Source organism: Passer montanus, unplaced genomic scaffold, assembly GCF_014805655.1.
Source record: "Passer montanus isolate IOZ18808 unplaced genomic scaffold, ASM1480565v1 scaffold157, whole genome shotgun sequence".
Lineage (NCBI taxonomy): Eukaryota > Metazoa > Chordata > Aves > Passeriformes > Passeridae > Passer > Passer montanus.
The window spans coordinates 118,920-188,539 of record NW_024362827.1 but is presented as its reverse complement, the minus strand read 5'-3'; the positions used below and the strand labels follow the sequence as shown (position 1 = coordinate 188,539).

Here is a 69,620-nt window from a genome sequence, read left to right as displayed (position 1 = left end):
CAGGTCCATGGTGGCCGCCAGGAAGGGGCTGGTGCTGGAAAAGAGAGTTCTGGGATCGGTGAGGGTGGAAATGTTCTCCAGGATCGGCCAGGCTGTGCCCGACCCCCACCCTGAGCACTCAGTGCCACCTCCAGGGATGGGCACTCCAAACCTCCTGGGCAGCCCCTTCCAGCCCTTTCCAGGAGGAAATTCCTGCTGGTGTCCACCCTGAGCCTCCCCAGCCCAGCCTGAGGCCGTTCCCTCTCCTCCTGTCCCTGTTCCCTGGGAGCAGATCCCAAATCCCCCCCGGCTGTCCCCTCCTGGCAGGGAGTTGTGCAGAGCCACAAATTCCCCCTGAGCCTCCTTTGCTCCAGGCTGAGCCCCTTCCCAGCTCCCTCAGGACTCTCCAGACCCTTCCCAGCTCCCTCAGGACTCTCCAAACCCTTCCCGGCTCCCTCAGGACTCTCCAGACCCTTCCCGGCTCCCTCAGGACTCCCCAGACCCTTCCCCATCTCCATTCCCTTCCCTGGACTCGCTCCAGCCCCAAAATGTTCCTCCTGAACTGAGGGAAAATCCCAGAGTGCAAACCCCACCCTGCCAGGAGCAGAGCGGGACCAGAGCTGCCCTCCCACTGTCCCTGTCCCCTGTGTCACCGCCATCCCCCGAGCACCGCTGTCACTCCCGTCTGTCCCCCGTGCCACCCCCAGAGCGCCACTGTCGCCTGTCCCCCGGGTCACCGCCACCCCCCGCGCAGCACCGCCACCTTTCAGCGCCTCTCCATCAATCCTGCGGCTCCAGAGCCGCCTCAGCAGCTCACGCAGAGACCGAGCCTAAAAATAAAACAAAACAAGAAGAGGTGGGGAAACAAGAAACCGAAAAACAAAACAAAACAAAAAAAAAGACACAAAAAACAACAACACAAAAAAAAACCGCACCAAAAAACAACAAAAACAAAACAAAACAACAAAAAACCCCAAAAAAACCAAAAGAAAACAAAACAAACAAAAAAAAACCCAAAAAAAAACAAACGAGGCGAGGAGGTTGGAGTCGGTTTGTTCTGCTGCTTCCCCGCCCCCAGGTGGCTTCAAACCGGGCTCTGCTCCCTCCCCCCTGTTTTCCTGCCGCCTGGGGAGCTTTTCCTCCTCTGAGCCACCGGGTTCCTCCTCCTGACCTTCCTCACCCTGAGGAACGCGAGCCCCCGGCTGCAATCCCCGGCAGAGCGCTGGGAACGCGGTCCTTGCTCCATCTCCTCTCTCCTTCATTAAGCGCCACGCAGATGAGCTTAATTAGCGCGGGAGGACCGAGAGAGGGCGAAGGGAGAGGGACAAAAGCAGCTCTGGGAGGGAAATCCTTTCCCGTCCTCCCCATCCAACCCCGAGCCTCCACAAAATCCGATTAGTCCGAGCAGGGCTGTTTGGTTTATTATTATTATTCATATTATTATTATTATTATTATTATTATTATTATTATTATTATTATTATTATTATTATTAATCTTCTCACATAAATGTTCAGGAGCGCACAAAACATCATTTGGGGCATGAGGAATTAATAAATAAACTGAGAAATCCTGCTTGGGCTGCCAGCCTCCAGCAGCAGGACCTGCCCTGGGCCCATCCGCGATTCCCGGGGCAATTCCCGGGGCAATTCCCGGAAATTCCCGGCTCCAGGGCGGCCGCAGACAAAGGAGCACGAAGGCACGATAAAAAGCAGCAGCAGCACATCGAGCCACGCGTGCCGGCCTCCGGAATCCAAGGAAAAAGCAGCGAGGAGCAGCCCCGGGATTTGTGCCCCGGCAGCTCCGGGTGATCGATTCTGCTCCCTCGGCTGATCGATTTCCTTTCCAGGTGAATTTTCATGGATAAATTCAGCCTGGGTTGGTTCGTTAGCAAAGCAGAGCCAGCTCCTCTTTCCAGGAGCTCCATGGATTTGTGTCCGGGCATTCCTGACCTTTATTCCTTCAGTGCTGGGATGAGACACAACCAGCAGCAGAACCTGCCTGGGGCCAGGCAATTTCTCCGTCCGAAACTCAGGAATAATTGCCTAAAATGACCTAAAAATTCCTTTTCCACATCCCAGCACGCAGAGGAGAGGGATGAGGATTTCTCCGGGCAGGTCTTCCATGGGAATAAAGGAGAAAAGAGCTGGGAATTTGCTGGAACGCAAAGCCCTGCCTGAATTCAGCTGCCTTGGCACACAAAGATTCTGCTCCCCTTCCCTGCCGTGCTATTTAAAGGAAATCAAGGTCAGGATGGCGCTCTGAATTCCTGAATTCCACGTCTTCGCCTCCGGCTCTCCAAAAATCACCTGGATTTCAGCGGGAGGCGATAGCAGCGTGGTGCTGGGAGCTGGCAGAGCTTCCTGCGGCCACATTCCCCTCCCAGCCCCGGGAATTATCGCCTCATCCTCCCGGACTGATTGACGTTTGAAATCCAAAGGAAGGGAAATTGCTTTTTCCCCGGCAGAGATGGGGCCGAGCCCTCTGCTCCTTATCCCTGCAGGAAGAAATTCCTTGGGGAAAGGATGAAATTCCTTGGGGAAAGGATGAAATTCCTTGGTTTAAGGATGGAAAGATGAAATTCCTTGGTTTCAGGATGGAAAGGATGAAATTCCCTGGTTTAAGGATGGGAAGGATGAAATTCCTTGGTTTAAGGATGGAAAGGATGAAATTCCCTGGTTTCAGGATGGGAAGGATGAAATTCCTTGGTTTCAGGATGGGAAGGATGACATTCCCTGGTTTCAGGATGGGAAGGATGACATTCCCTGGTTTCAGGATGGGAAGGATGAAAATCCCTGATTTAAGGATGGAAAGGACGAAATTCCTTGGTTTCAGGGTGGAAAGGATGAAATTCCCTGGTTTAAGGATGGAAATTATTAAATTCCCTGGTTTCAGGATGGAAAGGATGGAATCGTTGGTTTAAGGATGGAAAGGAAGAAATTCCTTGGGTTAAGGATGGAAAGGATGAAATTCCTTGGGTTAAGGATGGAAATTATGAAATTCCTTGGTTTAAGGATGGAAAGGATGAAATTCCCTGGTTTCAGGATGGGAAGGATGAAATTCCTTGGTTTCAGGATGGGAAGGATGAAAATCCCTGATTTAAGGATGGAAAGATGAAATTCCTTGGTTTCAGGATGGGAAGGATGAAATTCCTTGGGTTAAGGATGGGAAGGATGACATTCCCTGATTTCAGGATGGGAAGGATGACATTCCTTGGTTTCAGGATGGGAAGGATGACACTCCCTGGTTTAAGAAAACCTCCAGGGTCTTTTCCAAGTGGATTTGGAGCGCGGATGGGCAGGGGCAGCCCCGGAGAGGGGTCAGGGCTCCAGGGGACAGCGGGAGCTCTCCCTGGATATTCCCTCCAAGGAAAACCCATCCCTGATTTTGGGGAGCCCCTGGATTCGTGGCATTCATGGATCTGCAGTAATTTGGGATTTATCAGCGCCAGGTTGGGTTCCAGGGGATCAACGGGGGGAGATGTCAGCGCAGCTCCTTTCCCTTCCCAGCCCTCTTCTCTCCAGGATTTGGAAGTTTTGCTGCTCCAGGGTGGAAATTCCAAGGGCTGGAGCACAAACCTCCTCCCATTTGGGAACGGGGCAGAGCCAGGATGATCCTCGGAGCCCCAAAATTCCCACCTGCCAGCGGGAGCGGGACAAACACACCCAGCGGGCAGAGAAATCCGCCGGGGACACTCCGGGGAAAGGTTCTTCCTCTCCCCCGTGTCCCGAGGGAAAGGGGGCTGGGAACAGCCGGGCTCTGCTGCCTTCGCTCCAGCCCCGGCAGCTGGGAATGGAAGGAGCAGGATGGAATCGCCAGCCGGGGATTCCTGACCTCCCGCCTCGGCTCCCTCGCCATAGTAACAACCCGCCGGAAAATCACAACAACAACAGCGAAACCTCGCCGGCTCCCCGCCTCTGCCTGGAAAAAACCGGCAAAAACGGCGGAAAACACCGGGATTAGAAGAGATTTCCTCGTGCCGAGCAGAGCAGCTCGTTTGGTACCCCCGGTGCCGAGCATCCTTTGGGATGCAGGAGGGGCCGGGGCCGGCCTGGCCCCCCCGGCTTCACCCTGCCCAGCCCGGGATCCGCTGCAGCCCCCTCCTGCCAGCTCCACTCCCGATGGGAGGGACAGGGGCTGCGGAAGGAAATATTCCCCAGCAGGAGCGCGCCAGGGCTGCCACAGCTCCGGGACAGGGACACAAGCTGCTGCATTTATTGAAAGAGCCCAAATCAGCCTTTTTATAAATCCTGAGTGGGCTGAAAAATCAGCAGAGCAAGGTGAGGCTTGCTCATGTCACTGTTGAGGTCAGGAGTTTTAATTTAATACTTTAATTTAATTTAATTTAATTTAATTTAAGAGCAAGGACTCACCTGCAAGGGCAAAGGGTCTTCCTTCCCCACCCAGCTCCCAGCAGGACCCCGAATCCCCCTCCTCGTCCCCAAAAGCTCCCTCTGCCCCACGAGTCAAACACAGAACGGCTTTCCCAGCCCTGCAGCCTCTCAGGTTGTGTTCCCAGAGCTCCTTTTCCTCTTTATTCCGGCTGCAGAGGGAATGGGAAGAGCCCCAGGCCGGATCACAGCTGGGGGAGGTCAGAGCAGCCCCATCCCTGCCGGGCCTGCTCCGGGAGAAAGGCTGGGAAACGGGATTGGGATGCTGGGGGAGAAAAGCTGAAAATACGGAATTTTTGGGGAAAAAAGTATTAGAAAACCCCATCATTTCCCACAAAAAGTAAGGGGAAAAAAATCATCTTTCCCCACCCAATTTTTGGAAGGGAAACACAAACTCCGAGCTTTGTTCGTGGCTGCTCCTGAACAGCCTGGGAGGACGCGGGGTCCCAAAGCATCCCCCAGTGACCTCCAGCGAGGAATTCCCTCCCTCCCTCCTTCCTCTCCCGGGATTTCTCGGGAATACTCACAGCTCCGGCGAGGCATGGCTGGAAATGCTCCCGATTTTCCCAAACCCTCCGAGCATCCCCTTCCTCCCACTCCCCGCCGGGAGCAGCCGGGGTTGGGAATTGCTGCGTGGGAAGAGGGGGGAAAAAAATTAAAATAAAATAAAAATAAATCCGCGTAAATCCAGCGGCGCCGCTGTTCCCCCTCTGGAAGATGTAGGACGCTCGGGGCGGGGAGGGTTTCCCCAGCTGGGCTCCTCCTCGGGGCTGTGCGTGCGAATTCCCGGCGTTCCCGATCCATCCCTGAGCCTTTTATGGCTCCCCGCGCTCGCAGGATGTTCTGGAACGGCGGCGCTCCCCGCCCCAAAGCGGCACCGCCTGAATTCCGGGGGGATTTTGGAAAAAAATCGGGAAAGCCGGAGCTGGGAGGAGGCGGAGGTGTCTGGGGTGGATCCCAGGGATCCGCCAGGGAAGAGCCCGTCCCGGGGATGTCACCCCAAAAGGGGGAAACGGGCACGGCAAGGGCGGCTGGGGCGGCGGAACCCCAGAATTCTGCTCCTGCATCCCACAGGGAGCTCGCAGGAGCGGGATGCTGGAACCAATTCCCAAAATTCTGCTCCTGCATCCCACAGGGAGCTCGCAGGAGCAGGATGTTTGAGCCAGTTCCCAAAATTCTGCTCCTGCACCCCACAGGGAGCTCACAGAAACAGGATTTTGGACTCTTTGGAGCAGATTCCCAAAATTTCTCTCCCTGTACCCCACAGGGAGCTTGGAGCAGGGGAATGCTGGACCCTTTGGGGCTGATTCCCAAAATTCTGCTCCTGCATCCCACAGGGAGCTCACAGGAGCGGGATGCTGGAACCAATTCCCAAAATTCTGCTCCTGCATCCCACAGGGAGCTCGCAGGAGCGGGATGCTGGAACCAATTCCCAAAATTCTGCTCCTGCATCCCACAGGGAGCTCACAGGAGCAGGATGTTGGAGCCAGTTCCCAAAATTCTGCTCCTGCACCCCACAGGGAGCTCACAGAAACAGGATTTTGGACTCTTTGGAGCAGATTCCCAAAATTTCTCTCCCTGTACCCCACAGGGAGCTTGGAGCAGGGGAATGCTGGACCCTTTGGGGCTGATTCCCAAAATTCTGCTCCTGCATCCCACAAGCTTGGAGGAGCAGGATGCTGGAGCCTCTGGAGCTGATTCCCAAAATTTCTTTCCCTGCATCCCACAAGCTTGGAGGATTGGGATGTTGGAGCCTGTGGACTTCCAAAATTCTGCTCCTGTATCCCACAAGGAGCTCGGAGGAGCAGGATGCTGGAGCCTTTGGAGCTGATTCCCAAAATTTCTCTCCCTGCACCCCACAGGGATCTTGGAGGAGCAGGATTTTGGACCCTTTGAAGGCAATCCCCAAAATTCTGCTCCTGCATCCCACAAGGAGCTCAGAGGAGTGCAATGTTGGAGCTTTTGGGGCTGATTCCCAAAATTTCTCTCCCTGCACCCCACAAGCTCGGAGGAACAGGATGGTGGAGCCTGTGGATTCCCAAAATTCTGCTGCTGCATCCCACAGGGAGCTCAGAGCAGGGGAATGCCGGACCCTTTGGGGCTGATTCCCAAAATTCTGATCCTGCACCCCACAAGGAGCTTGGAGGAGCGGGATATTGGAGCTTTTGGGGCCAATTCCCAAAATTCTGCTTCCTGCAGCTCCCACATCCCACGAGGAGCTCGGAGGAGCAGGATTTTGGAGCTCATTCCCAAAATTCTGATCCTGCACCCCACAAGGAGCTCGGAGGAGCAGGATTTTGGAGCTTTTGGGGCCAATTCCCCAAATTTTCATCCCACATCCCACAAGGATCACACAGGAGCAGGATTTCAAACCCTTTGGAGCTGATTCCGAGCCTGCCACCCATCCCAGGATTTTTCCTCCCTGACCTGGTTCTCTCTAAAGGTGTTAAATTCATTTTTTTCTCCTCAAAGTGCTGCGGAATAACTTTGAGGAAAAATCCTTCAAGGATTTTTCTTTTTTTTTTTTTTGGTGCCCCAAAAAGGCAGATTTTTTTTGTGTACCTCGCCCTCTTTGGGAATGATAAAGGAAATGTTGATGTTAAAGGGAAAAATAAATTTAAAATTGTCCTGAAAATCGATCAAATCCTGCAATTCCACATCTGTTTCCATGGGAACAGCAGGGGAGGTGCAGGAATTCCTGCAGATGACACCAGGGAGGTTTTCATTCCCAGGTTTAATTCCCTTTTTCTCACCTGTGGCACCTCAGGCTGAGCCAACTCCATCCCAAAACCATTCCTGGGATGGGAAATGGGGGGAGAGCTGCAGGAATAAAAAAAAAAAAGGGGAAAAAAAGGGAAAAAAAAGCTTTGGAAATGGAGAAAAAGGGGTTTTGGTTGGCTTTTTAAAATTGAAATAATAATAATAATAATAATAATAATAATAATAATAATAATACACAATTTATATTAATTTAATTAATTTAATGACAGTAATTTAAATAATAATATATAATAATATATTATGGATAATTTTAATAATTTTTTTTTAAAAAATAATATTCCCAAAATTCTGATCCTGCACCCCACAAGGAGCTCGGAGGAGCAGGATTTTGGAGCTTTTGGGGCCAATTCCCCAAATTTTCATCCCACATCCCACAAGGATCACACAGGAGCAGGATTTCAAACCCTTTGGAGCTGATTCCGAGCCTGCCACCCATCCCAGGATTTTTCCTCCCTGACCTGGTTCTCTCTAAAGGTGTTAAATTCATTTTTTTCTCCTCAAAGTGCTGCGGAATAACTTTGAGGAAAAATCCTTCAAGGATTTTTCTTTTTTTTTTTTTTTTGGGGCCCCAAAAAGGCAGATTTTTTTTGTGTACCTCGCCCTCTTTGGGAATGATAAAGGAAATGTTGATGTTAAAGGGAAAAATAAATTAAAAATTGTCCTGAAAATCGATCAAATCCTGCAATTCCACATCTGTTTCCATGGGAACAGCAGGGGAGGTGCAGGAATTCCTGCAGATGACACCAGGGAGGTTTTCATTCCCAGGTTTAATTCCCTTTTTCTCACCTGTGGCACCTCAGGCTGAGCCAACTCCATCCCAAAACCATTCCTGGGATGGGAAATGGGGGGAGAGCTGCAGGAATAAAAAAAAAAAAAGGGGAGAAAAAGGGAAAAATCAGCTCTGGAAATGGAGAAAAAGGGGTTTTGGTTGGCTTTTTAAAATTGAAATAATAATAATAATAATAATAATAATAATAATAATAATGACACCAGGGAGGTTTTCATTCCCAGGTTTAATTCCCTTTTTCTCACCTGTGGCACCTCAGGCTGAGCCAACTCCATCCCAAAACCATTCCTGGGATGGGAAATGGGGGGAGAGCTGCAGGAATAAAAAAAAAAAAGGGGAGAAAAAGGGAAAAATCAGCTCTGGAAATGGAGAAAAAGGGGTTTTGGTTGGCTTTTTAAAATTGAAATAATAATAATAATAATAATAATAATAATAATAATAATAATAATAATAATAATAATAATAATAATAATAATAATAATAATAATAATAATAATAATAATAATAATAATAATAATAATAATAATAATAATACACAATTTATATTAATTTAATTAATTTAATGACAGTAATTTAAATAATAATATATAATAATATATTATGGATAATTTTAATAATTTTTTTTAAAAAAATAATGTGGGTAAAGAGGGAAAACTGATTTTTTTTTGTAGCTAAAGAGGGATTTTGTTGTGCCAGCAAGGACAGAAACGCAGGGGATGGCAGATCCCGAATTTTTCCCAGAGATTTTTCAGGCTGACAGTTAATTAAGGAGTTAATTAAGGAATTTTGCAGTGCAGGGAGTCCCTTAATCAGTGAAGACAGGAGCCCAGAACTCTGGGATTTCTCCATCAGATTTTCAGCCGTGGGGAGAAATCCACCGGCTGTGCCCGCCCGGGTGGCAAACGCGGGGAGACAGCTCCAGGCAGGGAAAAACAGGGGAAAAGGGAAAAACGGGGGGGAAAAGGGAAAACCACCCCAAAACCATCCCCAAGCCACTCCAAAATCCCAAAAACCACCCCAAAACACATCCCAAAGCCATCCCAAACACCATCCTAAAAACCACCTCATAAACCACCCCAAAATCTCCACAAAAACCACTCCAAAACATCCCAAAATCATCCCAAAACCACTCTAAAACATCCCAAAGCCATCCCAAAAATCACCTCAAAAGCAACCCCAAAACCCCATCCAAACCTATCCCAAAACCACCCCAAAAACCATCCCAAAATCCATCCCAAAACCACACAAAAATTGTCCCAAAACCCATCCCAAATCAGCTACAGCTCGTGGAGTGGAAGCAGCTTTGAGCTGTGGATTTGAATGGGGTTTATAATAAATATAATTTTTAAATGAATTAATTTTTTTTAATAATATTTCTTCCCACCCTGCCCTCCTTCAGGGGGCAAAAATAAAACACAACGAGAAGCCACTGCAGAGCATTCACCCCAAACCTGCTGGCTCTGCACCCCAAACCCCTTGAACCAAAGGCTGAAAAAATCCCTTGAATCGCAGATTTTTTATTTTTCAGGATTTTCTTCCTGCGCGGTGAAAAAGGAGCGCCCAGGGGCGCCCTGACCCCGACGTGATTCGAACACGCAGCCTTCTGATCTGGAGTCAGACGCGCTACCGTTGCGCCACGAGGTCCCGGCAGCGCCACCGCCGCCCGAGCTCTTAAACCCTCGGCGCCGCCCCCGCGCTGACTCCCGCCGCACACCGGGAATCTCCGCACGCCGGGAATTCCCCGCACACCAGGAGCTCCCGCACACCGGGAGCTCTCCGCACATTGGAAGCTCCGCGCTCAGCACGCCCCGGTTCCCCGGGACGGCCCCACGGCAGCGGCCGCGCCGCCCTGAGGGCTCCGAGCCCGCCCGCCGCGCTGGCCACGCCCCCTGTGGGCTGTACCACCGCCCGCGGAGGGGTGGCGCGGCCCAACCGGCTGCGCGCAGCAGCGGCGCGGAGCAGGAATCCCCCCCTGGCCCGCGGTGGGCTGTGCGGGTTTAAAGGGGCCGCGCACGGAAAAGGGCCCGGGGCGTGCGGAGAGCGGGGGCGCCCGGAGCCTGCTGGAACCCAGCGCTGTTTGTTATTTATACAAGGAAACAATAGTTGTTACTCATTTATTAATCATAAATATACAATTCATAATAATTAATTAGATAATTAATTTCATTAGCAATAAAATAATATTAAAATTAATTATTAATATAATTATAATTAGCATAATATTATATAATATATTATATATACTATGATATATAATACATAATATAATATAATATGATATGATATGATATGATATAATATAATATAATATAATATAATATAATATAATATAATATATATTATATTATATTATACATAATATATAATATACAAAATAATTATATGCAGAATAAATAATACATTCATTATTAATTAAGTAATTGTCATAATATATTATATATAATAATATAGGACAATGCATAACAATATAGGATATAGAATATATATTCTATCCATTTTATACAATAGATATAATCTATATTATATACTATATATATAATGGAAATAATGTATATATTATATATAATATATAAAACACAGAAGAATTCTATGATAAAAGAATCCTTTATTAATAAAATAAAGATTTCTCTGCCTGCCCTGAGAAGCCCGGACCCCCAGGGGAGCTCTGCCCTTAACCTGTGTCCCTGAGAAAGCTCCCAAGGCTTTGGGATGAGCTGGAATCCCCGGGTGTGAAATGGAGCGTGGTGCATCCTTTCCTGATTCTCCTGGATCCCTCCCTGGTGTCCCTGGATCATTCCCTGATGTTCATGGATCCCTCCCTGATTCTCGTGGATCCCTCTGCAGTTCCTGGATCCCTCTTGGATCTCCTGGATCTCTCCTTTGTGTCCCTGGATCCCTCCTTGATTCTCCTGGATCCGTTCCTGCTATTCCTGAACCTCTCCCTGCTCTTCCTGGATCCCTTCCCAATGTCCCTGGATCCTTCCCTGGATCCCTCCTGGATCCCTCCCTGCTGCTCCTGGATCCCCCCTGGATCCCTCCTTGATCCCTCCTGGATCCCTCCCTGGATCCCTCCTGGATCCTTCCCTGGATCCCCCCCTGGATCCCTCCCTGGATCCCTCCTGGATCCTTCCCTGGATCCTTCCCTGGATCCCTCCATGGATCCCTTCTGGATGATCCCCCCTGGATCCCTCCTGGATCCTTCCCTGGATCCCCCCTGGATCCCCCCTGGATCCCTCCTGGATCCCCCCTGGATCCCTCCTGCTGCTCCTGGATCCCTCCCCGAGGAGAGCAGGGACATTCCCCAAATCCTTCTGGGAAGGGGGATCCCCCAGGACTCGATGGATCACGGCAGAAAATCCTCCAGGACCGCGATAAATCCCGGCCAGCCGTGCTCGTTAGGATGGAGCCCAATAATTAATTACTCCAATTAACCCGCTGGGAGCTTTCCTGGCACCCCAGGAGTTGCTGTGGGGTTGGTTTATCCTTTACCCCCTGTGCCCTTCCCCACATCCATCCCACTCCCAAACATCGGGAATTTGAATTTCAGGACTCTTTTGAAAGGTGAATTTTGGGGTTGGTTTTGAAGAACCAGCCAAGAGAAAGAGGGAGCAAAACCCCTCAGCTCCGAACGACCATAAACCCCACGCTCCAAAAATTACCATAAATATTTTATTTCTTTTTAAAATTATTTATTAATTTATTTATCATTAAATATTTTATTTATTTGTTCTTCTAGCATAGGAATTCCTAAAGGAAGCACTCTGCTCTGTGCGTGGAAGACGCCTGTGCTTATTTACAAAAACCACTTTTATTCCCCCCCAAAAAAAACCCCAAAAAATAAATGTACAGTACAGATTCCTATGGCTCCTGGGCTGGGAGGCTCCCGAGGAACACCCTGGGAGTCCTTTCCCAAAGAAATCCGGGCAGCAGGGATAAAAAAAGGACAATAAAAAGAGATTTAACCCTTTGATCCCTGCCAGGAGAGGCTGCAAGGAGAATTCTGAGCCTTTCCCTCCTGGCTAGGGATCGATCCAGGCTGGAATCAGGAAAATCGATGGGGTGGAGCAAAACCCCAAAGCAAAGCCTGAGGTTTAAGCCGGGCTTTGTTGAGTCAGGACCTGCTGCTGGCCTGGCTTTGTTTTTGCTGGTTTTTTGTGTGTTTTTGCATAGGAAAAACCTGGAGAAACAGGAGAAATCGGAGGGATGGGAGTCAGTCCACGCTGGTTTCTCTAGAATTAATCTTTTCCCACGCATCTCAGTGTCCCTGTGGATTTATCCTGGAATAAAACAAGGCTGGAATTCCACCCTTATCTTTACACCCGTGACCATTTCCAGAGCAGGGATTAATCCCAATTTCTTTAAATCCTTAAACACATCCCTCGTGCGGCCACCACAAACCCTTGTGCAAAAATAAAGTTACATTCAGGAAATTCTCTTGGAGTTCCACCAACTTCCTTGGATTTTGGGGTGTTTTTTGGCCCAGAGCTGATCCCAGAAGTCCTCGCCAAGGGCAGCGCTGGGGATGCAAAGGTGGAACAGGGGAGGCTCTGCTGATGTGCAAAAATAGGAACAGGACAAAGTCAGCGTTTCCCAAAGAACTGGAGCTCCCTGAGCCCACCTGGAGCTTTGTCCTTGGCATCACATTCGGAAAAACTCCGATTTTTGGGGCAGCCACCAATTATTTTGGCCTGCTGGAAGACTGGGAATACCTGGAATAAATCCTCCCTGTGGAAGGGAGAAGGGAGAGCTTTGACCACGTGAGAAAAATATTTAAAAAGGGGTTTTTTTGGTTTGTTTTTTATCTCTTGGCTGCCACCAGGATGCAGGAATTGCCGAAATTCCCGGTGGGAACGTGAGCAGGGCAGCTCCGAGGGAAGCTGGATCCTTTCCTTGCTGTGATGGGGTTAAAAAGGATTATTGCTGCTGGGAATAAATAAATAAATTCCTCTTTCTGCCTTCCCGAGGAGCCGGAGGCTCTTCCCATGAACAGCAGGAATCCACGGCGCTGGGATTTGTAGGAATTCCAGCAGGATCCGCGATGGGGAGGCCGAGCTGCTCCGGGCATTGTGCAGCCCTGGGCCGGTTTTTGGGATTTTTCCGGCTCTGTCTGCTGGGATTTGCTGGAGCTGGGTGGGGGACAGGGAATTCCGGGTCCCGGCGGGATCAGGGAGGGTGGCGGTGGCACCTGGGTGACATCCCCGGTGGCACCTGGGTGACATCCCCAGCGAGGTCGGGGCGGGATCGGCTCTGCCCCGGGGAGCCTGGGGAGAGGAAATAGTGAGAGATTCTGGGGGATAAATGGGGAATCTGGGGGATAAATGGGGAATCTGGGGGATAAATGGGGAATCTGGGGGATAAATGGGGAATTTGTGGGGAAAATGGAGAATCTGTGGGATAAATTAGAGAATCTGTGGGATAAATGGGGAATCTGGGGGATAAATGGGGAATCTGTGGGATGAGTGAGACATTCTGCAGGATAAACGGGAGGATCTGTGGGATCAATGGAGAATCTATGGGATAAATGGATAATCTGTGGGGTGAATGGAGAACCTGTGGGATAAATGGAGAATCTACAGGATAAATAGGGAATCTGTGGGATCAATGGGGAATTTGTGGGATCAATGGAGAACGTGTGGGATAAATGTGAGAATCTGTGGGATGAAAGAATATGTGGGGTAAATAGGAGGATCTGTGGGATAAATGGATAAATCTATGGATAAATCTGCAGGATGAATGAATGGAGAATCTATGGGATAAATGGATAATCTGTTGGGTGAATGGAGAATCTGTGGGATAAATGGAGAATCTGTGGGATAAATTAGAGAATCTGTGGGATAAATGGGGAATCTGTGGGATGAGTGAGACATTCTGCAGGATAAACAGGAGGATCTGTGGGATCAATGGAGAATCTATGGGATAAATGGATAATCTGTTGGGTGAATGGAGAATCTGTGGGATAAATGGAGAATCTGTGGGATAAATTAGAGAATCTGTGGGATAAATGGGGAATCTGTGGGATAAATGGAGAGAATATGGGGAATAAATGGAAAACGTGCAGGACAAAAGTGAGAATCTGTGGGATAAATGGGGAATCTGTGGGATAAATGGAGAGAATATGGGGAATAAATGGAAAACGTGCAGGACAAAAGTGAGAATCTGTGGGATAAATGGGGAATCTGTGGGATAAATGGGGAATTTGTGGGATGAATGGAGAATCTCTAGGACAAATGGAGAATCTGTGGGATAACTGAGCAGATCACACAGCTCTCCCGTGCTCCCCCAGCCCCTGACCACTCAGCTCCCTTCCCCTGCCCCCAGCACCCCCAACACACTTTATTTCAGCCCCTGAGCCCCCAAAACCCCGCAGACACCCCCAGGGGGGCAGGCAGAGCTGACCCCCCGGAGCTGCTCCTCGGGGAGGGGAGAAGGAGACACCGAGGTTCCCCGGCGTACCGAGGGGCAGGAGGGGTCCGGGGGGCCGCCCCTCACACGGCCGTCTCCTGCCCCCCGCCGGCCTCTTCCTTCTTCCTCTTCATCTTGCAGAAGCCGTGGAGGCCGCAGAAACAGGCGAAGGTGAACTGGGGCATCACCGGGAGCAGGAGAGCGACACCGGAGACCTGGAGGGGACAGGAGAGGAGGCAGGGCAGCAGCTGGGGAGCAGAGCCCCCAGATCCCAAAAATGGGGCATCACCTGGCACTGGGATCCTTCCTTCCTTCCTTCCTTCCTTCCTTCCTTCCTTCCTTCCTTCCTTCCTTCCTTCCTTCCTTCCTTTGTTTCCTTTCCTTTCCTTTCCTTTCCTTTCCTTTCCTTTCCTTTCCTTTCCTTTCCTTTCCTTTCCTTTCCTTTCCTTTCCTTTCCTTTCCTTTCCCTTTTCCCCTTTCCCCCTTTTCCCCTTTTCCCCTTTTCCCCTTTCCCCTTTCCCCTCTCTCCCGAATTCCCCTCCCAAGCCCAGCAGACCCCAGCCCGTCTCTGCCCCGGGAGCAGCGGGATTGCAGCTCCCGGTGGAGCTCGGGAGCCCCGGGACCGCCCCGGCCCCGGGCTCCGGCACAAAAGGCTCAGCTGGGACCCAATTCCCCCTCTTTGTGTCCGGTTTTTTGGGGTTTTTTTGCAGATAAAAAACCGCCCCAAAGCCCAGCCCACGCCACGGCCCAACAGCTGCAAAATGTAATTATGCAAATGCAAGGCTGGGGGTTTTAAATAAATAACAAACCCTGGCAGAAATGCTGTCTGAAGGCAAAGCTTCCTTCACTCCTTGCTCGAATTTCCAGCTTTTTATCAAACCACGGAATCCCAGACTGGTTTGGGTGGGGAGGGACCTTGAAGCCCATCCATGCCACCCCTGCCATGGCAGGGACACCTTTTCCACCCTCCCAGGGAGCTCCAGGCCCTGCCCAACGCGGCCTTGGGCACTGCCGGGGCTGGCAGCTCCCCTGTTTGTCGTCCTGCGCCGTTTGCAGATGATTTTACCCCAAAAAAGGCAGCTCTGCTGCTCAGGGGGATCGGCGAAATGGGCACGGGGAGCGAGGGCAGCCAGCAGGGTTTGGGGCACTGTCAGCCCCTGGGGCTCTGGGGGATCCTCCCTTCCCATCCCAAATCCCTGGGACCCCACTTCCTCATCCCATATCCCTGGGACCCCCTTTCCTATCCCACACCCTGGATCCCCCTTTTCCCATCCCACACCCCTGGATCCCCCTTTTCTCATCCCACACCCCTGGGACTCCCCTTCCCATCCTACAAGCCTGGGATCCCCCTTTCCCATCCCACACCCTGGATCCCCCTTTTCCCATCCCACACCCCTGGGACCCCCCTTTTGGAGCAGCCCGAATTCCCGGCTGGGAGGAAACGAAGCAGCCCCGGCGGTGACAGAATGCAAATGCAAGGCTGGGGGTTTTAAATAAATAACAAACCCTGGCAGAAATGCTGTCTGAAGGCAAAGCTTCCTTCACTCCTTGCTCGAATTTCCAGCTTTTTATCAAACCACGGAATCCCAGACTGGTTTGGGTGGGGAGGGACCTTGAAGCCCATCCATGCCACCCCTGCCATGGCAGGGACACCTTTTCCACCCTCCCAGGGAGCTCCAGGCCCTGCCCAACGCGGCCTTGGGCACTGCCGGGGCTGGCAGCTCCCCTGTTTGTCGTCCTGCGCCGTTTGCAGATGATTTTACCCCAAAAAAGGCCGTTCTGCTGCTCAGGGGGATCGGCGAAATGGGCACGGGGAGCGAGGGCAGCCAGCAGGGTTTGGGGCACTGTCAGCCCCTGGGGCTCTGGGGGATCCTCCCTTCCCATCCCAAATCCCTGGGACCCCACTTCCTCATCCCATATCCCTGGGACCCCCTTTCCTATCCCACACCCTGGATCCCCCTTTTCCCATCCCACACCCCTGGATCCCCCTTTTCTCATCCCACACCCCTGGGACCCCCCTTTTGGAGCAGCCCGAATTCCCGGCTGGGAGGAAACGAAGCAGCCCCGGCGGTGACAGAGGTGACAGCGATGCCACATCCCCACCCTCCCCTTTTCCCCCTTTCCGAGGGGCCCAGCTGCAGCACAAAGCCCCCCAAAATCCCTTTGAATTCCCTCCCGAGGCCATCTGGGAACCGTGGGGCTCCCAAATTCGGGAGCTCCTGGAGCACCAGGGTGAGGTTCCCTTTGTGCAGGAGCGGCACGGAGAGCGAGGAGATTTATAAATAATTTGTAAAAAAAGGGGAAGAGGATACGGTAAAAAGTATTTTTTACCCCTTTGCTCCCTGAGCCCGGCTTTGGCCCATCCTCTCCTCGCTCCGGGGCTGTTTAAAAATCAAATTAAAGAACGCTGGCCACAATACCCTGACAAGTCCCAGACCTCCCAGGCAGGTCCCCAGGGGTGCCCTGCGCCACCCCACGTCCCCGTGTCCCCCCCTCATCTTTTGCAGACACAAAACCACCCCGAGAGCCTGGGGGGTCTCCTGGGACCCCGGCAGGGACCTATTGAGACGTTTAGAGGGGTTTGTGGCGCTCGGGCTTTTCAGGCTGACCCTCTGCCTCCCATTCAGGCAGGGACAATGATGAATGAGCCCCGCAGAATGGAGGAGCCCAGCTGAGGCTGACGCTCCTGCTCCCCTTCAAAAGGTGGGAAAAGGGATGGTGGAGGAGCAAGGAATAATGAAAAAAAGCTGAAATGAGCTGACAGGAGGCCTGGGTGATTTGCAAGGGCCGGGCAGGCTCCCCAGCCCCGCGCTGCCCTTTCCATTCAAGGCAGAGGATCCTCGGGATAAAACTGAGCAAACGAGCGGAGCATTAAAAATGTAAAGCTGGAGAATTCTCTTCAGTCAAGCGCAGCACCCCGGGCCGTGTTTGTGGCTGTCACAGTGATGAATTGGGAGCTGTCTGCAATCAGCACGCTCACTTTCATCACGTCGCTTTCCCTGAGCCCGGAAAAATGTCTTTCTGAAGCAGCTGGACCCAGTCTGCTCCTCAATCCAGCAATTCCCGTTTCCCTGGGGTGTGCTGGACATCCAGGAAGCTGCTGGCACCAGGAGGGAAGGGAAGGGCAGCAGGGGTGGCTCTGCTGACACCCCCAGGGGTGGCATTCCCATTCTCTGAAATAATCCCTTCGCCCAGGATTTTTCTCCTGGGAAGCTGAGAGGCCTCAGAGAAAAAGGAAAACAATTCTTGTCTCATTTGCTTCTCCCGTGTTGTGCTCGTGTGAGCTGAGGCTGACGCTCCTGCTCCCCTTCAAAAGGTGGGAAAAGGGATGGTGGAGGAGCAAGGAATAATGAAAAAAAGCTGAAATGAGCTGACAGGAGGCCTGGGTGATTTGCAAGGGCCGGGCAGGCTCCCCAGCCCCACGCTGCCCTTTCCATTCAAGGCAGAGGATCCTCGGGATAAAACTGAGCAAACGAGCGGAGCATTAAAAATGTAAAGCTGGAGAATTCTCTTCAGTCAAGCGCAGCACCCCGGGCCGTGTTTGTGGCTGTCACAGTGATGAATTGGGAGCTGTCTGCAATCAGCACGCTCACTTTCATCACGTCGCTTTCCCTGAGCCCGGAAAAATGTCTTTCTGAAGCAGCTGGACCCAGTCTGCTCCTCAATCCAGCAATTCCCGTTTCCCTGGGGTGTGCTGGACATCCAGGAAGCTGCTGGCACCAGGAGGGAAGGGAAGGGCAGCAGGGGTGGCTCTGCTGACACCCCCAGGGGTGGCATTCCCATTCTCTGAAATAATCCCTTCGCCCAGGATTTTTCTCCTGGGAAGCTGAGAGGCCTCAGAGAAAAAGGAAAACAATTCTTGTCTCATTTGCTTCTCCCGTGTTGTGCTCGTGTGGGATGTGTTTGGGGATGGTTCACCCACTGGTTGTTTCTTTGAGTTCTATTGTGAATTATTTTCACTCTTTGGCCAATTGGGGCCAAGCTCTGGAAAGAGTCACGAGTTTTCATTATTATCTTTTAGCATTCCGTATCCTGTCTGTATTCTTTAATATAGTATAGCATTCTTTATAATACAATATCATAAAGTAATAAATTTGCCTTCTGAGAGCACGGAGTCAGATCCATCTCTCCTGCTGCCATCAGGGCATTCCTGCAAACGCAGCACCCAGGTGACACAGCCCCTGGTGGGATGCTCAGGCACCACCACCTTTCATTCCAGTGATTTTTCTCCCTCAGCTTTCCTATTTCTGGGAGACACCTTCTTTAAAAAATTAACTTTTTAGGGACTCTCTTGGAAAAAACAACAAGTTTTGCATTCGAAGCCCCAGATTTCAGAGCTGCCTTTTGCTGCCGGGCTCTTTCCTTGGGAAAGGAGATTATTTACCAATGGAATCCGGGCTGTGATTTTTGCAGGAGCAGAATGGAATGAAATTATTTGTGATGAAACAGAGGGGGGAAAAAATTCCTTTGCTTTTTGTGATAACTGCTCCATCCATACCCAAAGCCAAGAGTTTCAGGAGGGACTGATGATTTTGGGATCATCAGCCTGGTTTTTAAATCCCCTGAGCAGAGCCCCCATGGAAAAGTCACAGCTGGGCCTTCACTGCTGCATCCCGGCCTCTTCTGGGTGATGGGGATGCTCCCTGCACAGAGTTTTGCCTGGGATTTTTTGTTCCTTTGATTTCTAAGCATCCAAAGTTCAGCTCCTGCATCCCAGAACTCTGTTGGGACATTCTCTCCCTGTGTGGACACAACCCCTTTCCCACACTCCTCATCCTCCCCTTCCTCCCAGCCCCAAAATCCATCCAATTTAGCATTTCTCCAGCCAACTTTTCAAACCCATTATTTCCTAGCCTGGCTTTTTATTTTTTTTCTCCCCAAAAATTAAAAAAAAAATAAAAAAAAAAACCCTCAGACTTTTTGCTGCTTACAACCAGTCCTGAGCCAAGCCTCACTTCAAAGCTGCTTCTCTAATGAGCAGCCGAGCATTAAAAACCCAACAACAGAGGAGCCAGAGGAGGGGATAAAACCGACCTGAAAAGCAGCACCATCCCTTTAAGGGGAGATAATGAAGGGAGAAGATGTTTAAACCCATTATTTCCTAGCCTGGCTTTTTTTTTTTTTTTCTCCCCAAAAATTAAAAAAAAAAAAACAAAAAAAACAAAAAAACTCAGACTTTTTGCTGCTTAAAACCAGTCCTGAGCCAAGCCTCACTTCAAAGCTGCTTCTCTAATGAGCAGCCGAGCATTAAAAACCCAACAACAGAGGAGCCAGAGGAGGGGATAAAACCGACCTGAAAAGCAGCACCATCCCTTTAAGGGGAGATAATGAAGGGAGAAGATGTTGCCTGGCATGTTTGCAGAGAATCGCTAATTAAAACATCGCTTCTGTAAAGTCTGCTGATGCCATTGATTCTTCCCCCCACACAGTTAATTTGCTGCTAGCCAGGCAAAGTCGCCAGGGTCCTCATTATAAAAATTTCACTGGCTGCAGCTAATGGTTGTAATTAATAGGTGCAATAAATTTCAAATGGGCAGCCGGGGTGTTCATTAGCTCGGGGCTGACTCAGCACCGGTGGCCTCACCAGTTCCTAAATAATCCATTCCCAGGCAGCCGGGAGGAGGAGGAGGAGGAGGAGGAGGAGGAGGAAGGTGCTCGGTGGCACAACCGGTGCAGCCCTAATTCCCCACCCAGGGCAGAGCTGGATAAATAATTCCCAGATTTGTGTCTTTTTTGCCTTTTTTATTGTCCCGCCGGGGAGTTGTCAGTGCAAAGCTTCTCCCGGCTGTTCCCAAAGCCCAGATTTGGGCTGGGATCAGCACTCGAGGAACTGAACCCTCTGAGGCGAAATATCCAACAACAACTCCTAACACCCAGGCACGGATCAAAGCCAGGCCTGGCTTGGCTCGAGGATTCAGGATTTAACCTGGATTTTAATCTCTCCGAGCATTCTGAGCCAGGGTTGAGCCCCAAAACCCCCCAGGCTCCTCCTGAGCATCATTTCCCCCCCTGGAAAATCCCATGAGAGCACCAACCCCCCCAGAGGGGCTGTGATTTTTTGATTGAAAAACTCCACTTTTCTGCTCGTTATCATCTGGCTATAATTAAAATATTCACAATTGGCACCCAAATGCTCCCCTGGCAGCGGGAGCAGCGGGGCTGGGTGACCCAGCAGGAAGGTGCTGCTGCTTCCCTGCGCTGCCCGTCCTCATCCCAGATGGAATTTGGGAGCTGCACATTCCAAAATGTGGGCTGAGTTTGGGAGCTGGTGCTCCGTGCCTGCACATTCCAAAATTTGTACTGAATTTGGGAACTGATGCTCCATGTCTATACATTCCCGAGTCAAAATTTGTACTGAATTTGGGAACTGATGCTCCATGCCTGCACATTCCTGAGTCAAAATTTGTACTGAATTTGGGAACTGATGCTCCATGCCTGCACATTCCTGAGCCAAAATTTGGGAGCTGGTGCTCCGTGCCTGCACATTCCAATATTTGGGATGAATTTGGGAGCTGATGCTCCATGTCTATACATTCCTGACCCAAAATTTGTACTGAATTTGGGAACTGATGCTCCATGCCTGCACATTCCTGAGCCAAAATTTGGGAGCTGCTGCCTCTGTGCCCGCACATTCCAATATTTGGGATGAATTTGGGAGCTGCTGCCTCTGTGCCTGCACATTCCAATATTTGGGATGAATTTGGGAGCTGATGCTCCATGCCTGCATATTGCTGAGCCAAAATTTGGGCTGAATTTCGGAGCTGCTGCCTCTGTGCCTGCGCGTTCCATAACTTGGGATGAATTTGGGAGCTCGTGCTTGGTGCCTGCACATCCCTGAGCCAAAATTTGGGCTGAATTTGGGAGCTGATGCTCCATGCCTGCACATTCCTGAGCCAAAATTTCCATGGAAATTGGGAGCTGCTGCCTCCGTGCCTGCGCATTCCAAAACTTGGGATGAATTTGGGAGCTGGTGTGTCCAGCTGTATTTGGGGTTACCCCATCCCTGGACGTGTCCAGGGTGGGGTTGGACGGGGCTTGGAGCAACCTGGGAAGAGCTTTAAGGTCCCTTCCCACCAAATTTGATTTGTGTGAATCATTCCACATGATCCACTGAGAGGATTTTGCTTCCAGGGATCCCCGAGGTGACAGCAAGGACCATCCTGAGAGGATTTTCTCCCCCACCACAACGTTTTGGGGTGTAACAAAGCAGAATGACCAAACCTGGGGTGGTTTGGGTTGCTTGGCCCCGCTCTCCTCTCCTCAGCACCCTCATTCCAGGATCCCATTCCCGTTTGGAGCAGCCCCGGGCGGGGCTGGAGGGGCCAAGCCAAGCGTGTCCCCCTGAATGGCTCGGGGCAGGCATTGTCACGGGTGAATTTTCTGAATGAGCAAATCCTCATTAAAAAATAATTAAAACAGCCCGGCGAGATTGGCTTAATTCCTTTCATTTTGACGGATGGTGTTTGGTTTTGATGATTTATGTGCCAGCTCTCCTGCTTTCATTGTTGGAACTCATGGGATTTCATGATTTTCTTCCTTCCACACCTCCTTGAGTCATGGGTTGGTGGGGCTGCAGGAATGGGGTCTGTGGGGTCTGTGGGGTGGGATCAGCGGGAATGGGGTCTGTGGGGTCAGGTTTGTGGGGTGGGGTTTGTGTAAATGGGGTCGGTGGGGCGGGATCTGCAGGAATGGGGTCTGTGTAAGTGGGGTTTGGGTAAATGGGGTCTGTGGGGTGGCATCTGTGTGATAGGATCAGCTGGAATGGGGTCTGTGGGGTGGGGTCAGCGGGAATGGGATCTATAGGGTGGGATCTGCAGGAATGGGATGGGAGCTGTAGGAATGGGATGGGGGAATGGGGTCTGTGGGGTGGGATCAGCTGGAATGGGGTCTGTGGGATGGGGTTTGTTAAAACAGCCCGGCGAGATTGGCTTAATTCCTTTCATTTTGACGGATGGTGTTTGGTTTTGATGATTTATGTGCCAGCTCTCCTGCTTTCATTGTTGGAACTCATGGGATTTCATGATTTTCTTCCTTCCACACCTCCTTGAGTCATGGGATTACAGCTGAACCTCAGCTTTTTTCCCTTTTTTTTTTTTTTCCCCCTCCAAGGACTATTATTTTTAAAGATGCATTCCAGGCTGGTGAAATAAACTTGAAAGCCTGACACCCAAATGAGTCAAAGCTCAGGAAGTGAGAAAAGAAAAACTAAAGGAGGGAGAAATTGCTCGTTTCCTGCTCGGGGAGGGGGGGGTGGAACCCCACAGGGTTGGTGGGGGCTGCAGGAATGGGGTCTGTGGGGTCTGTGGGGTGGGATCAGCGGGAATGGGGTCTGTGGGGTCAGGTTTGTGGGGTGGGGTTTGTGTAAATGGGGTCGGTGGGGCGGGATCTGCAGGAATGGGGTCTGTGTAAGTGGGGTTTGGGTAAATGGGGTCTGTGGGGTGGCATCTGTGTGATAGGATCAGCTGGAATGGGGTCTGTGGGGTGGGGTCAGCGGGAATGGGATCTATAGGGTGGGATCTGCAGGAATGGGATGGGAGCTGTAGGAATGGGATGGGGGAATGGGGTCTGTGGGGTGGGATCAGCTGGAATGGGGTCTGTGGGATGGGGTTTGTGTAAATGGGGTCAGTGGGATGGGATCTGTAGGAATGGAATGGGGTCTGTGGGATGGGGTTTGGGTAAATGGGGTCTGTGGGGTGGGATCTATAGGGTGGGATCTGCAGGAATGGGATCTGTGGGATCAGGTCTGTTTAAATGGGGTCTGTGGGGTGGGATCTGTGTAAATGGGGTTTGGGTAAATGGGATCTGCAGGAATTGGGGTCTGTGAGATAGGATCAGCAGGAATGGGGTCCATGGCAGTGGGATCTGCAGGAATGGGGTCTGTGGGGTGGGATCTGCAGGAATGGGGTCCATGGCAGTGGGATCAGCAGGAATGGGGTCCATGGCAGTGGGATCTGCAGGAATGGGGTCCATGGCAGTGGGATCTGCAGCCCCCCCTCCTCTCCCACCCCCCAGGCCCAGCAGACTCTGCCTTTGCACTTTCACAAAGTCCGGATTTGCCGAGCCCTGCCCTGGGATTAACCCCGTCCTGCTCCCGGCCGCCACCTCCCCTCACCACCCTCGTGACACCGGCCGGGCCACCACCTCCCGGCAGCCGTGGGGACAGCCCTGCCTGCCACAAACCGGGTGGCCCCAGCTCTGTCCGGGCTGAGGAGCCCAAATTTCCCTGAACCCCCTTCTCCCCCCGCTCAGGGCTGCTGCCACCACCCTCGGGAATGCCCTTGGAAATGCCCTTGGCCTCCTCCTGGCGCTTTTATTCAGGGGGGATGCAGGTGGGGATGCTTTGAACCGTGTGGGAAAAGCTCCAAAATGCCAAAAAAACAAAAACCTCTCCCTGAATGGGGACGGCCCCGCCACCCCCGGGCGCCTTTTGTGTCCCCACCCCTCCGGTAAGGCCCTGCAAGGCTTCAGTGCCCCCTTTCTCTCGTTGTTTGACCCCAAACAAACCCCAGCGGCTCCCGGGGGGCTCGGGGAGCTGGTGTGGAGGTGCCTGGAAGGTGGAGTCCCTCCTCCGTGTAGCCCATGGCTTTTCGCCCTACATGAGTTAGGGAAAGCACTCACATAGGAATAAAAAGCCATAGACCACAGCAGAGGCTGAGCAGGAGCAGGCAGCGCTCTGGGGGACAGGGGAGGGGACAGGGAGGGGAGAATGGGGGGGAGAGCAACCCTTTGGGCTCAGCTGTCCGCCCTCCCCGTGATCCGCTGGGAGCACAACCCCAAAACCAGGGCGGGTTCCTATCCCAAAGCCAGGCTGGGCTCCCATCCCACAAAACCAGGCTGGGCTCCCACCCCAAAGCCAGGTTGGATTCCTATCCCAAAGCCAGGGTGAGCTCTCACCCCAAGGCCAGGCTGGGTTCCCATCCCAAAACGAGAGTGGGTTCTCACCCCAAAAGCAGGCTGGGCTCACATCCCAAGGCCAGGGTCCCAAAGCCAGGGTGAGCTCTCACCCCAAGGCCAGGCTGGGTTCCCATCCCAAAATCAGGCTGGGTTCACATCCCAAAACCAGGGTGAGATCTCACCCCAAAGCCAGCCTGGGCTCACATCCCAAAGCCAGTTGAACTCCCATCCCAAAACCAGGCGGGGCTTCCACCCTAAAGCCAGGCTGGGCTCACATCCCAAGGCCAGGATGAGATCTCATCCCAAAGCCAGTCTGAACTCCCATCCCAAAACCAGGCTGGGCTCGCCCCACCAAACCAAGCCAGGCTCCCACCCCAAAACCAGGGTGAGTTCACATCCCAAAACCACACTGGGCTCCCACTCTAACACCAGGGTTCATTTCAATCCCAAAGCCAGGCTGAGCTCCCACCCCAAAGCCACACTGGGTTCTCCCCTCAAACCCAGGCTGGATTCCCATTCTAAAACCAAGGTTGGTTCCCATCCCAAAGCCAGGCTGGGCTCCCCTCCACAAAGCCAGGCTGGGTTCCCACCCCAAACCAGGCTGGGTTCTCTCCCCAAAACCAGGCTGGGTTCCTAATCTAAAACCAAGGTTGGTTCCCATCCCAAAACCAGGCTGGGCTCTCCCCGACAAAGCCAGGCTGGGTTCTCCCCCAAAACCACACCGGGCTCCCACCCCAGCCCCCCTCAGCACCACGGGGTGGCTTCTCCAGGGCTCTCCGCGGGTCGGGAGGAGCGATCCCAGCCTGGAACGTTCCCTCTCTCGGCAGGAGCTGACCCCGGGACGAGCTGGCACTGCGGGGACAGCCCCAAAGCACGGTGCCACTGTCAGGATTCACGGCGGCGTGCCCAGGGAGCAGCCCTGGCACGGCTGATTTCCCCTCTCCCGGTGGCCCGGCCCGGCCCCGCCTCGTCCCTGGCAGCACCTGGCACCCTCACCGCTGTGCCGCTTTCCAGAATCCCAAACAAACCCCAAAAACCCCACAGACCGGCTCTGGCTGCAAACGGAGCTGCACAAATTCCCACCTGCACATCCCACACCCCCTCCGAGGAGCAGCCGCGGGATAAATCCCATTTTCAGGGACAAATAAATCCCGTTTTTAGGGACAAAGATAAACCCCATTTTTAGGGGAAAAGATAAACCCCACTTTTAGGGGAAAAGATAAACCCCATTTTTGGGGAGAAAGATAAATCCCATTTTTAGGGACAAATAAATCCCGTTTTTAGGCACAAATAAATCCCATTTTTAGGGACAAACACTCACCTCGGCCTGCAGCACTCCCCCTGCCCCGCAGAAGAAAATCCTGCGGATTTTCTCTTGAAAAATCGGACTTTTCGGGCCAGCAGGGGACCCGGCCGGGAGCGGGAGCCGCAGCCCCGCTGCCCCCGGAGCTCACCTGGCTGCCGGGGCGGGGGATGCTCGGCCAGGTTCACCCAACAGAGACGCCTTTGTGGGCTCAGACAAAGGCCCAAAGAAAGGTCTGGCTGCCAGCCCTCCTCCCCCGCCGTCCCCTCACCCCCCCGGGCCCTCTCGGCGGAGTTTCCGCCTCTGGAGGCACCGAGAGGAGCGCTCGGGACAAGGTGGCACGCTCGGGGTGGCAGCAGCTCCGCCGGGAGCTGGGCACGGCGCTGATCCCTGGGGAAATCCCCGGGGAGGATCTGGGGTGGCACCAGCGGTGCCCTGGCAAAGCTCCGGCCTCTGCTCCCTCCCCTGCCAGCACCCCGCGCTCATCAGCCGCTGTTAATTTGCTAATTGCCGGGATAGCTGAGGGTGGGAGATTCCCCGGAATCCTTGGGAATGCAGGCTCTCAGCAGCCCGGGCTCACCAGGAGGGAGGCAGGGAGGGTTGAGCTGCGCTTTGCAGCGGCTCTGACCTACAAAGAGCTCCCGGGGCGCGGGGCAGCTCTGAGCTGGCGTTTTCCCGAGATTTCCTTCCTTTATCTCCCCTGAACGGCGAGGGGAAGGGTCACCGCGTGCCCCACCTGTGACACGGCCCCCGGTATCCCAAAACACGGGGCTGCCCCGGAGCATCCCAAAATTCCATCCCTGGGAGCAGGTGCTGCGCTGGGGAAAGCCCAGAGGTGTGGGGGGCACAGCAGGACCCCCACATGGGTCCCTGGCCTGCGTGCCCAGCACCCACCCACCCCCAGTCCCTATGGATCATCCCCAGTCCCTATGGAACAGCTCCAGTCCCTATGGAACAGCTCCAGTCCCTATGGAACAGAGCAAAACCCTACAAAACAACCCAAATCCCTGTGGAACAGAGCAAAACCCTACAGATCACCCCCACTCCCTACAAAACAGCCCCAATCCCCGTGGATCAGCCCCAATCCCTATGGAACAGCCCCAATTCCTACAGAGCAGCCCCAAACCCTAGAGAGCAGCCCCAAATTCTAGAGAACATTTCCAATCCCTATGGAATGGCCCCAATCTCTACAGAACGGCCCCAATTCCTACAGATCAGCCCCAAACCCTACAGAACAGCCCCATTCCCTATGGATCAGCCCTAATCCCTGTGGGTCAACCCCAATCCCTATGGAATGGTCCCAGTCCCTACAGATCACTCCCAGACCCTACAGATCACCTCCAAACCCTACGGACCACCCCCAAACCCTACAGATCACCCCAGCCCCTACAGAACAGCCCCAGTTCCTACAGATCAGCCCCAATCCCTATGGATCATCCCCAAACCCTACAGATCAGCCCCAGACCCTACAGATCACCTCCAAACCCTACAGACCACCCCCAAACCCTACAGATCACCCCAGCCCCTACAGAACAGCCCCAATCCCTATGGATCACCCCCAAACCCTACAGATCAGCCCCAGACCCTACAGATCACCCCAGTCCCACCGCGGACCGCGACAATTCCGTCCCTCCATGCTTGGCTGCTCCTTAGGACGCGGCCCTGCGGTGCCCAAGGCCTCCCCACGGAGCTGGCACCTGGCAGGGCACGGGCTGCCGTCCCCAGCGCGGCACACGCGGGGGGCACACGTGTCCATCCCGGTGCCACCGTGCCCTGCCCGCGCCGCAGGGACCCCGGGGCTGCCCGGGGCCGCCGGCCGAGCGCTGAGCTCACCTTTGGCAGCGTGGCACGGCGTCTGCGGGCAGGGCACGGCACCAGCGGGGACAGGCTGGCACGGCAGAGCCCTGCTGGCATTGTAAGTGCCCTGGTGGCATCGGCAGAGCCCTGGTGGCATTGTCAGCACTCTGGTGGCATCGGCAGAGCCCTGGTGGCATCAGCAGTGCCTTGGTGGCATTGTAAGTGCCCTGGTGGCATCGGCAGAGCCCTGGTGGCATTGTCAGCACTCTGGTGGCATTGGCAGAGCCCTGGTGGCATCGGCAGTGCCTTGGTGGCATTGTCAGTGCCCTGCTGGCATCGGCAATGCCCTGGTGGCATCAGCAGAGCCCTGGTGGCATCAGCACTGCCCTGGTAGCAATGGCAGCGCCCTGCTGGCCTTGGCAGTGCCCTGCTGGCATCCCAGTGCCCTGGTGGTATCGGCAGAGCCCTGGTGGCATCGGCAACGCCCTGGTGGCATTGGCAGTGCCCTGGTGGCATCGGCAGTGCCCTGGTGGCATCGCCCTCCCCGTCCTCTCCTCCCGAGCCCCCGCGCAGGGGGTGCCCGGCGCTGCTCGGGGGGGTCCCCCCGCTGCTCCGAGCCTTACGGGGGGGGCTCTTTGGGACCCCCCCGCCCTTTCCGCGGCTGCCACCCCCGAGCTGCGCGGGCACAGGGCTGGGGGGCCGCGCTGCGCGGGGCTGGGAGCGGGCTCAGGTATTTCCCCGGTAACAAAGGCGCCATTGAGCTGCGGCCGCTCCGGTCCGCGGAGCAGAAACCTCTCGTATCTCCCCCGGTGCCTTTGATCTGCCTCCCCCGGTGGCACGGACATTACTCATGTCCTGCTGCCAGCGCGACGCGGCGGGCGACAAAGCCCCGGAATGTCCCTGTGGCACCCGCACCCAGCCCGCCCTGCCCTCGCTGTGCCCCCAAACCCTCCGCTCCCCGCACATCCCAAACTTTTGGGGGATCCGCAGGGGCGGGGGGAGCCGCGCTCTGCGCCTCGCATTCCTCTCCTGTAATTAAAGCCGCTGCGCTGGGCGGAGGGGGAATTTCCCAAAGGGTTTTGCTGGCGTCTGGACAAGGGTCAGACAATGAGAACATTTGACAGGGTGCCCAAATCCGCTGTATCTTGGATACGCTCGGAGCCTCCCCCGTGCTCCCCGTCCCAGGCGCTGCTTTGGGGGAGGTTTGGGCAGGTTGGGAGGTGGGGACGGCGCGGGGGGAGCGTGGGGGCTCGCACAAAACCCTCAACGCAGCCAGGCTGCCCCAAAAACGCCAGCGCCAGAGCGGCACAAAGCCTGGCAGCGCATTCCCGGCGGGATGCTCCTGGAAACCCCGGGCGGAGGCACCAAAACCACCTCGGAGGCTCCCGGCGCTCGGATCGATGTTTGAAAAGTGCTCTGCTGCCTTCAGCAGCTCCCTGCCGAGCCCCCCGGGGATCCAGGGGCGCTGGGGGCTTATCCTGGTTTTTCCAGTCCCGGGGGATTTTTGGGATGCTCTGAAAACCCGCACAGGATCCATCCCAGCTTCCCCAAAGCCCTCGAGTGCCTTGGGAGCTCTCCCTCCCCTCTGCCTCCCCGGTTCGTTTGCAGCAGTCCCTGGGTGCTGCTGTGGCTCCAGGGAATCCCCTCCGGAGCAGGGAGGGCCCTGGGGTGCCCACACGGCAGTGCCCAAATCAAAACACCCAAAACTCGGAGCTCAGGAGGATCCTCCACGGAGCCCAGCACCATTGCCAAGGCTCATTCCCGCCTTTCCCAGCTCCCGGCTCCTGCCCCAGGCGTGGGGAGAGCCCAGGACAGGAGCAGAGCCCGCCTGGGGCTGCCCCTGATCAGAGATGGACACAAATAAACCCCCCCAGAGCAGGAGGGACGGACAGATGGACAGACAGATGGACGGACGCTCCGGAGCAGAGCCTGGAGCACCTCGGGATCCACACCAGTTGCATCCCGAGGAGGTGGGAGCAGCCTCAGTTTTGGGGGATCAGCTGCAGCTCCCCCTCCCCAGCCCCAGACTGGCTCGTGGCCCATCAGGCCCCAATTCCTGGGGGATTTTCAAACTCTAACACCCAGATTTTGGGGAGCAGCTCAAGGCAGGTTTGGGCAATGATCCATTTTCGAGTGGCTCCAGCCCAGGCAGATGAGATCTCCTGATCACATTTCCGAGGCGCCCGGGGTCACCAATCAGGGATTTAGGGAATATTTGTCACTGTAACAATGTCCTTTCCCAGCCTTTCCCCTCATACCCAGATTTTTGGTTTCATGGAACCTCTCCCATGGAAAAGAGAGCTCTGGGATTGTTTGTGGTGCAGCTGGAGGTGCACTGGTGTCTGTCACTGGTACATCCCATGGACAGGGTGATTCCAGGGTTATTTATGGATTTTCATCAGCTTTCTCATCACCACCCGATTTTCTACTGAGAGCTGCTTGAACAGAGCCCAAATCTTTGCAGAATTCCTGATAAATCTCCCAGGAACAAAAAGGGGGAAGCTGAGGAACGCCCCAGCTCCTGCAAAGCCCAGCAGAGCAGAGCCCCCTGCTTCCCTGGGGAGCCGAGGGTGAGATCACAGCGTCCCCAGCCCCTTTGTGGGAATTCCAGGGAAACGTGCCCCAGAAATCCCAGTTTCAGCCACAGCAGCACTGCAGGCAGAGCCCAGCTCCCTTCCCATGGAAAACCCACTTTGGGAAGGGCCAAACCTCTCCCGATTTTGCAGCCACAGGCTCCCTGCAGAGCGCAGAACCCAGCGTGGGGCTGCTCCAGGAGAAGGAATCTTCCACCCCCGGCTACTTCTGCACTCTGCTCCCCTTGGGGGGCTCCTGCCCACCCCTCTCCAGGAGCACAGGATAGCTCGGGCAGCCCAGGAGATGTTTTCCTTTTCCAGTGGGAATTCCACAGCAGGAATTTGGTGTGGAAAGCGGGGCTGGGGAGGTGCTGAGGGGACAGTGCTGTCCCCACTCCGGGCAGTCCCACAGGAGCAGCTTTTCCTCGGTGCCTGAGGTTGCAGAAATATTCCCCCAGGATGAAGTGGAGCCAGGAGAGATATTTTATATTTTGCATCTCCAGTTTGTCTGTCCCACTCGGCTCCAGGCACAAAACCAGCCTGAGGAGCTGCAACCTCTCCTTCCCACTTCCAGCCCTCCTTCTCTCTTCCCCACATGACTTATTTCAGGTGAGAAGGTTTTTCTTTGTACCAAGAAAAAAAGATCCTCCACCCCTAAATCATTTCATTTCTCAGCTGGCTGGAAAAATTCAGGATAAATTCATTTCTGTTTGACCCCTCATGCTCTGCAAACCAACAAATCCATCCTCAGCAGGGAAGTGACCCTTGGAGAGGCCCCAGGATCCCAAAATCATGACTTGTGAGGGCCCAAATCCCAAATCCCTCTGCTCAGCCCTCTGCCCTTTGCAGAGTGACAATCCCTCTGGATTTATTTCCAGGTGGAAGGATGGGAGAGGGAAGGGACGAGGCAATAACCCAAATCTGTTCCTCTCACTCAATCCCTGCCATCAATTTTTCCATGCAGCCCATTAGGGGAGGGCAGCACTCAGGAATCCAGGTAAGGCCCTGCCTAACGAGACCCTCCTGGGCCTTTTGGCACAATTTTGGGCACAGATCTTTCAGCTCCTGCTGCCCCAGCTGGAATTAACCCTGGGCTGCAAGGCGGGAGGCGCTGCAGGAGCCGGGGGGGAATTTGTCTGGATTTGCCAGAGCAGCCACAGGGCTGGTGAGGGAGGGGTTGGATCGGGCAGGGATGGGGGGTCAGGGGTGGGGACCACTCAGGGATGGGGGATTGATGGTCTGGGTCTGGGTCTGGATCAGGTTCAATGGTTTGGATCAGCAAGGGATGAGGGATTGATGGTCTGGGTCAGGCAGGGATGGAGGGATTGATGATCTGGATGGGGCAGGGATAGGAATTGATGGTCTGGATCAGCAAGGGATGGGAATTGATGGTCTGGGTCTGGGTCTGGATCAGGTTCAATGGTCTGGATCAGCAAGGGATGAGGGATTTATGGTCTGGATGGGGCAGGGACGGGAATTGATGTTCTGGCCCTGGCAGGGATCAGGTTCAATGGTCTGGATGGGGCAGGGATGGGGGATTGATGGTCTGGGTCAGGCAGGGATGGGGGAATATTGGTCTGGATGGGGTAGAGATGGGGGATTGATGGTCTAGGTCTGGATCTGGATCAGTGGTCTGGATCAGCAAGAGATGGGGATTGATGGTCTGGGTCAGGCAGGGATGGAGGGATTGATGGTCTGGGTCTGGATCAGGCTCCATGGTCTGGATCAGCAAGGGATGGGGGCATTGGTGTTCTGGCCCTGGCAGGGATCAGGGGTGGATGCTCTGCCTCCATCAGGGATCATGGGTGGATGCTCTGGCCCTGGCAGGGATCAGGGGTGGATGTTCTGCCTCCATCAGGGATCAGGGGTGGATGCTCTGGCCCTGGCAGGACATGGAGCTGCAGCTGAGCCCCCTGGGCAGTGCAGGGCTGGACCCTGCTGACCCTGCTCCCCTGGGAGCTGAGGGGCTGGGGGCGGTGGGCTGAGGGCTCGGTGTCAGGAGTGAGCAGAGCAGGGGGAGCACAGACAGGAGGGATTAGGGACAGGTGAGGATGGAGCCCCTGGGGTTTGTCCAGGGGTAAAAGGTGAAGGCAGGGTAAAACCATCAGGGGCAAATTCAGCCCCCCCCAGGAAGAGCCTTCCGTGGGCTCAAGCCCAGCTTGGTGACTCCAGGGACTCCAGGGACACCACCCTGGGCACAAACTTGGCAAGGAAAGAGTTCAACCCCTCCCCAACATCACCCACCAGGGCCGAGTCCTCCAGCACAGGCATGGGGACAGTTTTGGGGGGATTTAGAGGATATTTATCATCGTAACAATGACTTTCCCCAGCCTTTACCTCACTCTCCAAGTCATGATTCTCGGATTTTTTGGCTCTGTAGGAACATGTCCCACGGGAAAAGGAGGCTGCAGAGCATTTCTCACACAGCTGAAGGGGCAGAGGCTGCTCAGGCCTCACAGGGAGTCCCTGTCTGGGCTCTGAGGGGCTGAGTTTGCTCTGGTTTGGGGTTCCAGGCTCGTGCTGAGCACAGGGAAGGACCTGAGAGCCGAGCTGGGGCTGACCCCAGCTCCTGGATCACAGGTACAGCAGGCAGGGGGTGTGAGTAGGAATTGTGGGGCTGGGATCGGAGGATGGATTAGCCCCTGGAGGGGGAGCAGGGCCATCCCAGAGCCCGCTGGAGGGCTGGGGGCACCCCGGGTGTCTGAGGGGAGGCAGACGTGGGATATTTGTGCTCTGGCCACTGCCAGCCCTGTTGCTCCCTGTCATTCCCTGTTGCTCCCTGTCATTCCCTGTCATTTCCTGTAATTCTGTCATTCTCTGTTTTTCCCTATTATTCCCTGTTGTTCCCCATTTTCCCTGCTTTTCCTCGTTGTTCCCTTGTAACTCCCTGTTATTCCCTGTAATTCCCTGTTGCTCCCTATTATTCCCCATTATTCCGTTTTCCCTATTATTCCCTGTTGTTCCCCATTTTCCTCTGTAATCCTGTCCCTCTAATTCCTTGTTTTCCTCTGTTATTCCCCATTTTTCCCTGTAATTCCCTATTATTCCCTGTAATTCCCCGTTTTCCCCTGTAATTTTCTGTTTTCCTCTGTTATTCCCTGTTACTCCCCATTTTTTCCTGTAATTCCCTGTAACTCCCTGTTTTCCCCCGTTGTTCCCCATTTTTCCCTGTAATCCCCCATTTTTCCCTGTTGTCCCCTGTCCCCAGGGACTGGTCCCGTTCTGCTGCCTCCTGGCACCTCTCAGCACCAGCAGGAACTCACCTGGAGCCAGGAACTCACCTGGAGCATCCCTTTGCCCCCCCCCGGAGCTGTCCCCCGCCCCCTGAGCGCCACTGTCCCCTCCCCAGGGCCAGCCACACCTGCAGGGGACACCCAGAGGTGTCCCAAACGTGTCCCTGCTCCTGCTGGCCCTGCCTGGAGCCAGCCCAGCCCCGCTGCTGCCACCGGGGTGTCCCTGTGTGTCCCTGGGGGCACGCAGGAACCAGGAGGGGACATTTTTTGGGGTCCCTCGGGGCGCTCCCTGCTCGCCCTCCCCTCTCCTCCGAGGCACTGAAGCTTCTGGCAGGGAAAAAAAATCCTCATTTTCCTCAGCGCTCCAGACACGTGAGAGCCGCGCAGAGACCCCAGAGCAGCCCCCAAACCCCCGCACGACCCCCCCGGGCCGCCCAGACCCCCTGAGGACCCTCGGGGCGGTTCCAGCACACACCTGGATTAACAGCGGCCTCAGGTGAGGCCAAAATCGCGGCGATTCCCCTCCCGCAGCCCCGAATCCGCCGTTCCCGGGCTGACATCACCGCTCAGGTCCATACACGCACCGCTTCCCTTATCTTCCTTCGGGATTACCTCATCGGAGAGGACCCGGAGAGCCTTCCTCCCTTCTCCCTCTTCCTCCTCTCCCCGCTCGGGGCTCGGAGCTGCGAGTTTGCCGGGGGAGGACGGAGCGTTCCAGCCCTGCCGCTTCCTCCCGGCATCCTCGCAGCGTCCAGGGGGATCCGGGCGGGCACCAGCAGCGCTGCCCCGCGCCCTCCAAGAAAAGAAAAGCACCTCCCGCAGCCTCGGCGGGGTTTGTGCCCCGCAAACAATGCCCGGGTGCCCGCACCCACACCCACAGCCCGCTGCCGCTCGGCCCCGGGCAGAAAAAAAACTTCAATCGCTCCGGAGCAGCCGCTCCGGCCCCGCGATGCAAGAGTTAACGAGCTCACGTGTAATTAACTGATAACTACGCTAACATGTGTTGCATGGAATTCTCTGTCAACATAAATAAAAACATGAATATACCCGCACGCCTCCCAGATATCCATACAGAGAGGAATTTTGGCCGGTTCGGGATTATTTTCACCCAAAACAAAGCCAATTTCTTTTTTTTTTTTTCCTCCCCAAGCTCACCAGCAACCTCCACAAGAACACCGCCACAGCAAGGCACAGCCACCCCTCAGCTACAGCACCTCCCGGAGAATTAAATCCGTGTATTCCCACATCCCCAGCCCGGGATGCTCCGGGCCGGCATTCCCGGGGATGCTGCCCGGGGGGGGCTCCGTGTGCTCCCCCGTGCCCCCCTCTCGCACGCAACTCCTGCCGGCAACGCTCCAGACAAAGAAAACGAGAGAAAAAAACGCCGTCTTACTTTTTTTTTTTTTTCCTCCTCCTCTTTTTTTTTTTTTTCCTGCTTTTCTTCCCCCCTCCTCTTTCGTCCCGCAGCTTCACCCGCGGGACTCCAGCGATTCTTTTTTTTTTGGGGGGGTGTCCCTCAAAGCAACTTCAGGAGCCCGGGGAGGGCTCGGCCGGCGGAGAAGAGAAGGAACAAAAGCCCGAGCGGTGCTGAAGAGGTGCCTTCCCAATTGTGGAGGGGATGGCGAGGCTCTGCGGGGCGGGAGGGGGCGGGTGAAGGGTGATGGGGAGAGGCCTCCCTCCCTCCCTCCCACCCGCCCGGGGCCGGGCCGCCCGCAACCCCGAGCCGAGCTGGTGCATAAATTATCTCCTGGCTCTCCATCTCCCCGGCAGATTCCCGTTCCCGCACGGAGGATGCGGTACCCGGGGCACGGCTCCCTGTGCCCCCCGCCCCGCGCAGCCATCCCGGCTCTTCCCGGCTCGCTTCTCTCCCGCTTTGTCTCCGGCCCCGTCTCGCAGCCGAGCAGACACAAAAGAGCCTCTGACCTGGCAGGAGAAATCCCCTTTTCGAAGGAAAAAAAAGCCCACCCGAGGTCCGCGGTGCGCGCTTTGAGCAGGCAGGGGAATTAAAAATAGCTGGGCTAGCTCGGGCTCGGCGGCAGCATTGCTCCCCTAATGAGTGTAATTAGCGGGGTGAGGATGGAAGCGGCTTCCCCTGCGGCTTCCCCCGCTGCCCGCGCTCTTCCAGGGTTTTTTGGGGGGGAAAAAGGGCTTTTCCCCACTTCCAGGAGCTGTCCCTGGCTCACCTCAGCTCCAGCCAGCGGGGTTCAGACAGGATTAAATCCCGAACCCATCCCGAGTCCTGCGGGCTTGGCACAGCAAAGACAAGTCGGATTTGGGACCTTTTTTTTTCCCCCTCTCTCTTTTCCGCGGCTCGTTGCTATTCCCCCACCTCAGCTCTCCCAAATCCCGGCTGGCAGCGGAACCGCGGGGATTTTTGTGGATTCGATGGGATTTAGCCGGGCTCGGGAGGCAGAGCCTCCTCCCGGGGCAGCGGCATTCCCTCCCCCGGGCCGGGACAGCGGCTGCGGGGCTGCTCTGCCCTGGAGGAGATCCCTGGAGGTGGGCAAGGACCCTCCCTGCCCTCTAAACAACCCCAAAAATCCGAATTTCAGCGGTTCATCTCGGCTGCAGGGGTGCGGGACGGAGCAGCCCGCGCATCCTCCCCTTAAATAAGGATGGGATAATTGATGAATTCCCCTGATGCGCCGGGCAGCTCATTAACTGACGGGCCTAATGAGCTGCTGGGGCTGCCCAAGGATCCAGGAGCTTTGGGATGGGGGGACAATGCTGGATCCGGGCACGGCACTGCCGGAGCAGGGGGGGCCAGGGAGGGCTGAGCCGTCCCCAGCATCTGCTCCGCTCTGACATTGTGCTCACTTGGGGCTTCTTTTTTTTAATTGTCTTGATGTCCCTCATTTGCATAATCCCCCATAATGCAGCGCAGCAGGACTTTTGCTCTGAGCTAATAAATAGACGACAAAAATAAATGTGTCATGTAAGATTTGCTTCCATCCCTTGCCTTTGTGAGGGAGCTTTCACCCAGCAATGACGCTGGCGGCGTTGATCTCACAGGAGCTGTCAGCCCGACTTCCCCTCGCCCCTGGTGCTCAACTTCGCCAGATGTTTGCAGCTGAACTCGGCAGCGAGCAGCAGCAACGCCGGGATGCGCTCCTGGCAGCCCGGGGATTGCTCCCGAAGCTCTTCCCCTAAATCACCCCACCCCAAAAATATCCCCCAGCCCAGCCCAAGGTTCCTTGTTGTGGTTTGGAGGCCCGTGATGGGCAGGCAGGTGCCGGAGGTGTTTTGTTTTTGGAGGGTTTGATTCGGAATTCCGGAGCGCTGCGGTTTCCTCACCTCCCCGGAGCCTCGCCCGGCTCTCCTCTCACGGCGGTGTTGAATTCCTGACGAAATTCGTTCTGTGAGTTGAGGAAAAGGAGTCATCGCTGTGCCGTGAATATCCAAATGGGCTCGGGAAATGCACCTTGCTGCTGCAGGAGGATTTCCCCCCTGGTTCGACAAGAATTTATTTGTCCCCTTCCAAGAAATTGGCTGGATGGAGCTCGGGATATTGATGGGAACAGCAGAGATCCCACCCCAAAGCAGTCACGGCAGGGTCCAGGCGTCAAAACACGATTTTAAAGTGAATTTGCTGGGTGTTTTCCCAGGATGGAGCTCTGCTGGAAGATCCCTGGCATGCAGAGGAGCCCTGGAGTGCCAGGCCCGTGAGGACATTTGGGCCTGATGGAGCAGTGAGGCTCCTCAGATTGCTGGAGGTGTAGAAGGGATGGCTCCTTTGAAATTCCTCGGCATTTCACACCTCGTGCATTCCTGCGGTTGGGCTTTTCCTCTTTTTTCCCCCAGCCTTGTGATCCTGGAGGATTCTCAGCCCTGACCCAAGAACACTTCAGCACTTCCCACCGTCCTGTTTGCCGAAAAAAGCCCGAAAACACCAACCCTGACGGGTGAAAGCCACAAGAGAAATAAAACCCTGCTAATAGGCGAGGTTTCTTATTTTTCTTTTAAACCCTGACCCATTTAAACTGTTTTTTCTGCCTGACTGTGGAGTGGGAGATCTTTCCACGCCGGGAAAAGAAATTCCATCCACAACAAATCCTCCCCCAGCGGTGAAATCTTCACCCCCTTGGTGTGGACCAGCAGCATATCCGTGTGCTGGGATGAGGGAACGGAGCTCTGGGAGCTGGGAAGGATCCATGAGGATGGGAAAAGAAGGGAAAACCAGCGGGAATGAGGCAAGGCGAGGGCTGGACGGCTGTGGAGTCTCCCTCCAGGATGCAGAGAATAATTTCCCTTTTCCCCACAGCACCGGGGCGAGAGGATGGGATCATCAGTCTTCATTAGACACCAGGAACGGGCTCTGTCAGCTTCTGCTGGAAAACCAATCAATATTCCCTCGGCCGGGCTGCCCGCAGCTCCCGGCAGGAGCCGGGCGGGCACCGGGACATGCCAGACACAGCACGGGCACCCAGAGGTGCCCGGCTCCTGCCGCACACCCCGGGGTTTGAAAGGAATTGCAGGGTTTTCCTCACCCAGCTCCCCAGGGATTTCCCTTTGCCGGAAAATCTGCAGGGAACAGAAGAAATCGGCCACAAAAATGGAAGGGAAGGGAAGGGAAGGGAAGGGAAGGGAAGGGAAGGGGTCTGGTTGTTCAGGGAGCAAAAATCACCTGCTTTGCCCAGCTGCAAGCACAAAATCCCTCTCAGACTGCAAAGGCAGCTCAGATCAGAGCCCCCACACAGAGCGAGACACCTGCAGGGATCAGAGGCTGAGGATGGGCTCAGCAGCATTCCCATTGTCTGATTTCTCCTGAGAAACACCAGGGGAGGACAGACCCTGGGATGGGGAAGGGAAGGGAAGGGAAGGGAAGGGAAGGGAAGGGAAGGGAAGGGAAGGGGGCTGGTTGTTCAGGGAGCAAAAATCACCTGCTTTGCCCAGCTGCAAGCACAAAATCCCTCTCAGACTGCAAAGGCAGCTCAGATCAGAGCCCCCACACAGAGCGAGACACCTGCAGGGATCAGAGGCTGAGGATGGGCTCAGCAGCATTCCCATTGTCTGATTTCTCCTGAGAAACACCAGGGGAGGACAGACCCTGGGATGGGAGACCCTCAGGGCACACCAGTCCCTGGCATCTGTGGATTTGGAGTTTGGATTTTGGCTCTTTGGGTTTTACCGGGAGTTCCTGGAAGTGACAACTGCAGGTCCCTCATTGGGGCAAATAGCCAGCAGCACCCAGCCCTGGGCATGGCCCCTCAGGCCTGGCATCACCTCTCCCTGCCCTGGGGCAGGAACGGGGCTCTGGAGCTGCCCCCTGCCCTGGGAACTCCCCCACAGCCATTCCCACACCAAAGCCTCCCAGCAGGCGAGACCAGCCCCATCCATCTCGCTCCCAGCGCGGCCACACAACTCAAAATAAACCAATCAAGGGGAAATGGCCTCGGCGAGGCGGCAGCAGCAGCGCAATTACAGCAGAGAGAGCTGCAGCAGCTGCAGCACCTGCGCCGGTCTGTGGCAAGGCAGCAGCCCCAGAGCGCCCGGTGACAGCGGTGACAGCGGTGACAGCGCCTGCTGGGCTGCTCCAGCTGCTCCCAGGTGTCCCCTGGCACCTCGGAGGGGCTCCCCCGGCACAGGGGAAGGGCAGGTGGGATGTTGGGAAGGGGTTGTTCCTTCCCTGGCACGGGTGACAGAGAAGCTGTGCCTGGATCCCTGCGGGCGCCCAAGGCCAGGCTGGGGACAGCCTGGGACGGGGGGAGGTGTGGGAGGTGGCACTGGGTGGGCTTTAAGGTCCCTTCCAACCCAAACCAGCCTGGGATCCCGTGGTTATGGGTTTGGGGTGACCCGGCAACAGGAAATAACTGCAACACCCCAACCCCGCGTGTGGATCAACGTCTGGGGGGTGAAAACCCCAATTTGGGACAGCGCCCGCTCCCCTCCTTTCTGCCAGCTTGCAATGAACGATCTGCTCGAGTTCTGCTCCCTCCACCGGCCCAGCAGCCCAGCTGTGACTGCAGGGACCCTGTCGCTGTCCCCGTCGCTGTCCCCGTCCCAGGCAGCCCCAGCCTGGCAGGACGCTCCGGGCGCTCTCCTCCGTTTGTCTCGGGGATCTCCCGGCATTTCTGTCACGGGGCGATGAATTCCGGGCAGCGCTGGGCTCGGCTTTGCCTCGGGCCCGCTGGAATTCCGTCCCGCGCGGCTGCGATCGCGCTCCCGCTCCTGATTAATGGCAGGGATTTCTGCTTGGAAGGAGGATCGAAATGAGCAGCCGAGGGAAGCGAGGCTTCCCCCGGCCCCCGCTCCCCGGCTCGCTGCTGTTCGCGTCTCCCGCAGCTGAGCAGAGTCGCTGGCCGCGATTCAGCGCGGCAGGAGGTGCGGGAGGCGGGGGGGACGCGGGGATGGGAGGGGGGACGAGCCGGGGGACCCCCGGAGCCCGGGAGGAACGGGGAAGGGACCCCCGAGCCCCCGGAGCCCGGCCCCGCTCAGCGACACCGGGGGGAAAGGGGGCACGGGGGGGATTGGCGGCGGGGACACGGAGGGGACACATGGGGGGACACGGGAGGACACACAGAAACACGAGGGCGACATCCAGGAACACGGGGAGACACGAGAGGGACATGGGGGGACAGGGAGTGGACACGGGGGGACACACAGGAACATGGAAGACACGGAGGGACATGTGGGTGACATGGAGGGGACACGGGGGGACACACAGGAGCACGGGAGAACAGGGGGAGACACGGAGGGGACAAGGGGTGACACACAGGGACATGGGAGAAACGGAGGGACATGTGGGAGACATGGAGGGGACACGGGGGGACACACAGAAACACGAGGGCGACATCCAGGAACACGGGGAGACACGAGAGGGACATGGGGGGACAGGGAGTGGACACGGGGGGACACACAGGAACATGGGAGACACGGAGGGACATGTGGGGGACATGGAGGGGACATGGGAGGACACACAGGAACACGGGGTGACACCCAGGGACACAGGGGGACACACAGGAACATGGGAGACACGGAGGGACAAGTGGGGGACATGGGGGGGGCACGGGGGGGACACAAGAGGGACACAGGGGGACACAAAGGAACATGGGAGACAGGGGGGGACATGTGGGGGACACGGAGAGGACACAAGAGGGACACGGGGGGGCTGCACGTGGGGGGCCAATGGTTCTAAGGGTGAGGGAAAAAGGGGGACCCCACCAACTCCGGGGCCGGGGGTGTCGTGTCCCCCCCACTCTGAGTCCAGCCAGGGCTCAGCCTCCTGTCCCCAGCCTGGGGTGACGCTCCGAGGGTCCCACATCCCTCCCGCCCCAGCCGGGGGTCCGCACAGCTCCAGCCGCTGCCGGGGCTCCCCATTTCCCTGCCTGGGACTCGCTGAGCGCCATCCCGGGCTGGCGCCAGCCCCGCAGGGGCCACCGGGCTCGCTGGGTCCTTTCGGACGGGCAGAAGCGTTGTCCCAGGCCAGCCACAGCCGCCTGTGCCCCACAGAGAGCTGCCCCCCCTCGGGGCTCTGCAGGACGCGCTGCAATCCCGGGAATCACGGCAGATCTCCCCCGTCCCCCCTGGCGTCTCCCCGAGGAGCGGCGGGGCCTTGGCGGCTCCTTTTCAATTTATTTTTATAAGGAAGCAGAAAAAGAGAGAGAGAGAGAGAGAGGGAGTCACATCCTAATCTGGCAAAATGTCAGGGAGTGATTCAGAGAAGAGGCGAACGGCAGAGAGAGGCAGCCCACACAGGAGACTTGTTTCTGATTTCCAAATGTCAGCATGTCCTTTAATTAAATGCTGATTAGCAGGGGACGTGCTCCCCTGCGCCGGGGCTGCTGCAAATCCCGGCTCCACAGAGAGCCCGGGCAGCTCTGCCACCCCTGGGATGGGCTCTGGGCATCAGTGATGCCTCAGGTTTGGCTTTTCTATTTTTCAGGTTCTGTGCTGCTTCAGTGTGTGGGTCTGGGTTCACATCAGGGGATGGTGAGCTCTGTTCACGGAGACAAAACAATTCCTGCTCTAGCTGGGCACCAAGGACAAATGATCCAAATCTCAGCCCAAGAGCACAAACAACGTGGGCTGAAGAGAGAGAAACAAGGATGGGACTGCAGGGGCTGGAGATGGAATTGGACAATTAACTCCAGTATGCAAATGGAGCAGAACTGATAAAAGTGAGAGACCCCGTGACCATTGTCCATTTTGTGCCCATTTTGGGTCCATCTTGGGTTCATTTTGTGGCCATTTTGGTTCATCTTGGGTTCATTTTTTGACCATTTTGGTTCATCTTGGGTTCATTTTGTGCCCATTTTGGGTTGTGCTGCCCAAGGTGGATCCATTGAGGCCACCTAATAAATCCCTGCTTTATTCTTTATCTCTCCTGGTCCCTGTTCCAGCTCAGCCTTCCCAGGCCTCAGGAGAGGCAGGAGAGCCACGAGACTGAGCCAGGCTGTGCCCAAATCCCCGCTCCTGGTCCTGTCCCCGAGCTGGAACCCAGCCTGGGATTTTTGTCCCCAGTGCAGTCGCAGCTGAGTGAACCTGGATGCCAACCCAGGTGTGGATTTTTGTCAGTGTGAGCAGCTCTTTGCACACCCAGCTCTCTCTGCTCCCAGCTGAGCTGCAGAAATGTTCCTGGGTTTGGGATTTCTGGGGACAACTCGTGTCCCTCAGCACCATCAGCTCCAGAGCTGCTCTGTCCCCTCGGGCTGCGGCGGCTTTGAAGGCACTGCGAGAGATCCTGCCTATTCCCGGGCGCCACCTGACGGCACCGGCTCCAGGAGGGATTTGTTGGACGACATTCCCCAGCCGCAGAGCCGGGAATGAGCTCCGAGGGTGGAAATGGGAAATGGGGACCCCGAGACGGCCCCGGCCCAGCCCGGGCAAAGCCGAGCCCAGGGAGAGCACAGCCCGCTCCTCTCTTCTTCCCGGGACCGCAAAAACCCTTCCCAGCTCCCCAGGGGAGGCAGACCCTGCTATCCCTGCCTGGAGGATCCCACAGCTCCCCTGGTTTAAATTCCCCTTGACAGGCCTGAGAAAACACCGAAATCCCGGGAGCAGCGAGCCCGGGCAGCTCCCACGGGGAAAAAGCCACCAGAGGAGGGGACAGCGACAGCAGTGCCACCTCTGCCTCCCCCGGTGCCCCCAGCCGCCCGTGGGGACTCTGAGCAGGCGGCTGGGTATCCCCAGGAGGAGAGGGAGGGTGCCCGGGCACAGCTCTGCACACCAGGGGCACAGCCAGGCCTCCCCACAGGGCAGGGGACACAGGTGACACCGGACAGCGCCGGGTCAGGGGCACCTTGGGGCGTGAAACCCGCGGAGAGGGGAGTTCAGCTGTGGGGTTTAACTGTGCAGTTTAACTGTGAGTTTAACTGTGAGTTTAACTGTGAGTTTAACTGTGCAGTTTAACTGTGAGTTTAACTGTGCAGTTTAACTGTGAGTTTAACTGTGAGTTTAACTGTGCAGTTTAACTGTGCAGTTTAACTGTGAGTTTAACAGTGAGTTTAACTGTGAGTTTAACTGTGCAGTTTAACTGTGCAGTTTAACTCTGCCACGGCCCCGTTTCACCGCTGCCCCTCCCCTCCCCGGGGAGCGCCGGGTGCCAGACAGGGCAGGAACTCCGGGATGGGAGAGCTCCTGGATCCTCCTGTGAGCTGAGCAAGGATCACCAGGGACGGATTTACCAGCCGGGATCCCTGGAATGAGCCACCCTGGCCATGCCTGGCTCTCCAGGGACGGATTTACCAGCCGGGATCCCTGGAATGAGCCACCCTGGCCATGCCTGGCTCCCCGGGAATGGATTTACCAGCCGGGATCCCTGGAATGAGCCACCCTGGCCATGCCTGGCTCCGGAGCCCACCCAGCCCGCGGGGACCACCCTGTCCTGCTGCTCTCCTCTCTCCCGATTTTGCCAGGTTCAAGGAGCACCAAACCCCCCAAAACGAAGGCGCCCAGATGGAGAGGCCGCAGCGAAGTGTCGGAGCCGGGAGGGACGGGGAGAGAAAGCACGGGGAGGGGAGGGGAGGTGGCGGCGCTGGGGAAGGGGGGGAGGAATCATTCCGAGGGAGCCAGATCTCCATATTCCCGCTGCTGGAATATTAAAGTTTGCATCCCAAACGTGATTGCTCTCGGCTCCCTGCCTCGGGAGGCACGTACCTGTCTCAGCAGCCGGCCCTGGCGGGCTCAGGGTCCATGCTGGCTACCTGTCAGCAGGCTGTGCCTTCTGTTCCCGCTGAGCAGCATCTCTGCTCGGCTCGGCTCTGCTCGGCTCTGCTCAGCGAGGTGGTGAAAAGCTGCAACTTAAGGGCTCGAGGGTGTGGGGGGAGATGGACGCGCTCGCTGAGCATGAACAGCAGCCATTGGCTCTGCCTCGCCGGCTGCTCTGCCGCTGGGCTGGGCTGAACGTGTGCCATCCTTCCCCCCGGCTCCCCCCGGCACGGCCGGGGCTTAACCCGGGACAAGGAGGAGCGGGGTTGAGAGGGTTAACCCGTGAAAAGGAGAGGCAGGGTTGAAGGGGTTAACCCGGGACAAGGAGGAGCGGAGTTCAAAGGGTTAACCCGGGACAAGGAGGAGCGGGGTTGAGGGGGATAAATCCTGGGAAGGAGGGCGTTATTGAGGGGGACAGCCCTGGGAAAAGAGAGGCATTATTGAGGTTATTGAGGGGGATAACCCTGGGAAAGGAGGGGCGTTATCCCGGGAGGATGAACCCCTGGGAAGCGTGTTATCCTGGGGGATGAACTTTGGGGGAAGGACTCCCTTTATCCCGGTGGATAACCCACGGGAAGCTCTCCCTTTATCCCGGGTCTGACCCCGCTCAGCTCGCACCTGCCCCGGGCAGATGCGGACGCCGCTCCCGACGCTCCGCTCCCTCCCGGGGACGCGCGGCATATGGTGCCCGGGTTTTAATTTCCTCGTGTGGCGACTGGCAGGTTCCAGCAGGCCTCTGATTAACCCGCGGCAGCTCCCGGCGTGCCAAGTGTCCGGATGGGCTGGACAGAGCGCTTCCCATCCCGCCGCTCCCCATTTCCTGCTCTTTTACCGGAGCGCTCGGCTTGAGCCCCGGCCAGCAGAGCGGGAGCTGGGTTCTGATCGCCTTTAAAGCCGCCTCTCCCCGCGCTGTGGCGGATGAGATGTCGGGAAGAGGAGCCTTGGCTGTGCCTCTTTTCGAGCCTTGCCGACGTGTTGCCTGTCGGGATTTGCCAATGCAAATTGCAAAAAAAGCAATTTGGAATGCTTCGAGCAGCAGCCACGGGAGAATCCAGGTGTTCTCTGCAGGGCTGCCCTCCCGGCCTCCCTGCAAACACGAGGGGAGTTTCACTGGGAAAGCTTCCACTGCAGCCAAACTCACTTTTCCTGTGAAATCTGAGGTCCTTTATTCCGTGGGAAATTGCAAAATTTACAGAATGATCAAGTTGGAAGAGACCTCAAAGATCATTGAGTCCAGCCCAGCCGCAACACCTCAACTAAGCCCTGGCACCCAGTGCCACATCCAGGCTTTTTAAACCTTTTTTTAATTAGTGCACCCCTCTGACGGTTCCCTGCGTGATTCCAAGGCACCGCCATTCCCAACAACACAAACCGAGCTGCAGGACTGCTCATCCTCGGGCGTTAATTCCCGATTCCTCTGGGGAATTCCCTTCACTCCGCAGCTCTTCAAGCGGCAGCTGGGCCACAGGGGGACACCGCAGCCTGGTGACATCCTCTGGGAGGATCCCGACGTGGCTGTGACAGCAGGGATGTCACTTCGGAGCGGGAGCGCCCCTCGGGTGGGTGTGGGGAGCAGCTGCTCCTCGGGGAGGGTGTGGGGTGACCCCAGCTCGGGTCCCCCGCTGCAGCACCCTCGGGGCACTCTGCTCCTCCCCCGGCATCAGAGGGAACAATCCCGGTGGGTTTGTGCAAAATAAAGGAGCCTGGAGGACGGGTTTGTCATCTTCATGGGCTTTGGTTTCTAACAGCAGCAAAAACTGCTAAAAATGCAATTGGTTTAAAATAAAGCTGAGTCTTGCTCGTGCCCAGCGAAGCCCGTTCCTTGGGACAGCAGATTCCACCAGGGAATTCCTTTGTTTATTTTGTGTGGCTGCCCCTGGATCCCTGGCAGTGTCCCAGGCCCGGCTGGACGGGGCTTGGGGCACCCTGGGGCAGTGGGACGTGTCCCTGCCCTGGCACTGGATGGGCTTCAACGTCCCTTCCATCCCAAACCGTGCTGGGATTCTGGGATCCAATGAGAGCCCAGTGTCCTACAGACCCCTGTGAGACCCCAGTGTCCTACCAGAGCTCTGTGAGACCCCAGTGTCCTACCAGACCTGTGTGAGACCCCGGTGTCCTACCAGAGCTCTGTGAGACCCCGGTGTCCTACAGACCCCTCTGAGAGCCCACGGTGTTTTCCCGGATTCCTGGAGCCCCGGAATCTCCCCCAGTGGAGCAGGGGAGCCTTTCCCAGCAGCTGTCCCAGCTGGTGGCACAATGGGGACAGGGACCCTCACAGGGCTGTGATCCCCCTTCCCGCAGCATTTCCAGGGAGGAGTGAAGCCCTGAACGCCACCAGCTGCTTCCCAAAGCGGGCCCGAGGCTTCTCCCTCTGTGCCCACCCGGAGCCGAGCGGGGGCACCGGGCGAGCGCAGAGGGTGGCACGGCCGCGCTGGTGCCAGGCTGGGCTTTCCATGAGCCGGCGTTTCTCCGGAGGGCCACGAGGTGGAAGCATTTTCCAAAAGCTGCCGCCGTCTCCGCGGGGCTGGGGACAAGGCTGGAGCAGGGGACAGGCCAGGCGGGGGTGGCCGTGGGTGGGGAAAGGAGCTGGGGAGGGATCAAGGAGGGACGCGGGGAAAAGCTCCAGGAGGAGAAAGCTCCAGGGAGAGGCTGTGCAGCTCTCCGGGATGGGAACGGCCCGGGATCCAGGGAAAAATGTCCTGTGGTCTGTGTCCCGTGTCCCTGTGTCCTGTGTCCCATGTCCTCTGTCCCTTGTCACTGTGTCCCCATGTCCCCAAGTCCCATGTCCCTGTGTCCTGTGTCTTGTGTTCTGTGTCCCTGTGTCCTGTGTCCCTTGTCCCCATGTCCTGTGTCCCATGTCCCCATGTCCTGTGTTCTGTGTCCCTGTCCTTGTGTTCCATGTCCTGTGTCCCATGTCCTTGTGCCCTGTGTCCCTGTGTCCGTGTGTCCTGTATCCCTTGTCCCTGTCCCTGTGTCCCGTGTCCCTGTCCCTGTATCCTGTGTCCCATGTCCCCATGTCACATGTCCCCATGTCCTGTGTCCCTGTGTCCTGTGTCCCATGTCCCCATGCCCTGTGTCCCATGTCCCCATGTCCTGCGTTCTGTGTCCCTGTCCTTGTGTTCCATGTCCTGTGTCCCATGTCCTTGTGCCCTGTGTCCCTGTGTCCGTGTGTCCTGTATCCCTTGTCCCTGTCCCATGTCCTGTGTCCCGTGTCCCATGTCCCTGTATCCTGTGTCCCATGTCCCCATGTCCCATGTCCCCATGTCCTGTGTCCCTGTCCCCGTGTCCTGTGTCCCATGTCCCCATGTCCCGTGTCCCATGTCCCCATGTTCTGTGTCCCCTGTCCCCATGTCCTGTGTCCCCTGTCCCCGTGTCCTGTGTCCCATGTCCCCATGCCCTGTGTCCCCTGTCCCTCAGCACCAGTTCAAACCAGTCCTGGCCCCCCTCAGAGCTCGTTTCCCTCCTGCCCAGCCCAGCAGCACCTGAGCCTTGCGCTGTCCCAGGGAGGCTTTTCCCTGGGCAGCTGCCAGCCCTGCCAGGCTGTGCCAGCTCCCTGCTGCAGGAATTCCTGCGCCCTCCGGCTGCCACGCTGCCTTGGCTGGCAGGGAAGGAGGGGACAAGGTCCTTGTCCACCCCGCCTGCCCCAGCCGGTTTGGTTTGTGGTGTTTTGAGGGCAGAACCAGCACAGAGCAGCCTGTGAGGGTTCCTTGGGGAGGGAAAAGGCTGGAGCAGCCTTTGAGATCCCCTAAATCCCGCTGGGATGAGTCCAGGAGAGACCCTGAGGTGCACAGGGAAGAGGAACTGTGAGCTCCCCGCGGTGCCACCGCTGCCTTGAGCACACCGTGGGTCACCCACCGTGTTTCTGTCACCTCCCCCAGCCCCCAGCCGGGAGGGTTTTGGGGCTGCTGTTGCTGCTTCAGCGTCCCCCTGTCCCTCCCAGAGGGAAGGGCAGCTGCAGGAGGGATTTTCCCTGTTCCCAGGCATCTCTCCAATTGCAGAGCTGGGGGTGGCACACGGGATGGGAGGCGTGGGGTGGGGAACAGCAGCTCCAGCCCCCCAACAGCCCCAGTGGCCCCCGTGGGCTGCCAAACCCTAAAATCCCAAACGGCGCAGGATGTGTCCCTGACCCAAGCTGCCACCACCTCCAGCTCGGGCTGCCCTGGCAGTGCCCAGCACCTCCTGCAAACTGACACCAGGAACTTGGGCTGGCGACTTTTGTTTCCCATGGAAAAGGGTCGGCGTTCCTATCCAGGGCTCGGTGGCCCCTTGTGGCCTCCTAGCTCCTAAAATTCCGAATGCAGGATGTCTCCCAGCCCCAAGCTGCCACCCCCACGACCTCAGGCTGCCCTGGCAGTGCCCAACGCCTCCTCTGAACTGATATCAGCACATTGAGGAGTGAGTTTTGGTTTACAGGGAAAAGAACCCCTGTTCCTGTTCAGGGTTCTGTGCCCTGCCGTGTCCTTCTGCCTCCTGGAATTCTGAACCTTGCAGACACCACAGCGGGGCTGGCATGGGACTGAGGGTGGCACAGTGCCCACCCCGCTCCCAGCTCGGCCCAGAGTCTTTCCCAGCTCCATCCCTGCCATTCCAGCCCTCCAGGGATTTCTCCTCAGTGCTGCACCATTCCCATGCCCAGCCCTGCTGCCCCAGCCCGTCCCTGGCTCTCTGTTTTGGAAACATTCTCACATCCATCATCCCTCTAATGCCCGCTGAAGTTTATGCCTGAACCAATGTTTTGGGAAGCCAGAGCCGGGCTGGATTCCTCCTTTGGGCTGAAAATAGCTGAGCAGGCTGTGAGTCAAGCTGCAAGTGCTGGCTGAGCATCCCGCGGCTGTGCCAGCCAGCAGTGAGGGAGTCCCTGGTGCCACCCAAGCTGTTCCTGCTGTGCAGTGCCAGCCGCTGCCACAGCTCCTCCTGCTCCATCCACCCACCCACCCACCCACGCATCCCTGCAGCCAAGGGCTTGGAAAATCCTAATTATCCTCCAGCCAGGCCTCCTCCACCACAGCACTGCCTCCTGCTAGCAGGGATTGCTGCTTTGGGCTGGAAATCCCCAGTTTGAGCTCTGTTCTCAACCCCTGGGTGCTGCCGGTCCCAGTCCAAGCAGGGACTCCCAGTTTGTGCCACCAGGCCCTTTGCTGCTGTGTTTGGTGTGTCCTGGCAGGGAGAAAGATCTGCTGGCTTTGCTCGGGCACATTTCCCTGCAGGACTTTGGCCTCGCTGACCATTGCTCCCAGGAGCCCTGGGTGTGCGCAGCTCCAGCTCACCCCGTGACCTGCCTGGGAAGGGGAACTGTGGCAGTGACTCAGTGGGAGAGATGGATGGTTCCCTGAAAAAAAAACCAGCTTATCTCCTCCCCACGCTCCAAGCAGGGTGACAGGGGACAAGGTTCACTCACAGGAGCAAACTCTGGCTGTTTTGAAGCTGCTGAGGTGGTTTAACCCCTGGGAAACAGCTGCTGAAAACACCTGGAAAGGCCCAGGCCCAGCAGTTCCTGCAGGTGCCAGGGCTGGGTGACAATCACAGCACTCAGGGGTGACAGCTCAGGCTCTGTGTGCACTGAGCTTTCCCTCTGTGGGAGGGGAACTACGCAGTAAAACACCAAAAACAGCGGCCAAACCCTCCAGTGGCACCACAAGAGAGGCTCTGGCACCTCCTGGGGCAGAACTTTCGGGATCTGTGGTGCTCTGGGCATTTTCCTGGCTTTGCCCGCTGCAGCTCTGCCCACCCACAGCAGGGCCGTGCAGGAAACACTTGGTGCAGATTTTTATTTTTTTTTTTAACTTTGTTTTGCAGTTTGGCAGCTCCTGGTTGCTAAGGGCCTGGATCTCTGGTGTGGATTGGTGGAGCTGTTGTTATGGTGATGCTCCATGGGCAAAACTCAGAGGAGATGCTGCTGGATTCAGTGGTTTGCAGTCGGCCTCGTGGTTGCCATGGTCAGCACTGCTGGGCACCCTGGGGACAGGATTTTGTGTCCCACAGCCCTGAGAATGTCAATTCAGCGATTTCCAGTGGTTTCAGGTGATTTGAGATTCACAGAGAGTTCCAGGAGAGCTGGAGAGGGACTGGGGACAAGGGATGGAGGGACAGGACACAGGGAATGGAAAAGGGGAGGTTTGGGTTGGGTATTGGGAAGGAATTCCTGGCTGGAATGACCAGGACACAGGGAATGGTTTTAAGCTGGAAAAGGGGAGGTTTGGGTTGGGTATTGGGAAGGAATTCCTGGCTGGAATGACCAGGACACAGGGAATGCTTTTAGGTTGGAAAAGGGGAGGTTTGGGTTGGGTATTGGGAAGGAATTCCTGGCTGGAATGACCAGGACACAGGGAATGGTTTTAAGCTGGAAAAGGGGAGGTTTGGGTTGGATATTGGGAAGGAATTCCTGGCTGGAATGACCAGGACACAGGAAATGGTTTTAGGCTGGAAGAGGGCAGATTTAGATAGGATATCAGGAAGGAATTCCTGGCTGGGAGGAACGTGAGGGGCTGGAATTCCCAGAGAAGCTGTGGCTTCCCTGTCCCAGTTCCAGCATGGGACAAGAAGAGCCTGCAGTGATCCGGGCTTGGGGATTTGCAGGGAGACCATGAGGAGCTCCCTCAGCTCTGGGACAGGCACAGGGATACCCAAACATCCCCGTTTCTCCTGCTCCTCAATCCACCCGCTTTAAAAACAGGAATAACAATATTCCTGTGGTCCTGCCCCTTTTGGGAGCGACAGCACAAGGGGGAATGGGTTCAGACAGAAAGAGGGGAAGTTCAGGTTGGATGGATGGGAAAATCCTTCCCTGGGAGGGTAGGGAGGTCCTGGCAGGGGCTGCCCCATCCCTGGAAGTGTCCAAGGCCAGGCTGGACAAGGCTCGGCACAACCTGGGTAGCGGGAGGTGGAGTTTTAGGCGAGATCATCTTTAAGGTTCTTCCCAACCCAAACCATTTTATGATTGACATTCCCCGAGTCTGTGAACCCACCAGAGGTGTAGCTGGGGGGGCTGTTGTTAAATCAGGGTGTCTCGAGTTCCCTGGGGTCAGGATGACCCCGAGCCAGCTCGATGGTGGAAGAAAGAGTCAGAATTCTTCGTTTGTGGTTCTCAAGGCTGTTTATTGTTGCTAAGATGTTTTTATTCCAGCCTGCCACAGGCCTGTCCAGCAGGTCAGTCTGAGGCACACTGCCCACCTCCCAGGCTGGTGCTATCTTTTATACTAAAAACTACGTGTACTATGTTTATAATTATGTTCCAACACCCATCACCTATGCTAGACAGTGACTTTCTCCTCTAAACCAACCTGTGAGTGCCAACATCATCCTGAACGTGAATGCCAGGGAGAAGAAAGGAGGAACACAGGGCATGGCCAAATCCCTCCCTCTTGGGAGCCCCTGACCCCCATGTACAGAATCCCAAAACCCCTGTACAAGGTTCTAAACCTCCTTGTACAAGGTTTTAAACCCCCCCCTGTACAAGGTTCTAAACCCCCCTGTTCAAGGTTCTAAACCCCCTTGTACAAGATTTTAAACCCCCCTGCACAGTGTTCCAAATTTTTTCCTCCACCCTGTGATTGCCACTGCTATGCTACTCAGACTTCTGTGACCTGTGACTCTTCATACAAGGTTGGTAATTTCTCCCAGGGGCTAAGATCGAATCCCCAAGTGTTTTTTGCCTTCTGCCAGGGCTCCTCAGCGCCCTGCCAGGGGCCCAGACCATCCAGGTCACCCGGAGGGACGTCCTGGGTGCCGACACCTGAGACCTGCCCAGCCCCAGCCCGGGCTGGGCTCTGACCCTGGGCTCGTTTGCCCTCTCCAGCGAGCAGCTCCCGCCGAGGCAGGCTGGGCACTGGAGCATGGCCCCATTTCCCAGTTCTCCTCGATTCAGCAGCCAGCTTTCACCCCAGCCCTGGCACTGCTGCTGAAACACAGCTCTGCTCTCCGGGCAATGATTTCCACGTGCCTGCCTGTGCCTGGGGGGAGCAGCCAGGCCAGGCCAGCAGCAGGAGGAGGAGGAGGAGGAGGCATTGAACACATTTTCCTTTCCATGACTCGCTGCCCACGCTGCTATCGAGTGGCAGGGCAGTGGGGAAGGGATGCAGTGACTGTGAAATGCTCCCTGCAGAGCCCCGGAGCTCTCCTCGGGAGCTGCACACATGCGAGGCCATGTGAGCTGAGCGCTGGGGCAGACGGAGCTGCTGAGGGCTCTGCATCCTCCCTGAGAGCCCTGCAGCAGGGAAACAGGTGAATGTGACCCCCGGAGCTCCCCGCAGGAGCCAGGCTCAGTCCTGCTGCTGTTCCTCCACAGCCTCAGTCTGAGCTGTCAGGTTTAATCGACTTTCTGCATTTCCTGGCCACGGCCAGGGCTCCTCTGGGCTGCAGATCCAAGCTCTGGAGCTCTCCCCAGGGACACAGCGGTGCCTGCTGGGTAGAGCTGGCTTTGGAGCTCGGATCCTTCCTGACTGGTTCTTGCTGGGCCTGGGTTCTTGCTGTGTTGCTGCTGGGTGTGTTTGATCTCCCCTGCAGCCTGGCACGGCGCAGGTGAGCTCCTGTGTGTGCTGTGGGATGAGTCCCCCACTCTGGGGACAGGTATTCCACGGGGGCCAGCAGCTGGCACCCAAACCCGGGTGTTCTTATACTAAAAATTCAGTGGTTTTACACCAAAGGACGCTTGGCATGGCTGTAGCAGGGCTGCTCTCTCCTGCTGTGACACATTTGGACACTGCTGTCACCTCTGCTCAGCCTGAGCTGCTCTGCTCTGCTCCTAAGGCGGGTTTGCCAGGCTGTCCCTGCTCCTAAGGTGGCTTTGCCAGGCTGTCCCTGCACCCCAGGCTGCCCTGGGCTCTGTTCCTGCTCCCCAGGTGACTTTTCCAGGCTGTCCCTGCTCCCCAGGTGGCTTTTCCAGGATGTCTCTGCTCCCCAGGTGACTTTTCCAGGCTGTCCCTGCTCCCCAGGTGACTTTTCCAGGCTGTTCCTGCTCCTAAGGTGGCTTTTCCAGGCTGTTCCTGCTCCTAAGGTGGCTTTGCCAGGATGTCTCTGCTCCTAACTTGGCTTTTCCAGGCTGTCCCTGCTCCCCAGGTGGCTTTTCCAGGCTGTCCCTGCTCTCCAGGGCACCCTGGGCTCTGTCCCCCCTGTCCCAGCCCCCTGCACTGGCTGCAGTGTCCCCAGCAGGACAAGCAGAGGGTTTCATGTGCCTGGCCAGGAGCCAGCCTGGGGCGGGCACAGCTTCACAGGGCTGGGCTCCATCTCCGTGCCAGCCCCTCGGAATTCCCAAATTCCCGTCCTCAGACCACTTGGGACAGGGACAAGGGGCACACAGTGAGCAGGGGCTGGGGTTGCTGTGCTGGTTCCTCACCTTCCTTTTGCCCCTCTCAGGGCCCTGCAGAGAAGGTTCTGGAGAGGAGAAGCCCTGGGAAATCCCTCAGGGTGTGACTGGAATGCTGCTCAGGATGCTGCGGCATTCCCTGGAGCTCCTGGCAGCTCCTCCTGCCCGCAGCCTGCGGAGCACAGGAGCCCTTTTCCCTGGATTTGGGAAGCAGCAGCTCCTGCTGGGTGATTTTTTGCTGTGGGGAAGAAACAGGATTGCTCCTACCAGGAGGAAATGCCAGGACTGAGCCCGGAGCTGTCACTCGGGGTGATGTGCATGCCATTGCTGCCTGGACACGGCTCCCAGCCAGCCCAGCCCCTCGGGATGTCACCACCCAGGTGTCTGCCACCCTCCCAGCCCCCCCAGCCCCCTCCCCTCCTCTCACGGCCTGGCCGAGGTGCTGCAGGCAGGAGGTGGCAGGGGACGCCCGGTGTGAGGAAACACAGCACGAGTATCCCTAAAAAAAATTCAATTTACATCAAAAGGGCTGTGGGCTGAGACCCAGAGCTCCTCTGGCTGCCCCAGGCAGGAACAGACCGGGAGCTGTGCGACCATTCCCGGTGTGGAATATACCGGGAGGAGGAGGAGGAGGAAGAGAAGGATTTGAAGTCTCCCCCAGCACGAGCTGAGGTGATCACAGCCATGACACAAAGTGTTGGAGTTTCCAGCCAGACCCATTTTTTGGGAACACTCCCGACTACAACCAGCCCATCTTCACCTTTCATTTCCCCCACACCCCCCTGAGGATCTGCGATCACAAAAAACCCCAAAAAAAACAAAAACAAAACAAAACAAAACAAAACAAAACAAAAAAAAACCACAGAACGCAAAGTAATTCTAGAAAAAACTCCCAAAAGCCCCAGCAGTTTTGTCTGCCCTCTGCTCAGCCACTCCGCTGGCACGTTTGGAAAATGCCCCGAGGCTGTGCGGAGCGAATTCACTCGGGGGTCACGGGTGGGCACCGAGTTAACCCCGGCGACCTCAGTGCCCGCAGAAGCGTCAGGGGACACTTTCAAGGGACACCTTCAAGGGACCCTTGGCTTCGGGCTGTGCTTTGGGACGGCCCCGGCCCCATCACCGGCCTCGCTGTGCCCCTCAGCCGTGCCCCCATCCATCCCCCGACCCCTCCGCTGCCCTCGGGCTCGGTCCCGAGCTGCAGCAGCCGGGAGCTCCCCCGCTCATCCCGCCCAGGGCCGGCGCTGTCGGCACCCGCAGCAATGCCTGGCATGCCCAGGGCTGTAATTTGTGTTTATGAGGAATGTTCCGCACCAGCGAGCAGCTGGTGTGACACAAGGGCCGAGCTCGTGGCTCCGTCCCCTAATTGCTGTCACATTCCTGCCCTTTGCTCGGTGCTTTCTCCTCGTGGTTTCTCTCAAGTTCCAGTTTGGGGCCTTCAGCTTAATTTGCTGGAGTTTTTCCTGGGAATGTCTTTTCCTTTCGGTTTCAAACTGGATTCAAGGCTCCAGGTGGTCTGGGAGCTGTTGGGAATGACCCAGAAGTGCCTGAGACATCTCCCCAGGGTGACATCTCCCCTCTGAAGGGAGGAGACGGGTGAGTGTGGAAGTGAGAGCCAGGCAGAGCCTGGGATGTGGAAAAACCCCCCAAAGGGGCCATTTGTGCAGGCAGCAGCAGGAAGGGAGCGGGATGGGCGCTCCCAGGGCGCTGACTGAGCACCCACATGACCAGGCACTCATTGACCAGGGGTGAGCGCGGGGCAGGCGGCCACAGGAGCCAGCCGGGGTGTCACACACAGCTCTGGGTGTCACACACAGCCCTGGGTGTCACACACAGCTCTGGGTGTCACACACAGCCCTGGGTGTCACACACAGCCTGGGTGTCACACAGCCTGGGTGTCACACACAGCTCTGGGTGTCACAGCCCTGGGTGTCACACAGCCCTGGGTGTCACACAGCCCTGGGTGTCACACACAGCTCTGGGTGTCACACCATAACTGTGCCTGTCACACACAGCCTGGGTGTCACACATAACCCTGGGTGTCACACATAACCCTGTGTGTCACACACACCCTGCACACCACATCACCCTGGCCCCACCCTTGCTGCTCGTCCCTGAGCCCCGCAGAGCCAGGATGCCAATCCCCATCAGACACAGCTGACAGACGAGAGCTCACCCCGTGTCACCAAGGATGGCCTCTCAGCCCTGCTGCAAAGCCACCACGTCCCTGTGGGTCACTGTGCCTCAGTTTTGAGCCCCCCACCTGCTCCTAGAGGGGCAGCCCCGTTCAGAGCCCGCTGGTTCAGCTCCTGCTCCCACTGAAGAGCTGCTGCTGAAGGTTTGACCCCACTCCCAGGGCACCCAAACCTTGCTGAGGGCCTCAGGGTGCTGCCCTGGGACAGGCTGAGGTGGCCGGAGGAGATGGATCCTTCCAGAACATCCCTCCCCTCCATGGGGGCTCGGATTTGAAGCTCCTGGTGCACCATCTGGAAAGCACTTCCCCTCTCCTCGAGGTGTCTCCCAGGCAGGCTGGTGGTTCTGAGATCAGAAATGAGAGTCAGCAAGTCCAGCGAGACTCCCACGTGCCAAAGGAACAAGGGGGAAAGGAGTTCTGGCAGCAGCAGAACTGAGCAAGCCCAAATTTGTGCCTCCTGGACAGTTTTTTTTTTTTTTTTTTTTTTTTTTTTTTGTGGAATATCCACATCTGGAAAGAAGACCCTAAATTTAGGATTTTCCACCACAGAACTTGTGTCTCCTTCTGTCCTCCTCGCCAGCCTTGCTGTGCCTTCCGTGCTCCCACTCTCCACTCTCTGTGGAGATGGATTTTGTGCCTTCCCTGCCTCAGTTTCCCCCTGCCCTTCCCCACACCCTAAACCTCCTGCACATCCCCCAGATTTCGGCACTCATTACAACAACTCTGCTGACAGACAGGGCGGCGTGCGGAGGGAAGGCGAGGATTAATATAGCCGAGGATATAAGAAATTAATTACTTTCAGGCAGACAACGTTGGCACCTCCAGTCAGCCTGATTTATTTCCATGGCTGCTCTATTTTTGGCCAACCCAGAATGTTTGACTAAATATAAGACAACAAGGAGCTGGAATGGGTGGGGGGTGCGGCTGCTAAATCCACAGCCCCGAGAGGCTGAAAGGCGCACCGGTGCCGGTGTCTCGGGCTCGAGGAGGAGCCGCAGGAGGGAGCTGCCCTGCCTGCCGTGCGAGGCGGGGATCGCCGCGCCGTGTTTGTGTGTTTGTGCTCTCCGTGCGCGGCTCTGCCCGGGCCGGCGGGGCCGAGCGGGCTCCCGATCCCGGGGCTGCGGCGGGGAGGAGCCAGCGCCGCACGGAGCCGAGCGCCGGCAGCGCTCCCGCACCGGCACCGGCACCGGCACCGGCACCGGCACCGACACCGACACCGACACCAGCACCGGCACCGCTCCGAGTGCCCCGGCACCGGCACCGGCACCGCTCCAATTCCCCCGGCACCGGCACCGCTCCAACTGCCCCCTGCTCGGCACCGGCCCCGCTCCCCCTCCCCCGGCACCGGCACCGCTCCAACCGTTTTCCTGCTCCGGCACCGGCACCGGCTCCTCTCGTGTGCTCCGGCACCGCTCCAACCCTCTCCTGCTCCGGTACCGGCTCCGGCATCCGCCCCGCTCCGGTGCCGGTCCCGCTCCGGTGCCGGTCCCGCTCCAGCCGCTCTCCGGTGCCGGCCCCGCTCCGCTCGCAGCCCGGCCCCGTTCCCGAGCGGCCCCTGCTCTGCCCGCAGCACCGCCCCTGCTCTGCCCCGCAGGAAGGAGGAAGGGACACGGCAGGAGGGAGAGCGACCTGCTCGGCGGCCGGTGAGTGCCGGGGGGACCCCGCCGCGGGCCGGGGACCCTGCCCGTCCCCCCAGCCCCTCCGGGACCCTGCCCGCTCCCCCAGCCCCTCTCCTGACCCTGCCCGTCCCCCAGCCCCTCTGGAGACCACCGCCGCTGCCTTTGGGGCTGGCGGGGCACAAAGTGCGAGGGGAGGGGAGAGTTGGAGTCGGAGGAACGGAGAGGGAGGGTTCAGCTCGGTGCGGTTCGTAGCTCGGTACGGTTTGTAGCTCCCTGGTGAGGGAGATTCCTGCGCGTGTTTGGTCCTAAATCTGTTTCAGGGAGCTCGGGTCAAGCCCAGTATTGGATTTTGGTGGTCATCCCTGGGTGGGTCCCGCTGTGAGGGGCCTGGGGGGATTCTTTCAGTGTGGAAGTGCCCGGGGTGACAGCCAGGGTCTGTCCAGTGGCTCCCCGGCTCGGGAGGGAGCCCTGCCCCGGGCTGGCAGCTCGGCATTCCCCTGGCGCTGCAGTTTTTGGCGGCTGTCACAACCAGCTGCATCTCTCCAGCGCTGCCTGTTGCTGTGACAAGTTCCCGGGGGTGTGCCCCAGAGCGTGTCCCCCTCTTTGTCCCCAGACAGCCCCTTGGGAGCTGCCCTACCGTGCCAGGGCAGCCTGAGAAGCTTTAACAGCCTCATCTCTCGGTGAAAACAGCCTGGGCTGAGCGTGTTGGCACAATGGTGGCATCAGCTCTGAGAGGAAGAAAGAATCAGGGTCAGGCCTGGGGCTGCTGGCGCTGGGTTTTGTGCTGTGCATCAAGGAAAGCAATGTGATGTGTGCTGGGCTTGGGGAAGGTGCCTGAAGGGGAAAAAGCTTTGAAGGAGCATCAGGCAGAAAGCTGGAGCCTCTGGATGAGGTTTGTGAAAGGGCAAGAGCCATCAAACAGGGCCCTGCAGGGAGCTGGGATTCATTAATTAATTCCCTCCCAGTGGTGTGGGGCAGATTTGGGGTGTGGATCTGGGACGTACCAACACGTGGGGCTGAGATGTGGTCAGTGCAAGCAGAGTCCTGTTCTCCAGCCTCACCAGGCTGTGACAGCGCCTGTGGGGCAGGGGAGAGGTCGGGAACAGCAGTTCCCATGATCCTGAAGAGGTTCCCTCCAGGAATCTGGCCGTCGGGTAATGGACATGGTGTCAGCAGGCACACACAGGTGGCACAGAAATCTCAGTGTGTTTGTGGTGTGGAGCATCCTTTCCTCCCTAAAAAAAGGTGGGAGGGGATGTCCAAGAGTCCCAGAAGGAATAGGAGGGCACCTGGCTCACCCCATCCATGGAATTTCCTCAGTGTGTGAGGCACCCAGCTCAGAGTTTGCTGATTTCCAGGCTCTCCGTCACACCAGAAGATTTCTGAGCAAGTTTTGGTGTCTGTGCACTAGGCAGGGCTCACAGATTTGGTCCCAGGTTCCCAGGCTTACTCACTCACTCACACTGGAAAATATCAGTACCACGTCCAAATGGGAGCAGTTAATAAATGAGTAGTGGAACAACCTCGCCAGAAATCCTGGGAGTTCCTCCTCTCCCATCCTGCTGGGACAGAGAGAAAAAATTACAACTAATCAGGGCTCTGGAGATCTCCCCCTGTCCCTGGCCTTGCCACGGGTTCTGCCTGGCCTTGGCCACGTCACCGCCGTGTCCCCACATCTGAGATCCCCCCTCTGGTAACTCCTGACCTTGCTTTGTTCTCAGGGCTTTGCTCCCTGAGCTGTGCAGAGCTCTGGGATGCTGGCAGGGATGGGAAGCACTGAATGCTCATCTCCAGGCCCCTTTCACTGAGGCAGCTCTTTGTGCAGCCCTGAATGGACCCTTCAGAGGGGCTGTGATGCTGACAGAGTGACAGAGGGAAGGGATGGTGTCACACATTGCTGGTTACAGGTGGCTGAAGTGCAGCTGGCTGCTTTTTATTGGCTTCCAAACGAGCTGCTTTAAATCTTGAGCTGCTGCCTCTCGTGTGCATTGCTTGCCAGTGTCACTTGTCCCCTGGGGACAGGCTGGGGTGCAGAGGGTGCTGCAGGGGACAGTTTTTGCCTTCCCTCGCTGGCACTGGACCCAGAGCAGGCAGATGGGAGCAGCTGCGTTTTGCACAGGGTAAAACACAGAGGCAAAATGGCTCAGGGTGCTACAGGGAGCTCAGCTGAGTTTTGATCTCCCAAATCCATGAGGATCCTTCCGTTCTCCCTGTCCCACCACCTGGTCAGGCAGAACCCTGGGTGTCCACTCACTGCGTGCATTAAAATATCCATTTTGCAGTTTCTACTGAGACCATCGTCCCCTTGGTCCGGCCTTCTGAGAGAAATGAATGTTTGGTCAATGCCTGTAAACCCTGGGACATTCCTCTGGCCTCCACAGAGCTGAGGTTTGGGCCAGGAGGGCTGAGAATCTCCAGAAAAGCTGGGATCTGTTTGCTTGGAGTCATGTCCAAGAAGAGTAAGAGTTTCCAAAAGGGCTTAGGCTCGGTAGGAGCCTCCCAGATTCTCCTTCCATCCTCAGGGAAATTGAGGCAGCTTCTTCAGGCAGCAGGACAGGGGAGCTTGGCTCAGCTCAGAGGAGATCCCAAGCCTGGAGCGAGTTCTGCTCTAATTCATGTGCTGACACCCCAAAAGCTCAGCTCAGCTGGGCTGGGTTTGCCTCTGTGCAGGCAGGGAAGCGACGAGAGGGCTCTGCTGGAGAGTGAACCCTGTCCAGGCAGAGCTTTGCCCCGCTGGGTTTGCTCTCCTCTAAATCCACTGGCTCCTGCTGTTTGTCTAGGAAACCTGACGGCAGGAAGCAGCCTGTTGATGGATGTGGCCCAGATCCCAATCTGGTGAACAATTAACTTTGCAGAGTAATCAGCCCGAGCATCTTTTGCCCTCTCCCCACCTCCCAGCCCAGCCTTCCTTCCAAGGCAGCAGCGTTTTGCCCGCAGCCAGTGCTGCTCATCTGCTGCTTGTTTGCTCAGTCGCTCCCAATCTCTGGCTCCTATCTCTTGTCTGGCTGGAAGAGAAACTGCTGCTGGGATGATTTTCGAGGCAGGGAGCAGTGTGGGAAGCCCTGGCACAGAGGGCTGGGGTTCATCTGTGCTGCTGCCACTGCTGTCACCTCTCATCTGTCTGTTTGTCCTTCAGGCAGCTCCTTCCAAGCCCAGCCTCAGACCTTTCCCTTTCCTCCTGCCTTTCCCTGCTCTTCTAGGGATGAGCTCCAAGCCACCACAGGATTTTCCCAGGTGCATTCCCCACTGGGAATTGCCCACATCTCTCTTCCTGATCCCTGCTGGAAGTCTGGGTGTTCCTTCTCTCACCTGAGCAGCAGCTCTGGGTGCAGAGTGCAGCTCCAGGGAGGCAGGACCTGCAGGGATGCAGCTCGGGAAGCAGGAGGATGCTCCAGGCACTGGATCCCGCTGCCAGCACCAGCAATTCCACCTTTGGTTGTGGCTTTTGTTCCCATTTCTGCCACCCCCGGGGTGCTGGGGGCAGGAATAACTTGGGAAGTGTTCAGAGAGGGGTGTTTGAGCTGCTGTTTGCAAGGATTGCTGCTTTTTGGGATCCAGGAGCAGCTCAGATGGGACATTTCAGTTCCATTTTCTGCCACCCCCGGGGTGCTGGGGGCAGGAATAACTTGGGAAGTGTTCAGAGAGGGGTGTTTGAGCTGCTGTTTGCAAGGATTGCTGCTTTTTGGGATCCAGATGGGACATTTTGGGGATCTCAGCTGGGCTTGCTTCCCTTTCCTCGCCCTGTGTGGGTTCAAACCAGGGACAGTTCCCCGTTTGTCACCGTGACCCCTCCATCCCTGGGGCCTCCAGGCACTGCCACAACAAAAATCATAAACTGAGTGGCAAATTCCCAATCCAGAGCTGGCAGAGCTCGGTCCCTGTCACCTCTGCTGGGACACCGGGGTCACCTGAGCTGCTGCTGGGGTGCAGAGATGGGGAAAACAGGAGGGAGAGGGGGTGGAATTGCTGCCCTTCCCTGAGTGCCTGGGAAGGGAGAGCTCCTGTGGGCTGCTAATGAGGACACTCCAATTAATGGCGATTTCTGTTCATTATTTAGTTAGTTTTAAATTTTTTCATGTTTTCCCTTATTTTATTGGTGACACCCAAACGTTCCACCCTTGCACTGCCCTTGTGATCTTCATTTTTCAGCTGGGGAACTGAGGCACGGAGTTTATTCCTGGGGTTGGGAAAATCCCATCACTGGCAGCTCTGGATCTCAAACCTGAGGCCTAAAACTCTCTCCAGGATGTGTTGGTCTGAATCAAACAGCTCCTGTCTCACTGTGCTCTGGGTTTTATGAATTTAATTCATCTTTTGGGCACCTTCTCCGTGTTTTTATTATTGAAGCCTCTCCATGAACCCTCTCCCTCTCTTTCTTCCCCAGTCCCTGAAATCCTCAGCCATTTCCTTTAAAACAACCCAAATTTTCCCAGCTGGAGTGGGGCAGGGCACTGGCTTTGAGCAGTTTTCTGTGGTGATTTTGCCTTGAATCGTTCCATTTAAAAGGAGAGGCTGCTGAAGTCGACTGTAAACACCAAAACCCCCAAAGAAATCAAAATGTGCCTTTTTTGGGAAGCGGGAAAACATTCCCAGCGTTCCTTATATTTCTGCTCTGTCTCCATTTTTATTTTAATGGTTTATTTTCTATTTAATTAGTCAGGCAGCATTAATGTGCTGGTCACTCAGGGGCTGGGATTCCTGATCCTGGGGGGATTTATCCTCAAAACACCCCCAGCTTTTCCCTCTCTCCTGTTGCTCCCAGCACTTCCCACTCTTGGAGCCGTGGCTTTTTTTAGTTGCTAAATCTGACAAGGTTTGTGAGCAGGAGCCTCAGTTCTGCACTCGGGAACACGCACAGGAATATAAATTCAGCACTTTGAGGGGTTTTTTTCCTGCATTCCAGCATGGAACATCACCTGGAGCTTGGAATTATGCCATCTATGACTGGAATTATTGGGTGGAAAACCTTTTAGGTTGGTGGTTTATGGGCCAATGTAGATCCAGAGGGACTTTCAGGAGATCTCAGAAACTGAGGAGCCAGCCCTGATCCAGTAGATCCATGATCCATAAAGAAAGAACCAAGGAAATGGTCTTGGTGTGCCTGGGGACTGTGAGGAGGAGGCAGAACTGGAGGTTTTGGTTATACCCAGACTGGTTTGTGTCTGGTCCAAATTAAAATGCAAGGAGAGTCTCTGTGTGCCCAAACCAAATTGAACAAATCAGCCAACAACACCCCACACCCTGCTCTGCCTGAGCAGGGGCTCCCAAAGGCCCTGGGGAGAGCAGGAGCAGCAGGAGCTGTCCCATTGCTGTCCCATCATTGTCCCATCTCTGTCTCATCTCTGTTCCATCATTGCCCCATCACTGTCCCATTGCTGTCCCATTGCTGTCCCATCATTGTCCCATTGCTGTCCCATCTCTGTCCCATCTCTGTCCCATCATTGCCCCATTGCTGTCCCATCTCTGTCTCATCATTGTCCCATCTCTGTGCCATCATTATCCTATTGTTATCCCATCTCTGCCCCATCTCTGTCCCATATTGCCCCATGCTGTCCTTCACTGTCCCCTCACTGTCCCATCACTGCCCCATTGTTATCCCATCACTGCTCCATCATTGTCCCCTCACTGCTCCATCGCTGTCCCATCTCTGTCCTGTCACTGTCCCATCGCTCCCGTGGGTGCCCTGTCCCTGCAGAGCCTGGCTGGGATCTTCTGGATTCCCCCAAATTCCCCACCCAGGGATGGGCAGAGCCATTTCCTCAGAAAACTGCCTGGAAAAGGCTCAATTGGGGCATTTTAATTCCAGGCAAACACAGCAGAGCATCCAAGGGGGAAGGAGCATTTTAATAAATTACCATTAGCAGCACATGTGCTGCTTAAGCATTTAATCCCTCCCAATCCCCCCTGATTAATGATTAATTGTGCCACTAATTACGCTATCATAGCGTGGCAGGCCCAGCCTGCAGCAGGCACAGGCAGCCACACCAGTGCTGAGCCACATCACAACTGGGAGCACTGGGAGGCCCTGCTGAGAGAGCCTGGGCCAAAATCCCTCCTCTATTCAAACCTCAGGGTTATAATCCTGCCTTATCTCCAGCTTTCCTTATCAGCTAGGAGGCAGGAGAGGAGGGTTGGATGCACTTGGAACGGGCCCTGCTCGGTGCCATCCCTTTTTTAACGTGGATTTTCCTCCACTCCTGTGAAAACCACATGGAAATTCCTCTGTTTTGATTTGGAGTGGGGGGAAAAGAAAATATTTGAATTTATTTCCGTTATTTTTACGTTTCTGATGCCTCTTTAATGCACAGCAGGCTGCAATGTCCAAGGTCTCTCCCTGAGAGTGTCTGGTGGGGGGGGGGGGGGGGAAGCACAATATTTGAATTTATTTTCATTATTTTCTGCTGCTGATGCCTCTTTTATGCACAGCAGACTGCAGTGTCCAAGCCTCTCCTCTCCCTGACAGTGTCTAAGGCCCTGCTCGGTGTCATCCCTTTTTCACTCCCATGAAAACCACATGGCAATTCCGCTATGCTTTCATTTGGAGTGGGGAGAAAAGCACAATATATGAATTTATTTCCATTATTTTTATGTTTCTGATAACTCTTTTGTGCACAGCAGGCTGCAGTGTCCAAGGCCTCTCCCTGACAGTGCCCAAGGCCCTGTTCAGTGTCATCCCTTTTTTAGTGTAGATTTTCCTCCTCTCCTGTGAAAACCACATGGCAATTCCTTTATGTTTTGATTTGGAGTGGGGGAAAAAGCACAATATTTGAATTTATTTTCATTATTTTTATGTCTCTGACACCTCTTTAATGCACAGCAGGCTGCAGTGTCCAAGGCCTGCCTCTGACAGTGTCTAAGGCCCTGCTCGGTGTCATCCCTTTTTTACTCCACTCCTGTGAAAACCACATGGAAATTGCTTAATGTTTTGATTTGGACCGGTGGAAAAGCACAATATTTGAATTTATTTCCATTATTGTTACATTTTTGATCCTTCTTTTATGCACAGCAGACTGCAGGCCAGTGCCTCTCTCTCCCTGACACTGCCCAAGGCCCTGCTCAGTGTCATCCCTTTTTTACTCCACTCCTGTGAAAACCACATGGCAATTCCTCTGTTTTGATTTGGAGTGGGGGGGAAAGCATAATATTTGAATTTATTTCCGTTATTTTCCTGTGAAAACCACATGGAAATTCCTTTATGTTTTGATTTGGACTGGTGGAAAAGCACAATATTTTAATTTATTTCCATTATTTTCCACTTCTGATGCCTCTTTTATGCAGCCAGGCTGCAGTGTCCAAGGCCTGAAGGCCCTGCTCGGTGTCATCCCTTTTTTAGTGTAGATTTTCCTCCTCTCCTGTGAAAACCACATGGCAATTCCTTTATGTTTTGATTTGGAGTGGGGGAAAAAGCACAACATTTGAATTTATTTTCATTATTTTTATGTCTCTGACACCTCTTTAATGCACAGCAGGCTGCAGTGTCCAAGGCCTCTCTCTGACAGTGTCTAAGGCCCAGCCCAGTGTCATCCCTTTTTTCCTCCACTCCTGTGAAAACCACATGGAAATTCCTTTATGTTTTGATTTGGACTGGTGGAAATGCACAATATTTGAATTTATTTCCATTATCGTTACATTTTTGATCCCTCTTTTATGCACAGCAGACTGCAGGCCAGTGCCTCTCTCTCCCTGACAGTGCCCAAGGCCCTGCTCGGTGTCATCCCTTTTTTAACGTGGATTTTCCTCCACTCCTGTGAAAACCACATGGCAATTCCTCTGTTTTGATTTGGAGTGGGGGGGAAAGCATAATATTTGAATTTATTTCCGTTATTTTCCTGTGAAAACCACATGGAAATTCCTTTATGTTTTGATTTGGACTGGTGGAAAAGCACAATATTTTAATTTATTTCCATTATTTTCCACTTCTGATGCCTCTTTTATGCAGCCAGGCTGCAGTGTCCAAGGCCTGAGGGCCCAGCCATGACTTTTCCTGGGGAGATCCCTCTGTTATCTCACTCTGGGCTCTGTTATCTCTCCAAGGCTTGAGCAGGAACCAGCCTGGCTTGTCAAGGACAGCAGGGCTCCCTCCCCCAGTGAGGCTTTTATAGCAGAGAGAAGCTGGGTTTGGAGTAAAGTGAAAAAAAATAATTTAAATAAAACATTAAATATTATTAAATAAATAATATAAATTATTTCTAAAATAAAATATTAAAATATTATTAAATAAACAATATCAAATATAATATTTAATAATATTAACTAATGTTATCATTACTATTATTTAATTTAAAAATATATTAAAGATATTTATTAAACTATAAAAAATAATAAAATATCTTATACAAAGAAATTAATATAGAACTATAATAAAAGTATTAAAATACTAAAAGGAAAATTCATTATTTTCAACCCCACCAATGTATCTGCTTTGTCTACAAGTGACACCACAGCTCTGAGGACACGGGGCTGTCCTTGGCTGGGTGGCACAGATGGCATTTACAGTTTAACAAGGAGCAAGGTTTATCCAAACACTCCGTGCTCACCCGGGTTCCCAGACAGGCCTGAAACGTTTCCTCCCAGGAAAGGGATCAGAGCTTGCACTGAGGCAGGAATAATCTGTTTATTGCTCTTGGGATCTCTCTATTTTTTTGCCTTTTTCTTCACTTGGAGGTGAAATTGGAGATCATTTTAATGAGGAGGTAACATAAAACTAGATTTTTATTTGAAGGTTTTCAGGGGCAGTTACGGAAGAATGTTTGGAAAAGTTTAATTTTTTAGGGGAAAAGTTTGGTTTTTATTTTTATAGGTTTTAGGAAATTAGCTCAGTGGGACAGAAACTCCTGATCCCCAGCTGGGGCAAGGCTGGGATTGTTGGAATACCAGGCTCTTTCTTGCTCCAAGGTCAGGGCGAATAAAACTCAGGAAACATTATTTTTGAAGTCTCACTCTTCAGAGTTCCAACATGGGATGATCCCTTCCCTCAAATGGGAACAGCAGAAATTCCTGATCCCCAGCTGGGGCAAGGACTGGGATGATCCCTTCCCTCACTGGGGAAGCAGAGCCAGGCCAGGAGGATCTCACAGACCCCACAGACGCTACAGACCCCACAGATCCCCCAGCCAGCACAGATCCCCCAGACCCTACAGACCCCACAGACCCCACAGATCCCACATCTCAGCCAGCTGGGGCTCTGAGATCATCAGGATGAGGAAGGATCAGGATGAAAGGTTTTGCAGGATTTCCCTTTCTATGAGAGAGGGATCCAAAAATAATGATATTTATGTATTTATTTAAATAAAAATAATGCTGATCACAGCTCCTGCTGTGCCTGGAAACCCTCAAATGTTGGCTCCTCCTCGCCCCCCTCTCTGTGGCTGCTTTTCCTTCCCATCCGAGGGGGAAATGTGGGATATTCCCACATGCAGCACAGGGCCCTCCAAGGATGGGTGCAGGGCTGGTTTAAGGTTTAATCCCGGCTTAGTGCAGTCAGGGCAGGAGCCTGGCAGGGTTTGCTCCCTCCCTCCCAACCACGTGGCCCTCGCAGGGCTTTAAATAAATCAGATTTCCAGGGGGTTTTGTGCCTCTAATGCCAAACTGTGGCACTGCTGCTCCAGAGCTTTGTCCTGGGGGAAGCCCAGGCCGGGACTGGGAGTGACAGGAGTGGGGACAGGAGCACCTTCCCCTCTCATTCCATCCCTGCTCTGCAGGAAGATCTGTCCCAGGGTGGTTTGGGGTGGAGCAGAGCTGGGATCCTGCTGGGAGAGGAGGGAGCTTTAATCCCAAGTGAAATCTCTCCAGATCTTCCTCCAGGATGTGGAAATCCAGGTGTCTCCAGGCTGTGGAGCGAAACAGGCAGAGATTTCAGGTTTTTTTTACAAGTCCTTTTGTCAAGACAAAACATTTCCAGTCTCCTTGAAACCCCATGGCAAAGAGCCGAGCTCTTAATTGCTCCGAGTGCTCGTGGTGCTGCTGCTGCTCCTCCACAGAAACTTGGGGTTTTGTTTAGATTCCAACTGTTTTGTGGGTTTTTTTCCTGGGAAACTTAATCCTGTCCAGGGCCTTTGAGGCCAGGATCCCCCTGGAAAGGCTTTTCCCAAGGATGTGGCTTCCCCTTCTTCTCTGCACCTTGTGTGCAGCTCTTTGTCCCCCTCCTTTCCCGTGTGACAGAGGTGGCTGCATTTCTCAAATTCCACGGGGCTATCGGGTGTCCAGGATGTCATTCCTGGTGCTTTTAATATCTTTCGGGAAAGGGGAGCTGGGCTGGGATCCCTGTGCTCAGCTGTCCCTGAGATTTCCCACTGCTGACCCTTCGGGCAGTGCAGGGCACCTGGGGCTGTGAATCCCTGAGTGCAGGGATGCTCAGAATCCTCAGAATCCTCAGAATCCTCAGAATTGTGTCTGAGGGAGAAATTCCTGCTCAGAGTTTTGCTGACATTTCCCACTGCTGGCCCTTTGGCAGTGCAGGGCACCTGCTGATCCAAGGGCTGTGAATCCCTGAGTGCAGGGATCCTCAGAATTGTGTCCGAGGGAGAAAATCCTGCTTGGAGTTTTGCTGACATTTCCCACTTCCAGCCCTTCTGGAGCACACCAGCAGTGTAGGTGCTGATCCAAGGGCTGTGAATCCCTGAGTGCAGGGATCCTCAGAATTGTGTCCGAGGGAGAAAATCCTGCTTGGAGTTTTGCTGACATTTCCCACTTCCAGCCCTTCTGGAGTGAACCAGCAGTGCAGAGCATCTGCTGATCCAGGGGCTGTGAGTCCCTGAGTGCAGGGATCCTCAGAATCCTCAGAATTCTCAGAATCCTCACAATTGTGTCCGAGGGAGAAACTCCTACCCAGAGTTTTACTGACATGTTCCACTGCCAGCCCTTCAGCAGTGCAGAGCATCTGCTGATCCAGGGGCTGTGAATATCTGAGTGCAGGGATTCTCAGAATCCTCAGAATCCTCGGAATTCTCAGGATCCAGGCTGCTCCCACCCTGGCGATGCTGCACGTACCAGGGGAGCGCTGACACGACCCCGGCAGGGTGGGGACAATGCCAGCCCTGAGCTCCCCCAGCCCTGGGATGGCCAGACTGGCCAGCAGTGGCCCCATTGTTGCTGCAGCTGAGCACTGGTCACTTCTCCCAGGTTAGGGAATAAGTGCCCAGTGTTCTGAGCTGCTGGAATAATGGCTGGCATTGGGATGCCTCGCTCAGAGCTGCCCTGAGCTCACCAGGAGCCGAGGGAGAGCTGAGGCCACACAGAAAGGCAAAATATCCCAGGGCAGAACAAAGGTCCTTTGTGTGCTCCCGTTACTGGGCTCCTTGTCAGCTCCAAAGCAGAGTGGGAATGTGCACCCAGCACAGGGCTTCCCTTCCCTCCCATCCCTGCAGGCAGCACAGGTTGGAATCCCATCCCTGGGAGCGGCCAAGGGCAGCTTGGAGCAGCCAGGGATGGTGGAAGATGTCCCTGCTGATGGAGATGGGATGGGCTCTAAGATCCCTGTGATGGAGATGGGATGGGCTCTAAGGTCCCTGCCCATGGAAATGGGATGGGCTCTGAGATCCCTGTCCATGGAAATGGGATGGGCTCTGAGATCCCTGCCCATGGAGAAGGGATGGGCTCTGAGATCCCTGTCCATGGAGAAGGGATGGGCTCTGAGATCCCTGTCCATGGAAATGGGATGAGCTCTGAGATCCCTGTCCATGGAAATGGGATGGGCTCTAGGATCCCTGTCCATGGAAATGGGATGAGCTCTGAGATCCCTGCCCATGGAGATGGGATGGGCTCTGGGATCCCTGTCCATGGAAATGGGATGAGCTCTGAGATCCCTGTCCATGGAGATGGGATGGGCTCTGAGATCCCTGTCCATGGAGAAGGGATGGGCTCTGAGATCCCTGTCCATGGAAATGGGATGAGCTCTGAGATCCCTGTCCATGGAAATGGGATGGGCTCTAGGATCCCTGTCCATGGAAATGGGATGAGCTCTGAGATCCCTGTCCATGGAGATGGGATGGGCTCTGAGATCCCTGTCCATGGAGAAGGGATGGGCTCTGAGATCCCTGTCCATGGAAATGGGATGAGCTCTGAGATCCCTGTCCATGGAAATGGGATGGGCTCTAGGATCCCTGTCCATGGAAATGGGATGAGCTCTGAGATCCCTGTCCATGGAAATGGGATGGGCTCTAGGATCCCTGTCCATGGAAATGGGATGAGCTCTGAGATCCCTGTCCATGGAGATGGGATGGGCTCTGAGATCCCTGTCCATGGAGAAGGGATGGGCTCTGAGATCCCTGTCCATGGAAATGGGATGGGCTCTGAGATCCCTGTCCATGGAGATGGGATGAGCTCTGAGATCCCTGTCCATGGAGATGGGATGAGCTCTGAGATCCCTGTCCATGGAAATGGGATGGGCTCTGAGATCCCTGTCCATGGAAATGGGATGGGCTCTAGGATCCCTGTCCATGGAGAAGGGATGGGCTCTGAGATCCCTGCTGATGGAGATGGATTGAGCTCTGAGATCCCTGCTGATGGAGATGGATTGAGCTCTAATCAGCACTCTCCATCTGCAGTTCTTTGAGTCCCCAGAGCAGCCTGGAGTCACTCCCATCCCCTTTCCCACATTTCTGAGGACCTCAGCGCAGTCCTGCAGAGGAAATCCGGAGTGGAGGAGGAATCTGGGGGTGCTGAGCTCCTGTCTGCCCAGGAATGTGCAGCACAGAGAGGATGGAATCTCTCCCATCCCAGGCAGCTTTTCCCTGCTCCCACTCCGTGCTGGAGCTCGGGGGAAGCTCAGAGGGAGCTGCCTGGCCCTGGGGAGCCTCTGCTGCCCCCGGCTCTGTGTCCAGCCCATGTGGGGAGTGGCACGTCCTGGCAGAGCCAGAGGACACAGTCTCAAGCTGCACCAGGGAAAATTCAGGTTGGTGTTGTATTTGCAGGGATCCCAGGCAGGCAGGAGTGATGAATCTGACTCCGTGTTCTCAGAAATTAATTTATTATTTTATTATACTATATTGTATTAAACAACACTAAACTAAACTATCTTAATGAATACAGAAAGGATACTTACAGAAGGCTAAAAAGATAATAATGAAAACTCGTGACTCTTTCCAGAGTCACACAGCTTGGCCCTGATTGGTCAAAGAATCAAAAAAATTCACACGAAACCAATGAAACAATCACCTGTGAGTGAACCATCCCCAAACCCATTCCACATGAGCACAATAGAGAAGAACCAAATGAGACAAGAAT

General features: G+C 55.4%; 2 protein-coding genes, 1 long non-coding RNA gene and 1 other non-coding gene across 5 annotated transcripts in view; 1 reads left to right on the top strand and 3 right to left on the bottom strand.

The window, feature by feature from the left end:
• The window catches only part of KLHDC8A (kelch domain containing 8A), a 9,698-nt gene extending 4,268 nt beyond the window's left edge, over positions 1-5,430 (bottom strand). The window contains exons 1-3 of one of the 2 annotated variants that reach the window (XM_039702566.1): positions 4,897-5,430; positions 743-809; positions 1-34 (exon numbers count right to left, since the gene is read on the bottom strand). The exon at positions 1-34 is cut by the window's left edge and continues 367 nt beyond it. In XM_039702566.1, coding sequence (XP_039558500.1) covers positions 1-9 — 9 coding nt within the window. In that variant the 5' untranslated portion in view covers positions 10-34; positions 743-809; positions 4,897-5,430. Of the gene's footprint in view, positions 35-742; positions 810-2,287; positions 2,485-4,896 lie in introns of those variants that run through there. The other variant, XM_039702567.1, reaches the window with a different exon arrangement.
• Positions 5,431-9,509: 4,079 nt separating this feature from the next.
• TRNAW-CCA lies at positions 9,510-9,581 on the bottom strand. The gene has a single exon. It is a non-coding gene; the product is annotated as a tRNA-Trp (tRNA).
• Positions 9,582-11,740: 2,159 nt separating this feature from the next.
• LOC120499100 lies at positions 11,741-43,436 on the bottom strand. The gene is made up of 3 exons (XR_005626806.1): positions 43,235-43,436; positions 14,391-14,554; positions 11,741-13,198 (listed from the first exon to the last, which is right to left on the bottom strand). It is a non-coding gene; the product is annotated as an uncharacterized LOC120499100 (long non-coding RNA).
• A 12,180-nt stretch (positions 43,437-55,616) lies between these two features.
• The window catches only part of CDK18 (cyclin dependent kinase 18), a 35,253-nt gene continuing 21,249 nt past the window's right edge, over positions 55,617-69,620 (top strand). The window contains exon 1 of the mRNA XM_039702587.1: positions 55,617-56,420. Coding sequence (XP_039558521.1) covers positions 55,621-56,420 — 800 coding nt within the window. The 5' untranslated portion in view covers positions 55,617-55,620. The remainder of the gene's footprint in view (positions 56,421-69,620) is intronic.